Source organism: Mizuhopecten yessoensis, unplaced genomic scaffold, assembly GCF_002113885.1.
Source record: "Mizuhopecten yessoensis strain PY_sf001 unplaced genomic scaffold, ASM211388v2 scaffold5979, whole genome shotgun sequence".
Classification (NCBI taxonomy): Eukaryota; Metazoa; Mollusca; class Bivalvia; order Pectinida; family Pectinidae; genus Mizuhopecten; species Mizuhopecten yessoensis.
In genome coordinates, this window is record NW_018406319.1 from 613,110 (window position 1) to 685,198 (window position 72,089).

The following is a 72,089-nucleotide window of genomic DNA, read 5'->3' on the forward strand; positions in this document are numbered from 1 at the left end:
GATACTTTACAGAAGCGAGTCATCACTGAATTAATAAGCCAACAAGATCCTACTTAGTTATTGCTTTTCTATAGTCACCCTTTTAAAAGACTTGTGTATATTACACCTCGTGATGTGAAGGACTGGGGATACAGTCATGTTGTACTTACTATGATAGGTACATACTTGCTGAGTATGTGACCTACACGATGTAGATACTATTTTACCTATAGTTCACATAGGGCTACACACGACTTGACTTCACACCGATAATAGCAGCACAGGAATATAAATGTATAGAAATACAATGTTTGCCCCACTTTAGTATTACTGCATTCCATCAATTCAACAAACCAGAAAACTGCCTGCCCCCTTTAACATTTGAGCGATATAGATCGGTTTCTAACACCGACTCGTTCGATCCGATTCAAACATAGGTACACTGTACATGGCTAGTTTAATCACGGTGGAAATCTCATATGTTAGCACACATTTAAACCGTATACATGTATCTCCGTGATAACTTTCTTTCTAACTTTATTAAGTGTTTGACCTCCGAACCTGTCATGACTGAAACGCCCATATCGTACGGCGCAATGCGCTGTTCTAACTTCGATAAGCGAGACAACTCTCACAGGTTATATTAAATGTTCAGAATATCTGCTGAGTCATGATAAACATTAAAATTAATTAAAAAATGATTTATCACGCACTTGATGAAGACTTGTGACATGTAAGACTGAAAGATACATTTCATGTAAAAAAATATGTATCGTACTTTACGTCCACTTAGAGCAAGACCCTTTACTGATTGTCATATCTGTAAACTAAGTAACATAAACTAGAAAACCTATTGAGATCATTTTCGTTGAAGAAAAACAGTACTTTTCGCAATATGACGAATATAATATTACAGTCAGCTCAGTAATGCAGACACTCTGGTAGACGAATGGGTGTAATTATAATTGATAAACAGATATAAATTATGTCTATCAATAAAGAACACGGCCACTATCTTGTTTCTCTTCAAAACAATGTTAAATGATTAATTCACTGTCCCTACTGATTGAGAACTCTGTTTTACTAGAAACAGTCATACAACATTATGTACATGTACTTAGTATATAGTCTGTATATTACGGTACATTCTAGGCACCGTTGTGACCATCAGAGTCCAGTTTGGAAATTCCACATTGATCAAATAAACTCGTCGTTTGCCATCAAATCTTCATACTTGTCAACTCTCTCCTCAATTAAATCCATAATTTCAATATTTTTAACCGGTGAATTTGTTAAATCATTTTTTTTATCTTATAATTACTATGAAAACGTAACACAAAAGAATTTAATTTAAGGGTCATCTCTGAGACAGGGGGTGTACGACTAGTAAAGTAGTAACCCTCTCCTAAGGGACATTACGACGAAGCTGCCAATATGTTTGATAAAAGATTAGATATATTTACATCCATCTTTTAAAATAGCTTCTGTTGTCAACGTGTTCTAATGACCTGTTATCGCTCATGTCGAAGTAATGCTGAATATAACCGTACTGTTGGCCGTTACCTATACAATAACCGTACTGTTGGCCGTTACCTATACAATAACCGTAATGTTGGCCGTAACCTATACATTAACCGTAATGTTGGCCGTTACCTATACAATAACCGTACTGTTGGCCGTTACCTATACAATAACCGTACTGTTGGCCCTTACCTATACAATAACCGTACTGTTGGCCGTTACCTATACAATAACCGTACTGTTGGCCGTTACCTATACAATAACCGTACTGTTGGCCGTTACCTATACAATAACCGTACTGTTGGCCGTTACCTATACAATAACCGTACTGTTGACCGTTACCTATACAATAACCGTACTGTTGGCCGTTACCTATACAATAACCGTACTGTTGGCCGTTACCTATACAATAACCGTACAGTTGGCCGTTACCTATACAGTGACCGTACTTTTGGCCGTTACCTGTACAATTACCGTACTGTTGGCCGTTACCTATACAATAACCGTACTGTTGGCCGTTACCTATACAATAACCGTACTGTTGGCCGTTACCTTTACAATAACCGTACTGTTGGCCGTTACCTATACAATAACTGTACTGTTGGCCGTTACCTTTACAATAACGGTACTGTTGGCCGTAACCTATACAATAACCGTACTGTTGGCCATTACCTATACAATAACCGTACTGTTGGCCGTTACCTATAAAATAACCGTACTGCTGGCCGTTACCTATACAATAACAATTTCCGTACTGTTGGCCGTTACCTATACAATAACCGTACTGTTGGCCGATACCTATACAATAACCGTATTGTTGGCCGTTACCTATACAATTACCGTACTGTTGGCCCTTACCTATACAATATCCGTTCTGTTGGCCGTTACCTATAAAATACCCTTACTGTTGGCCGTAACCTATATATAACCTTACTGTTGGCCGTTACCTATACAATTACCGTACTGTTGGCCGTTACCAATACAATAACCGTACTGTTGACCGTTACCTATAAAATGACCGTACTGTTGGCCATTACCTATACAATAACCGTATTGTTGGCAGTTACCTATACAATAACCGTCCTGTTGGCCGTTACCTATACAATAACCGTACTGTTGGCCGTTACCTATACAATAACCTTACTGTTGGCCGTAACCTATATATAACCGTACTGTTGGCCGTTACCTATACAATAACCTACTGTTGGCCGTTACCTATACAATAACCGTACTGTTGACCGTTACCTATACAATAACCGTACTGTTGGCCGTTACCTATACAATAACCGTACTGTTGGCCGTTACCTATACAATAACCGTACTGTTGGCCGTTACCTTTACAATAACCGTCATGTTGGCCGTTACCTATACATTAACCGTAATGTTGGCCGTTACCTTTACAATAACCGTACTGTTGGCCGTTACCTATACAATAACCGTACTGTTGGCCGTTACCTTTACAATAACCGTACTGCTGGCCGTTACCTATACAGTCGTTCGGTATAGTCTACATCGTGATAGGCTTTTTAGCTTTTGTAGTTGTCTGGATTATGAATCATTAACTCGATACCAGGACGTCATGGTTTCATCTATAGTCTTAGTTATCACTTTCTCTGAAAGATAGTTCTAACTATTATAGTTGAACACGACATGTCATTTGCGATTCGAAATGATATTAGAGTTATGCCCCTTACAACGTCCGTAGTTCGGCTTAAATGGAAATGAAAAGCTTATTAAAACTCAAAAATACCTATTCAAATCGCACGCAGATTCTTCTTTATTATGTTTTTGTCTTTAAACGTTTTTGAATTAATTTTGGTATAATCATCAACGTTTCAAGTATCATTTTCCAGGGTCTGCTAAAATCAGGAAGTGATTTTTGATACATGTAAAAGTTAAACAAACAAACAAACAACAGCATATGAAGATCACATATAGATTTATATAACTGCTTTAAAATAATTATACAATAAATCATATACTGTTTTTGGTTCGAGATCAAAATTATGGCCATAAAATCCGAAAGGGTACTGTTGAAAAGCTAGCTTTACACGAGGTAAAATTTTGACAACAGCACACGACGCAAAATTGCAAAAAATCAAGTTTGACAACTTAACTTAGTCTGCAACCAAGTAGGTAATCTTTCATTTCAGACAGAACTTAGGAAAAAAAATACTAGTTGCGGGGGTTTTTGGGTCAAAAATAGCAATTTTTGGCATTTTTTGGTAATTTTTGATGTGGTAACCATGGTTTTCACACAAGTGACATACATAGAAAAAAGAGGTTTATACACTTCTCAGTACTTTATATTATTGTAAATGTAATGCAGTTTACAAACATATATACATGTATACATGTGTTGTGTTGGGTAAATCCGCTGTGTTTACATTTCCTCGACATGTGCCTTGTTGATCAGAGTCGGGCCATTTCCACTGTATACTGCTACCCTAGCCTGGGCTGTACACTTGATTTCTGGTCCCAATTTCATGATCAATTCTCAACTTTACAAACTATATTAAGGAACAATTTCTTTAACTGAATATTTTCCTTCGCCCAAATCATTATGTTTTGTTAAGGATTGGATTTCCTTTACGTTCATGTTCATTCGTAAAACCAGAAACCAGACAGTGTAATTATTCATGAGATCAACAGGCTATGACGAAACATTCACAATTCTTTGAAAACGAAAATGAATCAGTTCCAAATAGTCATTTAAGTATTAAAATTTACATTTACTTTGCATAAACCTACGAATCTAAAGTGTTACTTTATTTCAATAAAAGCATGAATCACGACATGTGAAAAGTTTCAATAGGAAACTGTTTGAATGTTTCCATCATTCTGGACGTGACGTCAAATTCAAACTATTAAGGAAATTCCCGAATGGCGGAACTGGTAACTATAGAAACCACGATCCTGTTCTCGCAAAATGTCTGTTCCGCCATTTCGTGAACCAGTTTGAGACCACAAAGAACGATAAAATAATTTAATTGTTTTGGTTGTTTTTAACGTAAACAGTTATGATTGAAAAAAAACTGTGACAGTTATGATGGCATGCGACACAGTTTCGTTCAAACATATTCCATCATGCGCGATAACTTCTGGAATGTACACAAAGCGGAAACAACATACATGTACAAAATGCATCTGTTAAGAGTATAAATATGTGGATAAATTTTGAGTGATAAGAACGTATGTTTATAACTTAGCTATGTACAGTGTTTATCACAATTAAGCTATGTATGTGAGAGCTTAGCTTTGTATATCCGTTATAATGCAACTGTTAGTCTGTTTATCCTGTATGTTTTATCTTCTATTTAAACCTACTAAATACTTATGATACGTGTTCATGCTGTCAGCTGTAGCAAAGGGAAATTATTCATATAATGTTTCTAGCAGTTAAAACTGGGTTTTGCCATACCTTAACATAACTTATAATTATTGGAAGTTATAACATGTCCACACATTCTACACATCCAAGTTTAGTTGTGTCCCTTTTCTCTCAGTTGTCCGAACAATCGTTTGGCAATGGATGAAGCCAGAGTTATGGTTCTTTGACCCCATGTGATAATTTTCGTTGACAGGTGGCGCAGCACTGAGAAGAATAGTACGTTTGTCTACACAGGTCTGGTACCAACAAATGGCAATTCTCTATACGATCACCATGACAATTGTCGTCTGTTAGGAGTAAAACAACATTTATAATCAGCTAGGTAACAGAGAATTCAAAGATTAGTGTACCGTTATTAATGAATAGGCGTACAACAGGATGAAGCTATGTCTGAGGTATTAGAAGGTATATTTAGGTTCCGGAACCGAGTCACAAACATTCAGGTTTTATGCACACCCATCTAGTAAATAATGGTTTTGTATCCTTATCATTTTCCTTTATTAATATGAAACAATCTAGAAACATGTAGGTTAGAGCCTGCAGGAATCTGAGAGAAAATCTTTAGGTAGATGGAATAGGAAATTCCAGATGTTATCCGAAAAGTGTGCAATATTTAGGTGGATAACTGCAGGAATCGGAAAGAAAATATACTTACTTGTACACAGTTCTCTCCACAGTGTATCAAGTAATAATTAGCACATGACAACAATTTAAGGAGTTTACATTTGTTGCCGAGTATTTGACCTTGACCTTTGTCAATGCTCTATAAATGCATTTACAAGTGCATTCAACATTTGCTGGGCTTGTTCTACTTTCTCGTACAGAGGATGGCATTTTGTTTTCAAATATTTGACCTTGACGTTTGTAAAATAATAAAATTACAATGAATTAACATAAAACATTTAGATATGTGGACCTGTTGTATTATCTCGTCCTTTCTATTTTGACCTTCACCTACCGTCTTGTTTGGGACAAGGTCGAAGAAAGCACCTTTCTGTGGTCTGCGGTTTCTCGTTCACATTACATCTGTCTGACGTCTGGTTGGCAAGGTAACACCTGACCTCCCTCGTTTTCGCCGCGTCTTCTCCACATGTTTCTGAACACTGTATGGAGGAAGGCAAACTTAGAGAAAAGAAGCGACGTGATTTTTTTTTATGTATGCGTGTATCAAAATCTCGTGTTTGAAGAGAGGATGATATTTGACCTTGTGTTTCACTGATTGATCACGTACTTTAAATAAAAATGACTACTAATAATTTAGGCAAATATACATTGGCAAAAAGAGTACACTTGGCGATAGTAAATCTATATTTTGTTTTGAATTTCAAGCAAAACCATCGTTTATGAGAAACTATCAAACACACACATATATAGATTATATATAATGCAACATAGAAGTCCTCGTTTTGAAGAAAAATTATCACGAAGAACAGTTATTCAGATGACCTTGACCTACCTCTGACCAGGTTGTAGTGAACCACATTACCCGGCATTCCTCCACGAAACAGGGCGTGGTAGACTGGGGTCGCGGAGAACGTTTACAGTTGACGTCAGACTGGAGGCGAAACTTTCCCCCCACGACAGAACCACATATTAGTTTCCGAGTTACCTCGCCCTTCCCGCAGTTCATATCACACTGTCAAAACGTGGACAAGAGATCGAGAAATAAACCTCATTTCAACTACCATTTAACAAGAGACATGTGTGTCCACTGTTCAAATACATTCACTGTACTACAGAATTATTAGAATTACGTCAAGAGGTCTATAGGTCTTTGCGAAGCCTTATGACATTCATTCTACTGACATAACATCCTATATCCCTGATATCCACCAATAATTCGATTGGAGGGTTTATAAAACTGATTTTGTTCAATTTCACAATTTCGGCTTCTTCTCCATCCAAAAGGATAGCATAACGTTTATTTCTGCAGTTACAACTCGTAATGAACAAGGAAAATTTGTACCAAATTTCAGGAATATTCGCACCAGATTTCAATGTAGTAAGTTCATTGTTAAATCTCAAAAGGATGTCCAAAATATATTTATTTCGGTATAATTGTAGTTAGCATCTTATTTTCCAGACCGGAAATCAGCCTGAAACTAAATTTCCGCTTTACAAAAACCATATTGTGGCATTTACATCTATGGTGGTTTTCGATTGTAGCAGTTGAGGAAATAAAATAGGAAATCCTTGAAGATTTTGCCAATTTCTACTTTTTTGGGCACATTCCCAATGTCCTTTGGGTCAGAATCTTAGTTTCACAACTTTGGTTTCATATGGTCGCAAGGAAGATTCTGAACAAATTTAAATGATCTATCGGTTCTTGAGAAAAAGCCGAAAATTTTAATGACGGACGATGGTGGATGTCAATAGGTCACATGTAGAGTAGTACAGTTTGAATTGAATTACCCCAGGCCTTCTGAATCTATAAAGGAATTAGTTTGAACAAATGTGACCCTTGTCAGCTTCAAATTTGGTCGAGATAACTTACTGCAGCAAACACATCCACCCTACGCCAGTTCGCGATCAAGGCAGTTATGGAAACAGAAAGTCGACGTTGACAAATCAGATGTAACGTCAGCGCCTACGTTGGAAGATATGGACTATAGTGACAGGGCAGCAACAGAGAGGTGGAAACTGGCGCAAGAGGATGATTGGCAAAAGAAATGTTTAAGGTTTATGTTACAGCAGCGGAGAAGGGATGCCACTGGTGGTATTCACTTGGGAACAGAGCAGAGAACAAACACGGTCATATATCAGGTGTTTGTATACAGTTGGAACGTCAAAGAGAAATATCTCGAATGCAATCACACATAGTTCATGCCTTTACTGTATACACTAGCATTGAAGAAAACTATCACGTTCTCCGTTTCACTATACCTACCTTGCCCCACGGCTGGGCCACCCAAGTTGGCGGACAGTATAGGGATTCACTACAGGCAATGGTGGACAACGGCTTCGTGTCAGGATCACAAAAATTCTCCGCCAGGAGGCGTCCCTGTGGATCCCTACAACCCACGTGTCGCTGACGTGTCCCTCTGCCACAGAGGCCCGAACACTAGGATAGAAATGGAGAAACATAGAAAAAATATTATTCTTTCGTTTTCTATAATGATTAAGCTCATATTATGACATTAAATGTAGACAAGCTGGAGAAATCGGTCACGTAGTGGAGATCAGACGTTTCCCCTCTTGGAGACCAAAGAAGAGTGTGCGAAACTGAACCAGCTACATGAACAAATGTAATGATATTCGGGGAATGATTCCTGCAGACCAATTTACCATATTCAGTCAGCGATAAAAAGAAACAAACGCAATCTGCCGATCAGTTATTTTTACTGACGCCAAACTAACAGATGATGTATATGGAAGTCCTACCAAAACAAGCTGCCGTACATGAGAGATGAGTTAAAGACAAAATTATGGTGTAAATTACTTAAAGGAGACAAACTGACGGTGTAAATTACTTACTGGAGACCACCTAATGGTGAAAATTACTTACTAGAGACCAACTGACGGTGTGAATAACTGGAAACCACCTGACGGTGTAAATTACTTACTTGAGAACAACTGACGGTGTAAATTACTGGAGACCAGCTGACGGTGCAAATTACTTACTTTATACTAACTGATGGTGTAAATTTCTTACTGGAGAACTACTGACGGTGTAAATTACTGGAGACCAACTGACGGTGTAAATTACTAACTTGAGACCAACTGATGTTGTAAATTACTTACTGGAAACCAACTAATGGTGTACATTACTTAATGGAGACCACCAACTGACGGTGTAATTTATTTACTTGAGACCAACTAATGGTGTAAAGTACTTACTGGAAACCAACTGATGGGGCAAATTACTAACTGAATACAAACTTACGGTGTACATTACTTACTGGAGACCAACTGATGGTGTAAATTACTGGAGACCAACTGATGGGATAAATTACTTACTGGAGACCAACTGACGGTGTAATTTACTGACTTGAGACCAACTGATGGTGTAAATTACTAACTGGATACAAATGCATGGTGTACATTACTAACTGGAGACCAACTGATGGTGTAAATTACTGGAGACCAACTGATGGGGTAAATTACTTACTGGAGTCCAACTGAAGGTGTAAATTACTGGAGACTAACTGATGGGGGAAATTACTGGAGACCAACTGATGGGGTAAATTACTTACTGGAGACCAACTGAAGGTGTAAATAACTGGAGACTAACTGATGGGGTAAATTACTGGAGACCAACTGATGGGGGAAATTACTTACTTGAGACCAACTGACGGTGTAATTTACTGACTTGAGACCAACTGATGGTGCAAATTACTTACTAGAGACCAACTGATGGTGTAAATTACTAACTGGAAACAAATGCATGGTGTACATTACTTACTGGAGACCAACTGACGATGTAAATTACTGCAGACCAGCTGACGGTGTAAATTACTTACTGAACACCAACTAATGGTGTAAATTACTTACTGGAGACCAACTGACGGTGTAAATAATTTACTGGAGACCAACTGACGGTGTAAATTAGTGGAGACCAACTGATGGTGTTAATTACTGGAGACCAACTGACGGTGTAAATTACTTACTGGAGACCAACTGATGGTGTAAATTACTTACTTGAGAACAACTGACGGTGTAAATTACTTACTTGAGAACAACTGACGGTGTAAATTACTGGAGACAAGCTGACGGTGCAAATTACTTACTTTATACTAACCGATGGTGTACATTTCTTATTCGAGAACAACTGACGGTGTAAATTACTGGACACCAACTGACGGTGTAAATTACTAACTTGAGACCAACTGATGTTGTAAATTACTTACTGGAAACCAACTAATGGTGTACATTACTTAATGGAGACCACCAACTGACGGTGTAATTTATTTACTTGAGACCAACTGATGGTGTAAAGTCCTTACTGGAAACCAACTGATGGGGCAAATTACTAACTGGATACAAACTGACGGTGTGAATTACTTACTGGAGACCAATTGAAGGTGTAAATTACTGGAGACCAACTGATGGGGTAAATTACTTACTTGAGACCAACTGACGGTGTAATTTACTGACTTGAGACCAACTGATGGTGTAAATTACTAACTGGATACAATTGCATGGTGTACATTACTTACTGGAGACCAACTGATGGTGTAAATTACTTCCTGGAAACCAGCTGACGGTGTAAATTACTTACTGAACACCAACTAATGGTGCTGACGGTGTAAATTACTTACTGGAGACCAACTGAAGATGTAAATTATTGCAGACCGGCTGACGGTGTAAATTACTTACTGAACACCAATTAATGCTGTAAATTACTTCCCGGAGACCAGCTGACGATGTAAATTACTGCAGTCCAGCTGACGGTGTAAATTACTTACTGAACACCAATTAATGGTGTAAATTACTTCCTGGAGACCAGCTGACGATGTAAATTACTGCAGACCAGCTGACGGTGTAAATTACTTACTGAACACCAATTAATGGTGTAAATTACTTACTGGAGACCAACTGACGGTGTACATTACTTAATGGAGACTACCAACTAACGGTGTAAAATACTTACTTGAGACTAACTGATGGTGTAAAATGTATTACTTAATACCAAATGACGGTGTAAATGACTAACTGGAGACCAACTGACGGTATAAATTACTAACTGGAGACCAACTGACGGTATAAATTACATACTGGAGACTAACTGATGGTGTAAATTACTAACTGGAGACCAACTGACGGTATACATTACTTACTGGAGACCAACTGACGGTGTACCACTGGTTCGTACACTGTGCCAGGTGACATGACCGCTTACTTAGTGGCCTTGACCGAGTTGAACAGTAAACATCACTTCCGCTACTACATCTGACGTGTCTTGTCTGGAAGCCATTTCCACACATCGACGTACACTGAAACATATGCCGTCATTCATTGCTGAGCACTAAATCAAATGATATCACACATTGTAGTGCACTAGAACAAATGAAATCATGCATTTTAGTGCATTGGTACAAATGACATCAGATTGTGCATATAACATCACACAGCTTGGCTCGCTGAAACAGGATAACGTCATAACAAATCAGTATTGAAAATAGCGCGCACATTTTATAAAACTGTTTTTTCTTTAAGATACATGTTTAGAGTCACTTCCATCCAACATTTTCCGTTTAAATGTTGAAATTGCTGAAGTATACATGAATAATTTTGACTAACCCAACGCTTAAATTACGGGAGGTGAATTTGAAAATACTCACTAGAGTATGTTTAATCTATTTTATTACGTACGAAGGGCGAATATTAGGAACAAAATGGCAAAATCAAACACAAACAAAACAGCGTGTCAGAAATTGAATAAACACCAATTGGAAATGCATCATAACTCCCAATAGAAATTATTACAAGTGTTAATCGACCTAAATATGTGTCCACAGACAACGCACGTGACCTTGGTACGAATACCGTAACTTGTTACCGAACTTGTTGAAACCGGATGAATTTAGAACAGAATCATGTGTGACCCCTACATGCCGATAACTCACTGACCTCTTGCCACTGAGAAACTTCCCATTGAGGGCCGCATGGAATGACGCCACACCTGCGAGACGACATCGGCTCCGCCCTTAGGTCACACAGGTAAGCGTGTACCGTACTGTCGAACCCGGGGGCTAGCATCTGCCAGCACCGTACAGACCGAACAGACTCCCCACCACCACATGTCCTGGAACAGGGCGCCCAGGGGCCAGTCACCCACCTGCAGGAGAAACCCCATTAAACTCGATTTCAGAAATATCATAATGAAAAAAATTAGAACACTACAAGATTTATATACAAAAAATTACTTCTTATCTAAAAAACCCACTAATATAATAATGGTAAAATAATGGGTTTGAAATCGAATGACAACGTATGCACATACATTATATATAGTACATGCACAGTTATTTGACCTTGGTTGGCATCGTTTCCGGCCACACTCGTGATACGTTGGGCTGGGACGCATGCTGACGTCGCATAAACTCTCATTGACCTGGACACCATCGTTCCGTTCACATCTAAACAAACTGATCTGTGTTCCTTTAAAAAAAAAAGATCAATTTTAAAACCTGAATCAATGAAACAATGGCGATTAAGGCAGCTGATAATAATCGTTACTTCAAAGGGGGTTGTAGTATTGTTTACGGAACAAATCTGTGGGGTTTTAATTTTAAGCATCACTATTAACTGTGAACAGTTCTTTTTCGTCGGATTTATATTTCGCGTGTTTGTCGGGCTGCTAAAACAGAGAAACATAACCTCCACGATGTATTAATGTTCTACAAAAACTGCCGAAATGACATTTTATATAAAGTTACAAATTATAGAAATATCATACTGTTATACTGCAATAAGAAAAAAAGAAAATATACCGAATGAACACGTAGAACTACATGGTGTGATGGTATTCTTCCGCCATTCATACACATCACTGCTATCTGTTCGCCGAAATAGTTCCTCGTTACCTTCCTCTAGAATGTATAAAGAAACTGTTATACCGAATATAAAAGTCCTACAAAACTTAATAGAATACATATATAAATCATTCCTAACTTTATACATAAAACAATACTTAACTTTATACAAAGGTATCAACGTTCATTGAATCAATGCATGAGGATGGGCCGATTATATGAACAATCAGTACCAGGAAATAATAACCGATAAGCAAAGACCGTCTTCTGTAAATGAATATGTAGCTATGATGCTGTTCTCACCTGTGTTGTCAACTTGTGTCGCGCCACTCCGGACACTAATACCGATACCCAGGCTCCGAGCTAAGTTATCCGACATACGGGCTCTGTTAGAATCTGAAAAAGATGCAAAGTAATTTACATTATATGGAAAATAAAGAGTTTCGTTTTAAGTATCACGGTTTGTTTCATTGGAGCCAGATATAGTGTATGGCTTCATAAAACGTATTTCCAAATTGTAGATTGATGCCCGCTAATTTTCCCTGAATGAGCCACAGAAATAGTGGGATTATTTTTGGTCGGTCGACTGCAAACGGCTATCTATAATTTCCAACTTCGTCTCATTTTTTTATCATTGTTATAGCACTTATCATTAGAATGTTCTCTCACTTGTGCTATTTGTTCAGAACTTGTTTATTTGAGTCCGGTGTAGAGGATCTTAAATGATCCTGTACTGGTAATAAACTTAACTTATAACGTTATGCATCGCCTTGAATAGTTGAATACTGCCGAAACATAGCGTGAACTTGTTTGTACATTGTAATGATATAAAAAGAAGTGCCGACTGACAGATCTGGCCGAGATTTAACAATGGAACATTTGATACGCTGTAGGACTTCTTCTGTGACTAAGTAATTTGGTTAATAATTGGAAACTAAAAGCATGTGTATTATAAAAACAACACATGCGCAGACATATCGTTTCACACTCGAAGTATTCCGAATAATGGATGAAACGTGGTACTAGACAGAATCTCGGAGATGGCGAATTCATGTACCAAATTACCTGTGTCATAGCTTTGGGTATCGCCAGCGTCATCAGTACGAAGGCTGCTAGGGATGGCGTCACGTTCGATGCTTACTGGGAGGAACTTTGGAACATTCTTTTTTCGCAATTTTAGCTTTCGTTTGCGTGAAAGGCGTTTTCTCTTTTTGGAACGAGGAGAGGGATTGTTGAGAACATCAAGGGTAGAAATGATTTCGACTGGAAGTGTGGTAGTAGTTTCTTTTGATACAGAAAGTACATTTAATTCGCGGACGTTTTCTTTTTCCGGCGCAGCTTTGACTTTTAGTCTTGACGTGTCTGTTGCACTGAAAAAGTCGACGCTAAGATAAAAAAAAATACGGAATAAGTTGAAACTCCATTCATATTTATACAGCGACAGTGCTTTAGGGTCATTTAAATCATAGTAACAATACTTATGGGGACAATTGCAACATAGTGGAAGTAGTTAGAATGTCAATAACAACATCGTAACAGTTCTTAGAATGTCATTTACAACATAGACACAGTTCTTTGAATGTCAATTACAACATAGACACAGTTCTTTGAATGTCAATTATAACATCGTAACCGTAGATAGAATGTCATTAACAACATCGTAACAGTAGATAGAATGTCATTTACAACATAGACACAGTTCTTTGAATGTCAATTACAACATAGACACAGTTCTTTGAATGTCGATTACAACATAGACACAGTTCTTTGAATGTCGATTACAACATAGACACAGTTATTTGAATGTCGATTACAACGTCGTAACAATACTAAGAATGTCAATTACAACATAGACACAGTTCTTTGAATGTCAATTACAACATCGTAACCGTAGATAGAATGTCATTAACAACATTGTAACAGTAGATAGAATGTCATTTACAACATAGACACAGTTCTTTGAATGTCAATTACAACATAGACACAGTTCTTTGAATGTCGATTACAACATAGACACAGTTCTTTGAATGTCGATTACAACATAGACACAGTTATTTGAATGTCGATTACAACGTCGTAACAATACTAAGAATGTCAATTACAACATAGACACAGTTCTTTGAATGTCAATTACAACATCGTAACAATACTTAGAATGTCAATTACAACTTAGACACAGTTCTTTGAATGTCGATTACAACGTCGTAACAGTAGTTAGAATGTCAATTACAACGTCGTAACAATACTAAGAGTGTCAATTACAACTTCGTAACAGTAGTTAGAATGTCAATTACAACATAGACACAGTTCTTTGAATGTCAATTACAACATAGACACAGTTATTTGAATGTCGATTACAACGTCGTAACAATACTAAGAATGTCAATTACAACATAGACACAGTTCTTTGAATGTCAATTACAACGTCGTNTAGATATAAAGTTAATTGCAAAATAGTGACAGTGCTTAGAATAGAATGTCAGTTATAACATTGTTACAATACTTAGAGTGCCAGTCGTCAGTCATAACATAGCAACAGTACTCATAGGGGAATTCAACTTTAATACTTAGGATACAAATTATTTTATTGTTAGTTACACAACTTATGATGCAAAAGAACTCTCACGTAGTATCAATTCTAATCTATATCACAACCTTCACCTTGTGGATGTATTCGATCTCGTGACGTCATTAGGTATAGGTCGTGGTGGAACAGGAAATCCTTTGACAGAGGCCACGTGTTGGTAAAGAAGCTTTTGCCAGTCGTAGCTTTCCTCTTGAGACGTAGATTCGATGACGTCATGCTCAGATGTACCAGCCTGCCTGGTGAGTTCGTACTCGATAGTGATGGTACTGTGTTGTTCCAGTGTAAATCCCTAACGACGAACAGGTCATGGTAGACATAGGTGTATATAGCTTACCAATATGTTAAACATGTACGACAGAGAAAACGCGTAATATAAATTGTTACAAACACCGGTGTTCAATCCTTCATGTCTTTGTGTATAAGGGTATACTTACGAGGATATTCAGGTTCTCAGAGTTGGGTCCCTCCCATCGGAGGGAGGAAGGACCGCCATTTTGGCTTTGCTGGTAATATATTACGGTACCCGCAATAGCAAACGTCCCGGCGAGACGCTCGCGTCTGTTGACGTCATTCAGGAAGAAGATACCATCAGAGGATTTTACAGCTGTAACATATAAAGATACAATCGGATCATCATCCAGTAAGATGGCCGATTTCAAAAAGGAAACTATCTTCCATATTATTAGCGTCATTTCATAGTGTCGTATCTTGTTACGTTCTAATGGGCATCCTGTTGGCTCAGCTGAAAATTAACATGAGGATTCGGTTGTGCTTCAAATGGTGTGTTTATTGGTTTTATTTTGTTGAACGTCCTAGTAACATGCAAGGTCATTTAAGGATGTATCACCAAGTGTGTATTGTATGCGTGCTGGAGGGACGGCATGTTGGTATATATGCATCTTTTCGATAGCACGGATCAGATGCCAACTTTGGAGTGCTACTTCTCAGGAGCCTGACAATTTGATACAGCTATATTGAGTTATTTTACACGTTTAAGGGGTTTAGAACAATTTTTGTTAAACATGCCATCATCATAGATATCTAATTCAAATAGATATCTCACTGCAATAGATAATTAACTTAAACAGATATCTAGCTAAAATAGATATATCACTGCAATAGATAACTAACTTAAAAAGATATCTAGCTAAAATAGATATCACTAGAATAGATGAACTATTTTGATATCTCACAAACATTGATATATCACTCATCAAAAGGTATTTATATATAAATATATTATATATAAAATAATTAAAAGTAAAAATTTCCGATACAAAATGTTGACATAGCAACAGCCGGAAGTACTAGTGACGTCAAACTGAACCCTTGTGTTCGGTATCAACTATTGCATGCCAGATCATGATTTGCTTCAACAATTGTGTCGGCTTCCCTAGTTCTATTTAAAGTACTATCCATTGTCAGTTTTTGGTTGTACTGTTTTGTATAGTCTCTATTTCGGTTGAGTGAAATGATTGTAGCCCTTCACTGTGATTTTATTATTTTTTTCTCTCTTTATTTTCTTATATTTTCATCATTCCTGGTATTAAAAAAATGATATTTTTTTAAAATAAAACTGTATACTAAAGTTATACAGACAAACATACCAGAGGATAAGGGCGGAAGAGAGAACGAAACACTAGAATAAAGAACATTGTCGTTGAAATTCTGTAACAAACAAAGTTTCAGGTACCTTGAACATTATTGTTGATATTTTTCTTTTATGAAAAATCTTCATTAGAATAAAACGTTGATCTCGGAGAACAGATACAGTACTGTATTTATATTTCCCTCTTCCCTCTTCCCTCTTCCCTCTTCCTTTTCCAGGGACAATAGTTGTATACAGTTTCAGTTAAAATTACACCAGACTTGCGTTTTGTTCGTCGCGACCAGAAAACCATACATTTATTTCTATTTTAGAGGCCTTCATGATTTAATGATCATATTTCTAGAACCCGAATATATATACATATGATTCTAATAGACTTGATCCCCTGTATTTAATACTCCTGTACACATCGGGGATTGAGAAAAGAACGTACCTGCTGTTACCAACTGCATTTTGTAAGAGGCAATCAAATGAGGGAACCCCCTGTAGAATAGGAGATTGGCTTCTGTGCTCTCTACTTGGGGACACAAAAGTGACCACAATATATCTCCTGTACCCACATCAACATTTTGAGTCTCCATAAAGATTCTCTACTTCCTAACAACATTTTGGGTCTCTATATAGATTCTCTACTTCCTAACAACAAATGGGGTTTCTATATAGATTCTCTACTTCCTAACAACATTGTGGGTCTCTATAGAGATTCTCTACTTCCTAACAACATTTTGGGTCTCTATATAGATTCTCTACTTCCTAACAACATTTTTGGTCTCTTTATAGATTCTCTACTTCCTAACAACATTTGTTTGTTTCTTAGCGCCTCTCTTGACAAAACCTCACTTTTGGCATTCGTGTTGAACGTTTGCCCAAGTAGGGAAGGCAATGGGTTCTGTCCCAAGGCTAGGACATACATTCTTGTACCTAAGTCTTAAAACATGGAAGTTGTTATTCCTCGCTGAAAGCGCAGCATTTAGGGTTATTTCAACAACCGGATTCCCATTTGTCAGTATTAAATTACGTCCTTAGATGATATAACCTGTTAAAGGGGACGCTAAATCAAATAAACCAAAATGAATGTAATACATGTTGCGACCAGTGGAATACTGTGCTAGGTGTCTTCAGTATGGTATCTCATTGAGGGATCACCCTAAAGTCGGAATCAGATCCGCACTACTGCAAGGCGGCGAATACACCTCCAACATACACGCATACGTTACAAACATGAACACATGTTCTTAAAGATTAGCTGTTAATAGGATGCTAAGCTAAATAAACAAAACTGTATGTAATACCTGTACAGCATAGTACGAGGAGATGACCTTTTCTATCAGATACAATATTAGTTTGGTTTGGTTTTATAGGGTTCCTATCAACAGTTAAGGTGTGACTCCATGCGTGCTGTGTATGCGTGCTTGTGTGTATGTTATTTACCTCCTTGCGATAGCGCGGCTCTGGTGCCGACTTTATAGTGCTACCTCACTGAAATACCAGGCCAAAGGCACCACATCTACTATATTTATCCTCGTTATTACAGGACCTTTTACTAGAACCTATATATACATGCAATGTATACAGACAAAGTGCATCTTATTTAAATACCAGCGCTGTTGGACCCGTAGTCTAGTACGGGGGCAAGACCATTTCTAACAAATACGATGTAACAGTTCTTACCGTATTTTATATTATGTTATATAAATATTATAGTTATATAAACATGTTGTGTGATATAAGCGTTCTTTGTGATCAAGTCACGCATCGTGTTGACATATAATTATATTAGTTACAGGCGAGTCAGCATTCACTTAGGGTACATACATAGGTGTATATGTATATATCTTTAAATAAAGTGGTCACTCAAGTTACAAATGAAAAAGTCGTGACGTCTCGGGGTGTTTGTACATTTGTATGTCATAAAAAATGATCTGGTTGCTATTTGCATACCCGATTCAAACGCAATTGCTCCATATGATGTTTCCCTCGTGTTTTTCAACGCGACAGGCCATCTTGTTCCGGCTTAATGTAAACGTTCAATAAAAAAACATGGATTGAATGAAAAATAAGATTGAAAAGACTTCAGTATTCGATTTCATTTTATCATGATCAGGTTGGGAAAAAATGGTTTTCATTTTATTTTAAATCTCACACTTACATAATCTGCTCGTACTCATATATATTCATGTCAATATACGAAGCCATTGAGCTTACTCCTTAGTGTGTACCTGTCTAGATGAGGACTGGGGACGTAATACTACATCATTACCTTTAACAATATTTACAAAACCACTATAACACGTAAGAGCTATATCCGTCTGCGTCACCTGTATAAGAAGTATTTTTCCTTCGTACTATTTTCTTGTGTAAACTGCGTGATTCGTCAACCGTGGAATTTACAGTTGCCCTTCACATATGCCTCTGTATGTCCCACATATTTACTGCCTTGTTTGTTAGACATGACTGCTTAGGCTGGTAAGTGTACTAGTTGAATTGTTTAACGTTACCTAACGAAACAGGGAGTTGTCGTGTGTCTAATTATCATCAGCTGAGAATGTATAACGCCTTGTACTCTCACTGATTGAATATGATCGTATCTTTCTTGCATAAATTAAAAAGCTGAAAATAGGCCGTTCGCTGCAGTATACAGGTAACTATATGTGTGTGTCCCTACATACACAGCTATTAATTTGACCCCTGTTATTATGTTGTTTTCAGTTATATATAAGTTAACACAAAGACATTACTTGTTCAGGTAGCTATAGCCTTAAGGTGATAGAAATTTGGGTCAAACTTTTAAAATAATATCGACTGCAGAGAAAGGTATTTTATGTGTATTGTATTCAATGTATATATGTGTGTTTGTAGATAAGGACCATCACCCCGGGACTGATATTGTAACATCGGATGAGAAGCGAGTCAGTCATCGGAGGAAAGGTGAGTCAATCGTTCACTTTACATAGTAATTACAGTTGATATACTTGCTTACATAAAGTGACCATCTTCAACAAGACAACGATCGTATAAACATGAAGCATATGATGACGAGACAAGTCCTGAAGTGGACGTTACTTGTATGAGTGTCACGTTTAGTGTCCCAAGCATACACTGCTGTACAGGATAATAGTGTTGTTTATGACCTATGAACCACTATTTACGTGTTCACGGAATAATAAAACAATATATCGGTTCAGGAAATATTTGTTAACGTATATGAGTAATTATGGTGAACAAAAGTCCCACTCATTCAGAGTTATTTAGTTTACTTCCGGTTTGTACACATGCTGTACTCGTTACGTATGTATCCATAACGTAAGTTTATTTTATTTTTGGTATATTATTGACTGGAGTTAACATATTCTACATCCGGTAAACATCTATAACGTCAGCAAACTCTGCTTTCGGTAAAAATCAATTACTTAAGCTTACTCAACTTTCACGTAATCACGTTACCATACTCCAGTTCCGGTATAAAAGAGTAATGTTTGTATTCTCTACTTCCGGAATAAATCAATATTTTCAATCATGAAACCATACTTTAGTTCTGGTATATATATACCAATAATGCTCGCATACTTTACTTCCGGTATATATCAATATTGTCGACATACTGTACTTTCGGTTTACATGTATATCAATAATATCAGTATGTTTTACTTCCGATATATATCAACAACGCTAGCACACTGTTCTTCAACTTTAAATCTATAACGTATATTTAATCAACCTATCGTCCGCTGGATAACCGAACTACTCGATAGTGAAGGGGACGTAAAGACAATCGATCACTATTGAACCTTCGGTATAACATATCTCTAACGATGGTAGTTAAGTGTACTTCCGGTATAAACTATATTCGTGCTATATAGGTATACATGGAAAGCTGTACCGAACCATCCTTATTTGGTATTCAGTCAACTGAAGGTATTTTATTGGGGTCATATGTGTATTTTGTTGTGTATATTTTGTACATACTGACAAGAGATTGCCCGCCATAAAATTAATGCCTCATCACAGGCGGGGGATGTCGTAGGCTGGTGCTAATTTACTCGCTGTGGATGTACGTAGTTACACTATCTTACATACTGCACTTTCAGGTAGACACACACTTCTTTGAATAAACATACAATGTAGGTAATGACTATCACGTGAATTAACTCATTTGAATACAGGGAAAACGTGAGGTTGATATTGTATATTGTTTTACATACAGGCTAACATTAGCTGTAAAAAAACGCTAAAGAAGACTTAAATTGCAATCATAATTTTGAATGTTTTATGAGAAGTTAAAGTGTTGAATGTATAGTTAGCCTGGTTAGCCTTACAGTACACTCTAAAAACGAAAAAAAAATCTTTGGCAAACCAGTGGAGGGAAACATAGCTATACGAAACTCGACCCAACAGGATATGTGGTTGTAACTAGATACAAATAAAAAATATAAAGCAGTTTTGTCACAAAGAAATTATCCACTAACTTATTATAAATCATATCGTGAGTTACTTGCGTTTTAACAATGCAGCATTGTTTAGAATTCATTTGTTTGAATCTCGTGTCCCAAAAGTCATTATTTCAACTACACCTGGTCTCCTTAAACAAAACATATTCGTTCGCACGTATTGTCGTTTCTGACAAGCCCATAACATCTTATCTGTTTAGTTTTACTTAAAATGTAGTTCATTCATTTTTCGTATGTTTATTTACTGTTCTCAATGTTGATATATTTCCAGGTGGTATTCGCGTGGAAAGTGTACCATGGGAGACGAAACGGACGTTTTGTTAGGGTCACGCATCCCAATTTCAATCGTCGCCATCTTGACGAACGTCACATCTCTCATCATTGTCTTCACATCGACGAGCTTACATACGAACGGCTTCATTCGGAACATCCTCAGCCTGTGTGTTTCAGATCTCCTCACAGCCGTCTTCGTAATTCCAATAAGTTTGATATATCATGGGAGTGTTAGTATTAATCGTGGGAGCGAGGTTTGCAACGCATGGTCGAGATTGGCTTACTGCAATAGAGCACTCTCCTGTTTCATCCTCGTCACCATGTGTATCTTCTGTCTCGTCAGTAAGCTCCACAACAATCGACGGATTAAGTTACGCGTTTACAAAATGATCGAGGTTGCTCTGGTAATCATTCCATGGCTCTTTGTTTTAGTGGCGTATGTACCACTGTTTCTTATTGAGCAAAACAATACAAAGTCTGGAGACGATTTTGCAGAGCAACTATGCTTTTTCACAAACACTAATTATCAATTCCCGCTGACTGTTATCTTTTTAGTTTTTCCACCATGTTTACTCATACTCACAATCATTGTGATGCATGTCATGTATAAAGTGATGCAACGTAAATCAGAACACCCACAGGAACCTGATACAGAAACGGAAGTAGATGGACGTTTGCGCATGTTTACTATTGGCACGTGGCTTGTGAGTTTGATGACAATTTGTTGTTGGATTCCGTTTATCATTGTGATGATTCTCCTACTATTCTGTCGCTCCTCGACATCGTCTATCGCCTCGTGTTACCCCTCGTTACACGCTATCGACACCACGTATACAATATCACTCGTCCCTTCAACACTCACGCCATTGTGTTGGCTTTGTATAAGAGCATTCCGTGTCAGGGCGTCCTTAATGACATCATGTGTTACACAAGCCTGCAGGTGTGGACAATCCATTAACTGTACCAACTGTACTCACTGTCAGAAATCAACCACCGGTGATGATATAAATGCTCTAACAGAGTACTGACAGTTGTCAATATTGGTATATATATTTATATAATATTTTGGATAAATCTTCAACGATGTTGCCATACTTATAAATTAACAAATTATACGTAAAGATCAAGTACCGTGCATGATATTGATATAAATAAAATTCTTGACCAAGTGATGAGTATCTTACACGGTATGGTAGCAGAGTACAGTAGAAATGGCTTGATCCTAAAAATAAAGGACATGTCTCAGATAAACGTGGATAGTGGATTTATCCTGCACATCACACCTACATATATATATATATTTATAAACTACATTTTGAATACATTTTTTTTCCAAGAATGATTTTGTTTTCAAAAAGTGATTTCCCCTGATTTGGGACTTGTGAAAACCATGGTTACCTCATCAAAAAACGCCAAAATTTGACCCTACTCGGTAACAGAAATACTCACGTTTTAATATACATGTAGGTCGTTCAACTGGATTTTTCATAATATTTACACATGTGCTGAGTACAAAAATAGACTACATGAAAAGATATAGCTTTTGTTGTGTAGACACAGATTTGTAAATGGCCAAAAATGTTGTCTCAAACCAAATTCGATTTCTTTTTTAAATGTGAAGCCCATATAGTCCACTTCATCATGTATATGCCTATTTCAGTGCTGATTTTTTTTTAAACTTTGATACATGAAATATTACATGGGTTATTCATTGTACAAAAATATCACCCATGGCCACCGTCCGCTACTGTACACTGCTACCTTATACATAACTTTTTTTCCCCAAAATTTAATTATCTTCATTTAAATGTCTGGAAAATGTCAAAATGAACAAAACGTTGTATCCGTTTCCTTTCTCACTTTAATATTGACCTAGTTATATGAATTCTTCTGACAGGTGATTTTTTACCAATTCTGCTCTCAAACTAACAACAAAGGGAGGTAATCTGAAAAATGAAAACTTGAATATGTTTGTAGTTTTCATGAATAAACTTTCTTTTTGTGTGAAATATGATGCTTTGAGATCATGTGCATGTGAAAAACAAAACAGTACAGTGATACTATGATGTTTCTGTCTTGTTTGATGACGGCTTAGTAACTGTGATGTCATCATAACTATGACGTCATCAATGGGCATCTATGACATCATCAAGGCTCACTGATATCAAAATGAACACTAGGAAACCCATCACAACAACAAACTAGCAACAGACACACTTCCCGTAACCGATGAACAGCACCAAAATGTCAGATATTCTGAAAAATCAGACAAGTGCCACCTTAGCAACCGTTATTTCCTTTCCTCGCCTAGAATTGACAGTGACTCTCAGAAATTGTTCATTTAACATATTTCGCTAGAAAAAAAAAGATTTTCTGCAGCTGTAATTATGTAAATAAAATTTATTGACATTACTGACTTTGCTAATTTAATCTGTTTGCTGAATCAAGTGGTGAAAAAACATCTAAAATAGTGTAAATAGAATGAAAACAGATATTTTACCCATTACCAATAAATACAACTTTATGTATTAGTAACCATGGATACCGGGTCCTGAACTGAGTGAAACAGACTGAAATCTAGTCTGAATGTATTAGGGTATAGCCTGTGAAATTATTTGTTGTTTGGTATAAACTTTACCAATAACACAATTGACACATATGTGATGAATTGTGAAGTGCCAGTGAAAAGGGCGAGTTACCCCCCTTTATAAATACACAGGTAATAGGCTATTACCCTATATTTTGACCTATATTTGTAACCTTTTTAACGTTTTTAAGTAGTTTTAAGCAATAATGAATGAAAGTGAAGCTGAATCAAGCATAAAAAGGCATTTCTTTTCAGAAAAAAAATCAATTTCTATGTGTATGAGATAGCAGAATACAGTAGAAATGGCTCGATCCTAAAAACAAAGGGCATGTTACTGATATACATGGATTAGCGGATTTATCCTGCACAACACACATATATATATATATATATAAATAAATAAAACAAAACACGAAGACTAGTATAATCGGCCAGCGCTTTCGCCCATCTTGGGGCTCTTCAGGCGATTTAAATTTATTTGTGACGTCATAAATGGAGTACACATTCTTAAGACGTCCAAATTAATGACGTCATAAACAAAGTACACATAATGCGGACATCTAGAAATTGCGACGTCTTAAAAAAGATTACATGAGTTAAAAACATCTGATAGTAAAAACGAATTTCAACGGACAACACTTAGTTCAACCGAACATATTAAACATACGGAATTTACAAATTACAGCATATATTACATTTCTTGATTTACAATTCATATTCCATCTCATTTCAAATGTTTTGCCATTCTTAAAAACCAACGATTTTACACTCAACATATGTTCCACATCTCGGTTTCATACACTTTGTCACGCTGTAATTTATATTTATTTTCTCATCAAATTTTGACTTGCACAATATACGTTTCAGATTCTTTGGTTGTCTTTTGCAATTAATTATTTTCTTCTTCTCCAAGACACGTTTCATTTTTTTGCTATTCTTTAAAATTTCTTCGTGAACTTTGGAAATTGGAAACATGTTAAAATTGTTAGGGTTGAATGTTGTAACAAACGGTATAATATCCTTTTGACTTGTATTGACACTATTTGGGTCGGTAACTGAAATCGGACCCTTCTCCTTAGCTCTTTGAATACCGTTAAATATAATTTCGTCTGGATAGCATTGTTTTCTAAGATTATCTACTAAATTATTCAATTGCTCCTCTAACTTATATTTATCACTGACTATGGTAACTAATCTAGATGCCAAACAAAATGGTATGTTAACTTTTGTATGTTTGGCGTGACTGGAATGAAAGCAAAGATAGTTCTGGGAATCAGTTGGTTTGTAGATATGTGACCGTTTGTTAATTCTACCAAAACATCTAGAATTCTACCGAAACATCTAGAAAAGGAAGTTTATCATCACTAATTTCCATAGTATACTGTATATCCGAGTGTAAGGAATCTAACTCTGAATGAAAATCAGAGACATTCTTGTCCGGGGGACAGATGATAAAACCATCATATAAAAATCTCAAAAAACTGTTTTTCAAAAAATCGGAAAATTCTTTATCAGAACTTTTCTATTTTGTCATAAAGAATCTCTTCAAAATATCTTTACGCTAAAGTAGCATAAGTAGGGGCAACTTTAGTACACATTGCCGTACCCTTACATCGCTGAAAATGGTTATCATTGAAATAAAACGTGTTTCTTTCTAGAACAATTTTGAGAGCGCTTATTATAAATTCTTTTCTAAATCTTCCGTTTACATATTCCGGATATCTCTGTAACCAATATTTAACAGCCTGTATACCTAAATCATGTGATATGTTAGTATAAAGGCCAACTACATCAAAAGAGACCAATTTGGAACTAATTGTCACTGTCTTAGGTAGACGAGGTAAAAAGTCAAAATCGTCCTTAATGAAACTTTTAACAGTTGGACATAGTGGTTTTAAGATTATATCCAGAAAATGACTCAGACGTTGCGTAACACTTTCGGGACCGCCAACAATAGGCCTAAATCTTAAATCATCCGGACAAAATATAGAAACGTATTCTGAATTCTGCTCCGTAAAAGCATTAGAAATTATTTTACTCTTATGTATCTTAGGTACATTATTGTAGTCCATAAAAATTACTCGTACGAAACGAAAAATTTGTGAGGTAATCAATCTCTTCCTCCATTAGACCTTCACTCCAACGATCTACGACATTCTTGATAAGTTTCATTGTATCAGAATCAATATTTTCAGATGTGATTTGATAGAACTCCTCATCACACAGCATTTCTAAGATTGTATCACGATAGTACTCACTATCCATAACAACAACCATACCTCCTTTATCCGCCTCTTTAATTACAATAGACTTATCACCAATCAAACTTTCGTTTGTTTTACGTTGTTTGAAGGAAAAAAATATTTTTAACCTTGTTACGTGGCAAAGGATGCATTTTCAGAGCTTCAATAGTGAATTCTAAGTACGAATCACTACTTTTTGGAGGATTCCATTTATATTTGTTTCTCACTAAACCTTCATTATCAGGAGAATCCTCTTTAACACAATTTTTTTCTTTTAAACGCAGTTTGCTGCAAAAATGTAACATACCTCTTTTAAGGTCTTCGTCATCATATTTTGGTGTGTTGGACAAAATTTCAAACGTTTTTTCAATAACTCAATTTCATCCTCAGTTAAAATTTTACTTGATAAATTGATGACTTTAGGTTGAATTTTAACATGTGTACCACTGTTTTGTTACGTATACACGAGTTTTTTGGTGAACCTGGTCCTTTGTACCGCCTTTGTTTATGTGTCCTCGCTGTCCCAAAAAACACTTTTTTTCCAATAAGTGTTTCAGTGTTTCATATATATATATATTTATAGGCTACATTTTGAATACATATGTTTTCCAAGAATGATTTTATTTTCAAAAAGTGATTTCCCCAGATTTGGGACCAAATTCGATTTATTTTTTAATGTGAAGACCATATAGTCCACTTCATCATGTATATGCCAATATTTAGTGCTGATTTGTTTTTTGAACTTTGATACATGTTATATTACAGGGGTTATTCATTGTACAAAAATATCACCCATGGCCACCGTACGCTACTGTACACTGCTACCTATGTAATATAAATGAAAGAAAAGTATATAAAAGTAGGTTTTTTGTGTGTGACTTGCATGGTATTTCTCTAATTGGCGTACATTACTGTTTATATTTATATACTGGAAGAGATATATTTTAGTTAGGGGTTATGGATTCATTTGTTTACTTATAAGCCTTTATAAGGGGATATGGAGAAGTCGAGGTGTAAATTATAATTAATGAGATATCGCATTACTCAGTGGTTCAAAATTAAGACCCAAAGAAAAAGGAATCCCATCAACTGCAGATAACGTAATCCAGTGCCTAGGGAAGTGACATTATTAGTACTCAGAAACAGGAAGTGAAGAGGTTGAGGAAGACGAATAAGTTAGAATAACAATGAAGTACATAGAAGGCAACAATGGAAGGTCTAAAGAGGCTCCGACATAGTGGGAGGTCTATATTACATCCGGCAACAGTAGAAGATCTATATATAATCTGATAACAGTGGAAGGTCTAAAGAAGCTCTGACACAGTGGGAGGTCTATATTACATCCGGCAACAGTAGAAGATCTATATATAATCTGATAACAGTGGAAGATCTAGAGAGGCTCTGATATAATGGGAGATTTAGATACAATGTAATATTCGACAAAAGTGGAAGGTTTAGATAGAGTCAGACAACAGTGGAGGGCGAAGAGATTCACCTGGAGTACCTTTTTTTCCCTCCAGCAGTGACCTCTACAGCCACCGTTGTACAATTTACATCATACAGGGGCCTTTCAATTAGTAATGTCAAAAGCGTCAGGAAGCACATGTATGATTTACATAGTTGGATTTTTCTATTACAATCCTTCGTAGTATCCCCCTAAGCAGAAATGCACTTTCGAAATCGCGCTAACCATGACTTGAACGCTGCGTGGTAGTCTATCCTTGGTATACTGTTAAAACACTGGCAGATTGTGTGGTAGTCTACCCTTGGTATACTGTGAAGACACTGGCAGACTGTGTGGAAGTCTCCCCTTGGTATACTGCGTGGTAGTCTACCCTTGGTATACTGTGAAGACACTGGCAGATTGTGTGGTAGTCTCCCCTTGGTATACTATTAAGACACTGGCAGATTGTGTGGTAGTCTCCCCTTGGTATACTGCGTGGTATCACCCCTTGGTATACTGTGAAGACACTGGCAGATTGCACTAACCAGAGCATTTTACGAGACATACCGTTTCCCAGAGAGCCTTTTCTTTAGTAAAGGAAACAGGTCAAAATGGACTTAGATCTGGCGAATAGGGTTGGTGGTCAATCTGTATTTCCTTCTCTTGCTTCAAAAACGCCTGTTCAATATTTCTGTCGTGGGATGAAGCATTGTCGTGAATTAACTGGATACCAACACTTTACTTGGAAGCTTTTGATGTAGAATCCTTTTACAACTTGGTCTTTTGTCTCTGGAAAACTTGTCAGTGGTAGTGTCTCCTTCATTGCACGGTATCTGAGTCTAATGCCCACTAGATTGGGCAAAATGGCATACAAAACGTTCTTGGCGCTTTTTAAACGTCTTGCAATCACTGACATTTCATGATTTCTCGATAACTATTGCTTGTTATCAATGCGCCTCTGGGGTTCAAAGTAATAGACCCTGGTCTCATCTATTGTAAGCAACTCAGCTAGCTTTCTTGAGCCGCACTATCTGGGTGCTTTTTTTCAATACATATTTAGTGCATTTAAAACGTTTGACCTTTTGTTTAGATGTCAGCAAATGGGTGATCAATCGGACAGAACGCTTATATATTTTCAAGCACTTGATCAGAATGTGATGTATACTGCCTTCTGAAATGCCAACCGTAAGAGCTATCACTGAAACATTATAACGACTATCATCCTTAACTATTGCTTTCACAGCAGCAATGTTACTGCAACAACTGGTCTGTCTGGCCGTGTGTTCAATGTGATATCAACTTTATCGTTCTTGAATTTGTTCATCCACCTGAAAACTGTTCTCAATGGGACGGCAGAGGTGCCTTCGTGCTGCACAGTTCTCCATGTATCTATTAAGCAGTATCTGTAATATATAGGTATATGTATTCATATAGGAGCGTATTTCAGATTTAGTTTCAACCTGCCTTTTAGTATTGAAAAGTAGCTCCGAGCGCATACCATTCAACAATGAATAACGTGTTCAATTCTTGTCGGATTCTGTCAGAACTTTGCACGTTCATTGGTTTTTTAATGTATTTGAAGCCTGCCAACTATTTCGTTGTTCGACCCTCGCACCGGTGGTCAAGGAGTTCAAAGTGACCGGGGCTAGGCATATTTTATCCTTGTGAATTTTTAAGCAAAAAAAAGTCTATAACAAAGTAATCAAGACTATGAAAGGCAGAAATTGTTCTGCAAGTCGGTCTGTATAGAAGGTAAATTGCGCTGGAAAGAGGCAGTCTATCCAGGAAGACAAGCCTAAGGGACGTCACATTGCTGAGATGGGGAAAAGGCAGCCTATCTAGGAAGACAAGCCTAAGGGACGTCACATTGCTGAGATGGGGAAGAGGCAGTCTATCTAGGAAGAGGAGCCCAAGGGACGTCACATCGCTGAGATGGGGAAGGAGGAGCAGTGTACAGGCATTACTCTATAGGGAAGAAAGAGCAAGGTAAAAAAAACCAGTCGGGCCGTAGAGATCGGATCTCTAGAATAATGGGCAATAGTAAAGCTATCAGAAAGGATATTATATTGAATAACCGTTCACAAATCTACGAACCACTGAGGATACAATAGTAGATATTTTCGTTTTTTATGAATCTTTGGTGGTAAGGTTCGCATATCTGAGGTATCTCTTATAAATGATTGTTCATTGTCTGGGGAGTTTCTTATATGTAAAATAAAGAAATTGAAGAGCCTCTGAAACATGTTTGTATTTGGATACATTTTTGGCACACTGTAACTATTACTAGATTTTAAAGGTGAAATCATCCGTGCGTGTGTCTTGTTCATCTTTCAAGATACAAGTTGTAGACTCTGCTGGTGGAGTTTTTGGTCCCCGCTGTTTGGTCAACGTGTTGGCCCCTAGCAACACCGGTGAGTCTTATAACGACCGACCAAGCAGCTGTGTGAGGCAGTGTAGTCCATTTTTGACTAACTGTGTCTATTACTGTGTCTGTCTATTACTGTGTCTATTACTGTGTCTGTCTATTACTGTGTCTATTACTGTGTCTATTACCAAATGTTAAAGGTACACTCACATGTGTGTGTATTACGTCCATCTTTGTAGATATAAATCGGGGGTCTGTGAATAACAACGTTCTTTAATTTATCTCGGACCAATTCCAACATGGAATGCCTAATAATACATCACCAAAGTAACAACGGCATCGAGAATGCAGAACAGTCATGAAGGAGGTTCGGGGTTTAAGAACACCTCACTTGGGAGATTCCATGACCTATAGAGGTAACGAGAGGAACTGGAAGTGGGTTGTGTGTGCTTTTTATCCCCGTATGAATCAAGCAACAATAATCGAGCAAATGATGATAAAGTTGAACGTGAGATTGTGACCTATTATGGATTTATGTAATATGTTTTGTCATTAAAATAACAAAAAGTTCAATCAGTAATACACAATATATGATACAATATTTGTAAATACTTGTAATGGACACTTAAATCCAGGTACAAAGTTCAGAATGTTGATACATGTATATCCTGTGAAATGATGTACTCTTTAAGATCCGCCTTCACCAGTTGTCTCGGCTATACCGTAAGTTAACGCTCCCAATACAGACGGGTGCATTGTATGACAAAAGACAGGGAGCTCTGTCTAGGTAAATCATTACAATTCATTATCTGCTACCCAAGTCAACAGTTACTCGTTTCAATCATTTCATTGGTTGCCTTTCTCAATTATGTCTTTCTTTTGTAACAGATTGTACTGTTTCATTATGAGTTATAACCGTAATGGTCCATTCGAATCTTTACTTTCTGTGACTGGTTTCTATAAGAAAGTATTTGTAATCACATTGGGCGTAGAATTGGATAGTTTTGTCCGTCGCTAGTGCAAAGAATCCTTTTTGAGTCAAAGACAAAGACAAGACCTAGTTAGAATCTAAAATAGAAATATACACCAATAGACATACGTGTTGTGGTTGACTATGGACGAGCTCCTCTTTGACCTAACCAACTAGACAGACGTCATACCACACAACTCCTGTAGTATTACACCTAACAAGACAGACTGACGTACGCATACTCTACTTTTCTATATAGCATTACAACTGCTTACATGAACGATGTCAAACAACGATGACAGGTTACTTACCGGATGCTACTGACAGGTTACTTACCGGATGCTACTAACAGGTTACTTACCGGATGCTACTAACAGGTTACTTACCTGACGGGTTACTTACCGGATGCTACTAACAGGTTACTTACCGGATGCTACTTACAGGTTACTTACCGGATGTTACTGACAGGGTACTTACCTGACGGGTTACTTTCCGGATGTTACTGACAGGTTACTTACCTGACGGGTTACTTACCGGATGCTACTGACAGGTTACCTACCTGACAGGTAACTTACCGGATGTAACTGACAGGTTACTTACTGGATGTCACGGACAGGTTACTTACCGGATGTTACTGAAAGGTTACTTACCCGACAGGTTACTTACTGGATGTAACTGACAGGTAACTTACCTGACAGGTAACTTACCGGATGTAACTGACAGGTTACTTACCTGACAGGTAACTTACCGGATGATACTGACAGGTCACTTACCGGATGTTACTGACAGGTCACTTACCGTATGTAACTGACAGGTTACTTACCGGATGCTTCTGATATCTTACTGAATGTAACCTATTGGGATCTCTCTAAATGTTACTGGCTAGGCTATTACTGGAAGTTACTGACTGATATATGAGAATGAATAGTAATGTGAGGGGCAAAGCTATGATAATACTGAATGCTATATGATAAGAAAAACCAAACAACTAATAATTCCAGAATATTGCCGGCTACAAAACGGACGTTTTATAATAATACACAGCACAAAAAGAAGCGTGGCAAAGATCAACCTTGAGACACAAAGGAGGAGGAGAGCTTATGAAAGATATCACAGTATCAGATACTGTCACTATAACCATTAACATTAATTGGGCAACCGACTATGACGTCACGTCAATTTAGCGCCTGTCCAGTACATTGATGTAGTTGGAGGTCCTGTACACGTTGACCTTTCCCTGTAATTTATCTCCAACCCAGAGAACTCCCGAAGGACCACATGCCACCAAAAAGGGACTATACAATGCCTCTCGGTCCTCTTCTAAAACCACGAATCCACGGAATAACCCATCGTGGTCGAGTACAAATATTGTGGACGTTGCTTCCTCCACAACTATGATATTTCCCTCTGCATCACAACATAGTCCAGCTGGTTTTAAACTGGACTGGGGCCAGTTGTCTCCCAGAATCGACCGGAGTGTCACTTGATCATTGCTTCTTCCCTTGAAGTCTCCGATACGTAAGCCAGTATCAGTAAGTAACGAGACTAACCTGCGATCAACGTCTGTGAAACATATGCGATTTTTAAATGTGTTTATAGATACGCATGCAGGTTGAAAATTCATATATTCGTCTCCGATCCTTTTTATGATAGTTCCGTGGCTGGAGAATAGCAATAACTGTCCGTACTCGTTCCTGATGCTTGAGGAACCCGAAGTATTAACGCCTGCTACAACCAAGCGGTCATCATCCAGACATGCCATCTCGCTACCCCTGAAATCAATCAAGGTAGTGAACGTGGAATACGTATTTGTTACTGTACGGTAGGACAGTATCTCACTAATTTCAGTTGCTAACAGAAGCAAAGACCCTTCTTGCCTATGAGTGATATCGTGTATGTTTACTCGAGGCATCACAATATACTGGTCTACGATTTGTCCACTCGGCAACATTTTATTGATAACATTGCTGCAGTCTGCTACTACCAGGCAATGCCCGCTAGGAGTTGAACAAAGACATGAAATACTTCGTGCCTCGTCTATAACGGTACTAGACAACAAGTCAAAGTGATAATGCGTCTTTGTGTGGTCGCGCGGAAACCTCAAATCTCGCGGTGTTGTCCACTGTTGTTCGTCTATTCTTCGATTTTCATCCGAACCTTCCCCGTCTTCCTCTAGATCGTCGACGAACGTGGTACCACCGGAGTCGGGAGCAGTCTCCTTGTCCTGACTTACCTCAGTGGTACTGCTCTGTTTGTAGTTCGTTACTCCGTGATCACCGACGAAATAGTTAGTATGAAAGCCTGGTATTCCTTTGGGTGTTAGATCGATCTTTGTCCGGCACAAAGGACATACCAATTGTCTTTTATCTTGGTGCTTAGACGATTTTCTGTGTTTTTCTAGACACACTCTACAGAACGTGTGCCGACACGGCAGTAACTTAGGTTCATTGTACACATCTAAACAGACGGGGCAGCAGTCGTCACTCCCGATCGCTAGTTTAGATACTGACATTTCTGTTTTCGTGCTGAGAATTTCGCTTATTCAAATCTTAATTTCAAATTGTCAATAACATCATGAGTTGGATATAACAGTCGTTCTCCTCACAACCGCTTTCCTTATTTTAATCTGAAACAAAACGGACTTCATAAGTTATAACAATCTTAAACAATAAAACAAAAAAACTCTTTTGAAAGTTCGAAGTATCACAACGTTATCAAACTACACACTACACAATGAAATCGTATTCTTTGTAATGTATTAACCATGTATTTTATATTGACATTCTGTACATGTGTATTTAGTGGAACAGAACTTTTCACAGTTGGCCATTCGTTATACAGTATGACATCATCTGTTAATACATGTACGATATTTTTGCGTCCTCTTGACCAATATCTCAGGTACCCATTCATTTATCATCCACCCATATCCATTCTACCAGGTGCTGCTTCTCTGCCCCATCGGGTGGCACACTCTGAGCTCATGCAACTTTGGGGGAGGGGGGAAAGAGGGACAATATAAAGTTGACAGTGAAATGACGCCGCGTCATGTCATAAGCTGACTTACTCTTCTCAGGTTCACTTGAGTTACAGTTATTAACGAAATGTTTTCCTTCGCAGTTTTAAAAAATCCAATTCGATCATGGACATGTGTACCTTTCCTCTGGTCATGTAATGGTTATGCCCGAAATAAGTTTGTCAGGTGTAGCGTATAACCGAAGGGTTCGAACCCATATTTTGTCTGTGCGCTTGGTGTTATTGTTTTTTCTTCACTTTTTTGATGATGTATGTTTATGCACTCGCACAATTTACTATTTATCGTATCGGAAGTTTATAAAAGCATATTTTAAAAACTGTTTTAGTTTTCGTTGGTTATTTATAAAGAAACCATGTAAAATATGATGTGAAAAATGTCTTCATTTCATTTCATTTCATCAAATTTTATTGACAAGATGTCGTAGTCAATTGGATTGAATAACAGGCAAAGCCTATATAAATTATCTCCGTCAAATGGCCAAAGTGGAATAAACAATGAGACATAATATTTTAGATATGTTGCAAATGAAACAAGAGGCCCAAGGGCCTTAGCGGTCACCTGAGTTATATCATAGATACTGGTAGCTTTATTTTATTGTTTAGATGTGATGTAAAAATCAGCATGTAAACTAAGTGAAATACAATACTTGTCATGTCATCAATGGATAAGAATTTGAAAATATTGGTAAATGTTTCCTTTGGGGCCCCGCTCTAGCCCCTGGGGATGGGGCAGGAATCCTAATTTTACAAAGTAAAACTCTCATTTACCCAAGATGATTCTGACTAAGTTTGAGCAATTTTCTGCTGAAAATATATAAAATATATACCGAAAAGTGTTATTTCCCTATATAAACTATATTAAACGTTAACCCCTCCCCAAGGGAGAACGGATAGCTCGGGGTCCTGATATTTTCAATTTAAATAAAGCCCCTGATGATCTTTCTTTCCACGTAAAGAAAATCACTGTAGTACCTCTGAGTCTGGAGAAGAAGATTTTTGAAATATTGATTAATTTTCCCTTTGGGGCCCCGCCCTGGCCCCAGGGGTCGGGGTAGGAATCTCAATTTTACAATTTGAAACCATCTACCTCCAAGGATAATTCTCACCAAGTAAAAATAATTTCCTACAGAAAGTTGTCAAAATATACCCAAAAGTGTTATTTCCCTATATAAACTATAGTAAACTTTACCCCCTCCCCAAGGGAGAACGGATAGCTCGGGGGTCCTGAAATTTACAATTTAAGTAAAGCCCCTGATGATCTTTCTTTCCACGTAGAGAAAATCACTGTAGTACCTCTGAGTCTGGAGAAGAAGATTTTTGAAATATTGATTAATTTTCCCTTTGGGGCCCCGCCCTGGCCCCAGGGGTCGGGGTAGGAATCTCAATTTTACAATTTGAAACCATCTACCTCCAAGGATAATTCTCACCAAGTAAAAATAATTTCCTACAGAAAGTTGTCAAAATATACCCAAAAGTGTTATTTCCCTATATAAACTATAGTAAACTTTACCCCCTCCCCAAGGGAGAACGGATAGCTCGGGGGTCCTGAAATTTACAATTTAAGTAAAGCCCCTGATGATCTTTCTTTCCACGTAGAGAAAATCACTGTAGTACCTCTGAGTCTGGAGAAGAAGATTTTTGAAATATTGATTAATTTTCCCTTTGGGGCCCCGCCCTGGCCCCAGGGGTCGGGGTAGGAATCTCAATTTTACAATTTGAAACCATCTACCTCCAAGGATAATTCTCACCAAGTAAAAATAATTTCCTACAGAAAGTTGTCAAAATATACCCAAAAGTGTTATTTCCCTATATAAACTATAGTAAACTTTACCCCCTCCCCAAGGGAGAACGAATAGCTCGGGGGTCCTGAAATTTACAATTTAAGTAAAGCGCCTGATGATCTTTCTTTCCACGTAGAGAAAATCACTGTAGTACCTGTGAGTCTGGAGAAGAAGATTTTTGAAATATTGGATAATTTTCCCTTTGGGGCCCCGCCCTGGCCCCAGGGGTGGGGGTAGGAATCCCAATTTTACAATTTTGAAGCCTCATCTACCAAGGATGATTCTGACCAAGTTTGAAAACAATCCATCCACTGGTTCTTGAGAAGAAGTTGAAAATGTAAAAGTTTACGCACGACGCACGACGCACGACGGACGACGGACGACGGACGACGACGGACGAAAAGCGATTGGAATAGGTCACTTGAGCAAAGCTCAGGTGACCTAAAAATTAACACAAAATAATTCATATTAACACAAGGCTAAGGGGAAGTAACTCATGAAGGAAACATCTCACAACACACACATACAAGTCCATGTACAAATACATTTATTTCAGCATATATATACACTATCCTTGACAGATATTGGCAGGCTGAGACCAAAAGTCCATGTGCATATATTGCACAGGACACTGCTACCAACAACTGTTACAATTAAAAATGATAAATTCATTTAATACATATAGAGTGTAATTATTTACAATGTCATGATAAGTACACGTAATAGACAGTAGTCATGCTCAACTAGAATCTCCTGGATGAAATATAGAAGATATAGTATATTTTTGTTTAACATCATGGCTATAAGTCATATAAAAATTAAAACGACGGGATTTTCCGATAAAAATATGCACATCATCAAGTATTCTTCTATTTGTAAGCCCATCACAANACCCATCACAATCAGGTTAATTGTGCGGCACATTTGAGGGAAGAAACTGTCGACAAAGTTATTAGTTCTACATAACGGTGGGTTGAAAAGCCTAGTTTGTCTGAGAGGGTAGGGGTTATCATTTTGATTATTAATAAAGGGATTTAAAACATTTTGTAAGTATTGAGGTGTCTGCCAATGCATAGTTTTGTACATCATTACATGTTTGTGTTTATTTCGTCTTTCAGAAAGTGTTTCCCAACCTAGTTCATTGTATAGTTTGTCATGTGAAAAATGTCTTGATGCATGTACTTGTACGTTTATATAATACGTATTTCATTACGTGTCAGAAGTTTAAAACACACACATATTAATGTCAGGTAAGTACATTACAGCTAAGAGGGGCATATACTTAAAATATTGACTCTAACTTTTGTAACCTCGGCGCTGATTGGCTTCTAATTTTAACGGACCAATCAGCACCGAGGTCACAAAAGTTGGCAAATCATACTTCAAAATCTAGACTGCTCCCGGCGTCCTACTTTGAACGTTTATGACAAAATCGCATGATTTCTAGAACGGGATTAAGCAACCTTGATTATATTATAGATGTATTGACAGACGAGGCTAGTACCTGCGGGTAGGCACAATTTCATAACATATACGCGAGAGAGTACCTATATGTACATGCATAACATCAATATCAGCCTACGAATGTGTTTTACACAGATATGATAATGAATCTCATGACTGTATACCCATGACCCAACGAATGAGAATAAGTAGTAGATGTGAATGTAAAATCTTGAAATTATTCAGTAGATACTCTTATTTTCAATCAAACACTACAAAACGTTTCACGTTTTAAGCATACTTGGTAGCACCTACCTTAGGAAAATGACGTCTTGTTTCGTTTTCGTTATACTTTGATGACGCATATTCACATATGTACACACAGCTGCGTACACGTACAGTGTAGAAGCCTAGAGCATAGTTAGTTTGACGAGGTTTCAATAACGGCTTGTAATTAATCCAGTTTTTTGCATTGATCAGTAACTTTACAACAGAATAAAAATCTAAAGCAGAAACTGCATCGATACTTAAACAAAGGCTGGTTTGCGTTAAAACAATATAAGTCAATATTAAGATTTGAGACCTCGGTAGCTTTCATGAAAACTGATGTGTTCACTCCCTGTGTATATATACACTCCCTGTGTACTTCCTTTGCGTAAGTCTACGTGTAAGATTACATGTACATTTATTTCAGGTTCATTATCTGGGTGTATTGTAATCATGCACGTAGAGTGGGAAAGACGTCGCTACTGAACAATCGATGAAGAGAATACTATTCGTATGTATACTATCGATATGGGAATACGAGGTCAACGCGACAGATCAATGTTGTTTGACAATACACATATTTGGCTATCTGCCATATTTCGTCAAGTCTAAAGATACATACAATTTACATGACATAAATATATACACATAAGCAGTGAAATTAGAAACGATTACATTTAGGTATATAAAGAATTAATTTACAAAACATAGGCATATACTATATTTTATAGTATACTTCTGACAACCCAATATGTGTAAATACGTTAAAATGAAACACACTAAATAACTTAAGAGCTGATTATGCCTTTTATTACATACTTCTAGTAATGTATGTGGTTTTTGACTACCACACTACATGTACCAATTTTGGAATTTTAACATCTTAGCAACAGACACAAGGCAGCCGAGGTTCGATTCGCTGATTTGACGTCGATAGTTATTGGACCTGCCCGACCATGTCGGTTTATCCGCCTCCCCCGTTAAGACCCTCTACGCACTTCCATCCGAATGTATTTATAACCTCACCAAAAATAAATAAGATGTCAAACTATTTTGCATGTAAACGACATCTTCCAAACACAATTTTACGAATGTATACGAAGTGCTACATAAGTCCATCCATTAATCCTGTCGAATAATAATAATTTAAAAACTGAGTGTTGCCTTTCCTACTTTTAAAGTGTGTTCATAGATAAGACACACATATCCCAATCAAACCGTGCAGACATATGTTCAGTAAGTTTGCCAATCGCCCAATAGGCAGGCGCTAGATTAAATGCACTTGGATGTACTCTACTTCTTGTCAGAATCTTAGTACCTCAATATAAACGGTTACATGTACATATACTGGCATTGTTGTTTTCTTGTTAACATACATGTAATACATACCTAAACACTATCTCCAACATCTCATACATTGTTGTCGTACGATTGAAATATTGTCAAAGTGCTGACGCTTTTGTGCTCAATGAAATGATCACAAACTTTCTGAAGTATTAGAACGGTCTGAATTCTCAAAACCGAACTCATTTAACGTTGATTAAAATAAGCAATCACCACTTGATTTCAAAGTGCAAAATTTAAGAATATGTATAGGATTCTTACATGAGTTTCCATTTCACATGAGATTTATTAAACGAGTCTAAGAATTTTTCAATTTAGCAAGACTCTGGCGAGCTAAAATGAAAAATTCGTAACGAGTTTCATAAAGAGCTATGGCGTGTTGCTATGCTTATTTCCCACAAAGAACTTGTGTCAGGACATACGTAGACGGATACTTATACACTGACCAAACATTGGAAATTAAAGAAGATATTATACTATTTGGAAAAACTTCTGAATTTCAAATCCATTCCGTCTAATATCATCAAGATTCATGCAAAATTCTTCATCTACTTTAGCTCCATAAAGAATAGAAACCATAGTATCACAGAATTCAAAAATAAAAATATACATGAAATTGTCAAAGTAAAAGCCCAAGGGAGGGGTGAAATTGAAATATTTATATATAAACATGGGAATTATTGTCAAAAAGCTTCATACTATAAAGCTTGTTAAAAGTGTTACAAGCCTATACTCTCATATTTTAAATCCTCTTTGAGTCAAGAAATGAAAAATAAACCTAGCTGACGCCTGACAATACTCCAGAACTATTGTCAAAATCCTAAAAAATGTATATAACAATATTGAAGTACATAGGTATGTGTGAATGTGTGCATATGTTTGTATTAGTATGTAACATATATAAATGTATTTTTTGTATATGAAAAAGAAATTAATACAAGTGCTATACATGTAGCTTTTACAGTGGCCGATGTATTTACTGAACGATTTCTTTTCATCTAATATAAAAGATGTAAAAGCATACATTTAAACCAAGTCAATGAAGCTGTGTTATTGATCTAAGTGTAATCAATGTAACAGTTTAATAGCTTCCCAGATAGGGAGGAAACAATTCATCTTTACTTGACACGAGGATGATACCATTTGATGTAAAGGGGGTCACTGAAACGTCAAAAGTATATAAAAAAAAACAGCATCCGCAATAGGTAGAGCAACACTATAGCTGCCTTAGTAAAGTGTATCCGCAATAGGTAGAGCAACACTATAGCTGCCTTAGTAAAGGGTATCCACAATAGGTAGAGCAACACTATAGCTGCCTTAGTAAAGGGTATCCACAATAGGTAGAGCAACACTATAGCTGCCTTAGTAAAGGGTATCCACAATAGGTAGAGCAACACTATAGCTGCCTTAGTAAAGAAACCTTTATCAAGATAGCAGTTAGAGTTCTCCAAATATGGACAAGAACAATTCTTTCTACCCGATTGAATCTAGTTCCTTCATTGTCCATTCCCTGAAATGCGAAATGTAGGTCACGTTTAACATTAGCAACATCATTCAGTAGAGCAACCGAGCTGTGAGCAATCAATGCCTCGTCACAAGTTTCGCTGACCGATGAACACACTGAGTGGGATATAATTAATAGATACAACTGCAATGATTTTAGACGGAAAGCAAAATCACAAAATTCGTACACGTGAACTAGCATTATCTCCCTTTAGCTGTATTTACTTTGTCCACGATTGGACATGTCCTATGTTTATAATAGTACACTTTGTCTAACTTTCCCTCTGACTATCCTAATGGAGTCCTTGTGAATTGTTCCATAAATGTATTACCTGAATTGTAATGCAACCTGCATCGCTTAGCCTTAGGGAGTCTTTATTTAGTTGTCTTCATAAACATCTTGTGAAACTTATTATAAACATTTCAAAGAACATATGCCTCCTCACCTTCTTGTTAAATAGGAAACTATTTAAGAATGACACGGAACCTAAGATTAAGATCGGAACTACAGTTGATATTGTTAGCTTCCATTGATGGGTATAACGGCAGAATCTAACTCGTGCACAATAGATTTTTCTCCCATCTTTGACAACATCTCTCCCATTTTACCTGTTCAAGATTTCTCTGTCACTAAAATGACACGCAGAAATAAACAATACTTTGACGTCATAGGAAAATAAGATATGATTTCATCATTACATGTACAAAATGTAACTCTTGACGGGAGATGTAATATGCAAATCGTGATAACAAACAGATAACAAATGCAAAGTCAAAACAATTGTTTTAATCATTTAATTAAATATTGGAATGAGGAGGACAGAAATATCATCTCTACCTTAACGGTGTAGCAAAGAAATCTTCAAACCTCGGGGTGATTATTTAGTAGACAACCAAATAAATCATCCCTCGGGTTGAAGATCTCTGTGGAAATTATATTAATCAGTGATCATTGACTCTAACTGGGATACCACGAGGTGCTAGGGCTAGAATTGTTTTACAGATAGAATAATCAACATACATTTACTGTAGGGTCATATTTACGATAATAAAATTAGGTCCGAACAACATAATATATATAATATATGAAAATATGACAATAAAATCTTCCAAACATAAACATAATTCGCCTTCGGAATATTTTACCAGTTGGAAAGTTAATCAATGAAAGCCTTAAATCTAAGTAATGGCAATAAAACTAATACTCAAACACGTTTTATGACCAGCCCTCGTAAACGTACATTTACTAAACAAACCTGAATATCTACCTATCATACTATTCCCGTGGCTTTAATATCCGAAGATAGTTATCAGTGTTTGTTGTTTAGCTAATTAGTTAATATCTTTATTTGGTTTTGGTTTTTGCTTCTGACTTATACATAGTGATAGATCTCAGATAAAACTTTACAACACGTAGACCTATACATAGTGATAGAACTGAGATAAATCTTTACAACACGTGGACTTACACATAGTGATAGATCTGAGATAAAACTTTACAACAAGTGGACTTATACATAATGATAGATATCAGATAAAACTTTAGAACACGTGGACTTACACATAGTGATAGATCTCAGATAAAACTTTACAACACGTGGACTTATACATAGTGACAGATCTCAGATAAAATTTTACAACACGTGGACCTATATATAGTGACAGATCTCAAATAAAACTTTACAACACGTGGACTTATACATAGTGATAGATCTCAGATAAAACTTCACAACACGTGGACCTATAGATAGTGATAGATCTCAGATAAAACTTTACAACGCGTGGACTTATAGATAGTGATAGTTCTCAGATTAAACTTTACAACACGTGGACTTATACATAGTGACAGATCTCAGATAAAATTTTACAACACGTGGACCTATATATAGTGACAGATCTCAAATAAAACTTTACAACACGTGAACTTATACATAGTGATAGATCTCAGATAAAACTTTACAACCCGTGGACTTATAGATAGTGATAGTTCTCAGATTAAACTTTACAACACGTGGACTTACCCATAGTGATAGATCTCAGATAAAACTTTACAACACATGATTTTATAGATAGTGATAGATCTCAGAATAAACTTTACAACACGTGGACTTGTACATAGTGATAGATCTCAGATAAAACTTTACAACACGTGGACTTACCCATAGTGATAGATCTCAGAAAAAACATTACAACACGTGGACTTATAGATAGTGATAGTTCTCAGATTAAACTTTACAACACGTGGACTTAAACATAATGATAGATCTCAGATAAAACCTTACAATACGTAAACTTCTACATAATGATAGATCTCAGATACAACTTTACAACACGTGGACGTATACATAGTGATAGATCTCAGTTAAAACTTCACAACACGTGGACTAATACATAGTGATAGATCTCAGATAAAACTTTACAACACGTGGACTTATACATTGTGATAGATCTCAGATAAAACTTTACACGCGTGGACCTATACATAGTGATAGATCTCAGATAAAACTTCACAACACGTGGACTAATACATAGTGATAGATCTCCGATAAAACTTTACAACACGTGGACCTATAGATAGTGATAGATCTCAGATAAAACTTTACAACGCGTGGACCTATACATAGTGATAGATCTCAGATAAAACTTCACAACACGTGGACTAATACATAGTGATAGATCTCAGATAAAACTTTACAACACGTGGAGCTATAGTTAGTGATAGATCTCAGATAAAACTTTACAACACATGGACTTATACATAGTGATAGATCTCAGATAATACTTTACCTCATGTGGACTTATACATAGTGGTAGATCTCAGATAAAACTTTACAACACGTGGACTAATAAATAGTGATAGATCTCAGATAAAACTTTACAACACGTGGACTAATACATAGTGATAGATCTCTGATAAAACTTTACAACACGTGGACCTATAGATAGTGATAGATCTCAGATAAAACTGTACAACACGTGTACCTATAGATAGTGATAGATCTCAGATAAAACTGTACAACACGTGGACCTATAGATAGTGATAGATCTCAGATAAAACTTTACAACGCGTGGACCTATACATAGTGATAGATCTCAGATAAAACTTTACAACACGTGGAGCTATAGTTAGTGATAGATCTCAGATAAAACTTTACAACACATGGACTTATACATAGTGATAGATCTCAGATAATACTTTACCTCATGTGGACTTATACATAGTGGTAGATCTCAGATAAAACTTTACAACACGTGGACTAATAAATAGTGATAGATCTCAGATAAAACTTTACAACACGTGGACTTATACATAGTGATAGATCTCAGATAAAATTTTACAACACGTGGACTTATACATAGTGATAGATCTAAGATAAAACTTTACAACACGTGGACTTACCCATAGTGATAGATCTCAGATAGAACTTTACATCACGTGGACCTATACATAGTGATAGATCTCAGATAAAACTTCACAACACGTGGACTAATACATAGTGATAGATCTCCGATAAAACTTTACAACACGTGGACCTATAGATAGTGATAGATCTCAGATAAAACTTTACAACACGTGGACCTATAGATAGTGATAGATCTAAGATAAAACTTTACAACACGTGGACCTTTAGATAGTGATAGATCTCAGATAAAACTTTACAACACGTGGACCTATACATAGTGATAGATCTCAGATAAAACTTTACAACACGTGTACCTATAGATAGTGATAGATCTCAGATAAAACTTTACAACACGTGTACCTATAGATAGTGATAGATCTCAGATAAAACTTTACAACACCTGGACCTTTAGATAGTGATAGATCTCAGATAAAACTTCACAACACGTGGACTTATACATAGTGATAGATCTCAGATAAAACTTCACAACACATTGACTTATACATAGTGATAGATCTCAGATAAAACTTTACAACACATGGACTAATACATAGTGATAGATCTCAGATAAAACTTTACATCACGTGGACCTATACATAGTGATAGATCTCAGATAAAACTTCACAACACGTGGACTTATACATAGTGATAGATACGATCAAAAGAGGCAGCGGTATATCTCAGATAAAACTTAACAATACGTTGCATAAATTAAAGAAGATACTCTTCTTCTCGTATGATCAAAAGTTAAATGGAAAGGAAATTGTCTTATTTTGCGGACAAAGCTTTATCCTTCACAACGAAAGATTTGAATAAATATTGTCTACTTTATTTAACATTTCTTTGCACTAGTGAGGTCCTCCTGTTTTTGTTTTTACATTTGAATTTCCTTACTCATTTTACTCACCAGGTTTTATCACATAAACAAATTACATGTTCATCAAATATCCAAATTGCCGTAACGTACAAAAGAGGGGACGAGTAAGTATTATAGTCTAGCTTGTTTTCTTATTCTCATTGTATCATATTTGTAAAAAAAATGTGTTATACTGTCAACCTGGTAGATTTTAGAAATTTTTGTTTGGGAGTTTTCTATATTATTAGCGATATTTTTAGATTCGATTGCACAGGTTTTGTTATGAAAACAAATAGCAATACTTTTGTCTCCGGGTAAACAAATAGTGTATGTATTTCTACCCAGAGTTGTTGTTCCGTTCACTCACTGTTAGGAAGTGTAGGAACGACATCTCTTGTTATATGAGTGGTATAACAGACAAATGTAACGGGCAATCTCTACCCAGAGTTGTCGTCCCGTACACTCTCTGTAAGGGAGTGTATGAACGACAAGTCTATGTAGAGATTAGTATAATGGGGTCAATTAGCGTGTGTTATTAGAAACAATGTCAATGGCGTCGTCTCCGGCTTAACAATAGTGAGTGCAGGAACGACAACTCTTGGCAGATATTGGTATTACAGGATCTATTAGCTTGTGTTAGTGAGGGTATTAACTCCATTACATTGAACCGTAATCAAATAGGAGTTTATCACCTCCCAGATAGCCACGTGCGTGAGTACTTATGATAATGATGTGATGACGCTAGTGTAATATTACCGAGAGATAGGGAAAACTGTAAACAAAATACGACACCGGCGTTCAACTTGTTATCTACTGAAACACTTATTTTTCACATATAGCTATATGTACCCAGTTAATATTTTTTCGTTCAAAATACCATACGTTTCTGGAGAGCGAACCTTAGGTATTGACTCCAAATCAGCCGTGCCGACCGACTTCGAAAGCTTGGATATTTTTATTGTGCGAAAACAACGTTTGTCACATATGAAAATTTTATACATACAATGTTTTATTCAATAATTAGTACTCATGAGTTAATATTGCTAATGAGATTAACTGATAATATTTCTATCTTAGTACAAGACATCCATCTTAAAGAGTTTTGCAATACTTTTTATTTCCTAGAATCAATGTTATATAAGATGTAGAAATTACACTCAAAAGTTGGTCAAATAAATTAATTTTTATTATTTTCATGATCGTTAAGAGGGTGAAGTACCATTTCCCGATAGGTTTCTTTTTGAAGACGTTTTTTATTTGTTTTTTTTTATATATATATATATAAATGTAACTCGTGCCATTGTGAAAAACAATTATAGATTATGTTGCAATTAGTTTGATGTTAGTTCTAGATTGACTGGACAAAACCATAGCGTAAGTACTGTTACATTCGTGTTAGTTTTGTTGCTGTTTTAAGCCTATTGACCGTGTTTCAAAGATACTACATAAACTGCTAAGTAAAATCGAATAATCTACTAGTTCAACATCCTCGATATCCAGGGGCTACGCTCACTTACGCTCTATGCACCCCTGGGATATGTTATAGCACAATCGATTTTTTCAATTCAATTCAACTTTATTCTCTTTCACAATACAATGTATAGAGAAACATATTTACAATATAATATATAGTAATTGTAGTGTTCGTAGTCGGTAGTACACAGTACTGTTTCATAATATATACACATTATATCGAGGAGGTCAAATATTGTTATTAATTATTCTAATAAAAGTACAAAGTTTCTTCAGTGTTTTTATATTAGTAGTATTCATCAATTCATAAAACTTAATTACATTTGGTCTCGTCCAAAAATATTTGTCTATATATAAAATTCGAAACCCAGATAGTGACGGACACTCAAGCAAGCACCCCTGGGATATGTTATAGCAAAATCGAAGGCAATCCCTTGTATATCAAGGATGCTAATTGCAATGTATCAAACGTTGTTATCTTAATTAAACAGCCGACCGGATCAAAGTGACCACGTCAGAGTTAGTGTGCCCATGTACATAGATATATAATTGTCACCACGCCAGCGAGTGGCACTCGCATTGTAACTAAGGGTGCCATCAGGACTTATCAACTTAGGGCGCCATACGGACTGATCATCATCATGACTACCACCGCTCTGGTAAGTATACTTTCTGTATGTTGACAATATTAATTACTGTGATGTATTCATCCACGCATGAACGGCTTGAACTGTCTTGTCGTTATATGTATTGTTTTGGTGTTGTTGGATATCTGATGTTGTAGATAAAATATAATCTAAACTGTGAAATACGTTTTCTGCTTTGTAATAACGGACTACATTTTTACGCGGAAGCATTCAAATGTAGCTTAGTAGTGATATGCCATTTTTATTTGAGGCCACAGACGGGATAGTCTTTAGCAAAGCTGATTAGTTTTTTCGAACTAAAAGATGCGAGAAAAAAATCAATTACCTGTCACTGAGCCAGACGGGTTCCCATCCCAACATCGGCTTACTTCTCGGTTTGGATTATGCTACAGATTCTTAGCCCTTGACTGAGATCACCCGATCTCGCTTAGTTACAGGTTATATATTTTATTAATCTTGCTCATAGGCATCCATCTCTACGCGATGCATGTTTCCCGTTTGAGACCTTGGTGTGAGATTTTTGTATATTGCGCTTTCTCTTTTTTACTTGTGTAAAAGCAAATGGTTTAAGTTTAAAATGTTCACTGCCTTGTCGGTCGGGGTTCCGAAACGTGGCTGATGTCCATATGAAACATCGGGTCAATAATTGTACATATGATCAATAGAAGATACCACGTTAACACTGCCGGCAACTTGTATCGACTCAAATGATTTAAAACAATTATAATTCATTTGTGATGTAACAAGGCATTTTATTGGCCAATCAAAATAATTTGCGACAGTAAAACTACGATATACCGTCCGCAAATTATCATTTGCATATGAAGCCCGGATGGTTTTTTCTTTTTCTTTTCTATTTTATAGTTTATTATCCCGAATACAATAGGGAATACCAGGATGGGGCCTGACCTAATCCCTGTACATAGTACATGTAGCCTATTCATTCTCTGACTCTCTGTATTTTGTACCCTCATCTTCCTCACTCTGTCTATTTTTTCTCTTGCTCATTTTCTTTCTTTCTACTCAATTTCTCTTACATTGATTTCAATTTCAATTTGCAAAAATTGCTTGTAACTTATTTTCTAATTGTTGATATCTTTTAACGCTTTCAATTGCATTGATTGTAAACCTTAGTTCTTGTTTTACACACTTCAAAATATGCTGTGTGAAGTCAGCAATTTCATATTCATCATCAAATTTTATCTTATTTTGTTCTTTCCATATGTGCCACTTTGTAGTTAAGACAAACAAATTGATTATTGCATTATATTCTTGGTTTAGATTACAGCTTCCTAACATTACAACTTTCTTTGGTATATTTGATTTGAATGTGAGGCTTTGTTTATAAATGAGTTAACTGTCTTCCAAATTTCTGTTATTTTATTACATCTGAAGAATAAATGAATTTGATTTTCCTGAACTATATGACAAAGTGTACATAATTCGTTTGACAGTCTCATTTTAAATGATTTTGCCTCCGTAGAAATAATATTATGTAAGCATTTCCATTGGAAGTCGTTACATTTCCTATTTGCTATAGATGATTTTAAAGAAGTCCAAATTATAACCCAATCTATGTCATCATTTTGATAAACAGCATCCCAGCTATTTTGTGATTTGGAATAGTATTTCTTATTCAAAATTAGTTCTTTCAATATTTTATTCTTTAATCTATTCGGATCCATTACTTCATCGTTTTTATTTATTTTTATGTGTAGTTCATCAGTTTAAACTATGGGTTCAATTTCTGGAGTCTCATGGTTAAGTGATTTTACTTCTTGTAACCAATTGTTACATGAAGAAATTGCCTTCTTGACTATGGAGAATTCTGACATCCAGTTATCTTTGAATCGTAACTTCTCCAAATATTCTTGAGAATTTATAAAATTATTTCTTTCTTCACTCCATATGTCTTTTATTTTCATTATATTTGATTTTGTCCAGTTTTTTTAGGAAGATCGGATTTTTTTTTAATGTGATATTTGTGTTTCCAATTATCCTTTAATTAAGTGTTTCATGTTTTGTTTTGACCGAACGTCGTTTTAGCATAACCTGCCAACCTTGAAGAGAGATCTTATAGAACTGTGGAATATTTTGTAATTCTAGTGATTTTGTAGTGTTACATTTACACAAAAAGAAATTTTGAGAGAAGGTAGAATCATATTTTTGAAGCCAGTATTTCCCCCAACGCATTCCAGCATTGTAGTTCTGAGTGAATGATCTTGTATATATTTTTAATACCCTTTAACGTCTCCATTAAGTCAAGATCAATCATATTTAATCCACCAATTTTAATTTCTCTATAACATGTTTCTTTTGCAACTTTATTTACATTAGAGTTCCATAAATATGTGTAAATTAGTTTAGAGTATTAATGATTTTATTATAGGATTTTTTCCTTGAAGTGTAAGATTTCTTTTTTTCCTACAATATATGGTTGACTCAAGTTTTCTTATTTTTTCTTCACAAATTTCATCCAAGTTTATTCCATAACCATGCATTATCCCAAGAGCCTTTATTCGCTCTACCCAAGTAATTTCCTTAAAGTGAGGAGGTCTCTGTTTCCATGTTCACTGTACCTATGTACATACCTTTTGTTTTTTTCTTATTTATTTTGGCACCAGATGCCTTTTCGTATTGGTTTAAAACATTAAAGATTAAAGGAATAGATTTCTTATTACCAGCAAATAATTGTTAGTCGTCGGCAAACATTTTAATTTTTGCTTCCATTTTTCCATTTTTACTATACGGAATATCAATTCCTTTTTTATTTTTCCTGATAGAACATGCCATGGATTCAGCTTGGAGGATATAAATCAACGGTGCTATCGGGCACCCTTGTTTTACGGAACGTGATAACTTAAATGGTTTTGAAATAAAGCCAGTTGTAAGGATGTGTCTAGATGATTGCTTATACGTCATTTTTATCCATTCTATAATTACTTTCCCAAATCCAAATTTTTTAAGACACATTTCTACCCATTCCCATTCCACCCGATCAAATGCCTTTTTTTGATCTAAAAAAGTAATACTTCCACCTTTATTTTCTTCATTGGAGTACTCGATAATATCTTGGATTAAACGAATACTGTCTTCTATGTTTCTTCCCTTTACAACCCCCTTCTGGTCGCTATGAATAATATTTGGAAGTTCCTTTTTAATGCGTTCTGGAAGAATTTTTGTTATAATTTTGTAATCTGTATGCAGGAGAGTGATTGGGCACCAATTTTTGATGTCCTCCCTTTCTCCCTGTTTGTACAAAAGGGTAATCAAACCCTTATATTGAGATGGGCATAGCTCTTTTGTTTGGAATATATCTATTATAACATAAGTAAATTGGTGCTTTATTAAATTCCAGTAAGTTTGATAAAACTCTGCAATAATACCATCCATACCAGGTGATCGATTGGCTTTTAAATTACCAAAATCAGTTCTAACCTCATTTGCAACAGTTGCCTCTACATTCTGTAGTAGATTATTTGCTTCATCAACATCTATTCCTTCAGTAGTAAAAAGATTACTATAAACTTTACTTGTTCCTTAAGTATATCGTTTATATTATTTTTATAGCTTCCGTCTTCACATTTAATTGAGACCCTTGTCTTATTAGTAAGGTCTACCTGTTCCTTGTCGAATTTGTAAGGTCTACTTGTTCCTTGTCTAATTAGTAAGGTCTACCTGTTCCTTGTCTAATTAGTAAGGGTACCTGTTCCTTGTCGAATTTGTAAGGTCTACCTGTTCCTTGTCTAATTAGTAAGGTCTACCTGTTCCTTGTCTTATTAGTAAGGTCTACCTGTTCCTTGTCGAATTTGTAAGGTCTACCTGCTTCTTGTCTAATTAGTAAGGTCTACTTGTTCCTTGTCTAATTAGTAAGGTCTACCTGTTCCTTGTCTTATTAGTAAGGTCTACCTGTTCCTTGTCTTATTAGTAAGGTCTACCTGTTCCTTGTCTAATTAGTAAGGTCTACCTGTTCCTTGTCTAATTAGTAAGGTCTACCTGTTCCTTGTCATATTAGTAAGGTCTACCTGTCCCTTGTCTAATTAGTAAGGTCTACCTGTTCCTTGTCTAATTAGTAAGGTCTACCTGTTCCTTGTCTAATTAATAAGATCTACCTGTTCCTTGTCTTATTAGTAAGGTCTACCTGTTCCTTGTCTTATAAGTAAGATCTACCTGTTCCTTGTCTTATTTGTAAGGTCTACTTGTTCCTCGTCTTATTAGTAAGATCTACCTGTTCCACATCTAATTAGTAAGATCTACCTGTTCCACATCTAATTAGTAAGATCTACCTGTTCCACATCTAATTAGTAAGGTCTACCTATTTTGTATCTAAACTGTTTGAGAGTACAGTGTGACCAGTAATTAGTTACGGTGCTACTACGTGGGGAACACGTACATTTAGTTATATTGTGGCTATTCAAAATCACGCATGTAGATTGTATCTAGGCCTTGGTCGTTATGCGCCTAACGTAGCTGTTAGAGGGGACATGGGTTGGACTCCAGTAATAGTGAACCAATGGCAAGCTGTTGTTAGACATTGGCGTCGTCTTCATAATCTGTCGGATACAAGATTGAATAAGGCTGTATTTACCTGGAGTGGGCATATAGGTGACCACCGAAATAAAAATTGGAACTTCAGGGTAATGTCAAGACTCCGGGAGCTAGGCTTGGATAACTACAGCACAGGTCAGAGTAAAAAAAAAAGAAAAAAAGGACGTTAAGGTCCGTGGCTTGGAATTGTTTATTGAAAATTGGAAAAGGGAACTTAATCGTCCCGGAGCCAAAAAAAAAAGTTTCTGGAGGTAACAAACTACGTATGTACAGGTTATTTAAGTTTAATTATGAGGTAAAAAAATATTAATATGTTAGTAATGCCTAAATCCCATCGTAGTGCGCTAGCTAAGTTTAGGAGTGGGGTTGCACCGACACGCATCGAAACAGGCCGGTAGGGTTTCGCGTGTAATGGTAGAAATAGAGAGTCATGTTTTAATAGAATGTAACTTGTATGATGATCTCCGATCGGGTCTTTTGCAGGAGGCCAATAATATCACAAGTGATTTTTACAATATGAGTAAAGATGAACTGTTAATCGACGTCGCAACTTGCTCTATAATTAAGTAGTAATGTGTCTTTCAATGTCAATAATTTTTATATTTTCATATTGGCAAAGCTTTATTGATTATGTGTAGGTGGACTCTTAACTTTTAATTTATATTGATGTACATATGTGTAATACTTTTACAGTCTAGAGTGATAGGGGAAGAGTGAGTGTCTCGTAAGTCTAATATAGTAGACTGGATGTAAGGGTGGGTGAGCAGACATATTTTAGAAATTGTAAAAGAGTATGGTCTATATATGTTTCACGTCTAAATAGTATGGTCTATATGTTTCATGTCTAATTAGTATGGTCTATATGTTCCACATCTAATTAATATGGCCTATATGTTTCACGTCTAATTAGTATGGTCTACATGTTTCACGTTTAAATAGAATGGTCAATATGTTTCACGTCTAATTAGTGTGGTCTATATGTTTCACGTCTTATTAGTATGGTCTATATGTTTCACGTCTTATTAGTATGGTCTATATGTTTCAGGTCTAATTAGTATGGTCTATTTGTTTCACGTCTAATTAGTATGCTCTATATGTTTCACGTCTAAATAGTATGGTCTATATGTTTCAGGTCTAATTAGTATGGTCTATTTGTTTCACGTCTAATTAGTATGATCTATATGTTTCACGTCTAATTAGTATGGTCTATATGTTTCACGTCTAATTAGTATGGTCTACATGTTCCACGTTTAAATAGTATGGTCAATATGTTTCACGTCTAATTAGTGTGGTCTATATGTTTCACGTCTAATTAGTATGGTCTATATGTTCCACATCTAATTAGTATGGTCTATATGTTTCACGTCTAAATAGTATGGTCTATATGTTTCATGTCTAATTAGTATGGTCTATATTTTTCACGTCTAAATAGTATGGTCTATATGTTTCACGTCTAATTAGTATGGTCTATATTTTTCACGTCTAATTAGTGTAGTCTATATGTTTGACGTCTAATTAGTATGGTCTATATGTTTCACGTCGAATTAGTATGGTCTATATGTGTCACGTCTAATTAGTATGGTCTATATGTTTCACGTCTAATTAGTATGGTCTATATGTTCCACATCTAATTAGTATGGTCTATATATGTTTCACGTTTAAATAGTATGGTCTATATTTTTCACGTCTAATTAGTGTAGTCTATATGTTTCACGTCTAATTAGTATGGTCTATATGTTTCACGTCTAATTAGTATGGTCTATATGTTTAATGTCTAATTAGTGTGGTCTATATGTTTCACGTCTAATTAGTGTGGTCTATATGTTTCACGTCTAATAAGTGTGGACTATATGTTTCACGTCTAATTAGTATGGACTATATTTTTCACGTCCAATTAGTATGGTCTATATGTTTCACTTCTATTTAGTCTGGTCTATATGTTTCACGTCTAATTAGTCTGGTCTATATGTTTCACGTCTAATTAGTCTGGTCTATATGTTTCACGTCTAATTAGTATGGTCTATATGTTTCACGTCTAATTAGTATGGTCTATATGTTTCCCGTCTAATTAGTGTGGTCTATATGTTTCACGTCTAATAAGTGTGGTCTATATGTTTCACGTCTAATTAGTATGGTCTATATGTTTCACGTCTAATTAGTATGGTTTATATGTTTCACGTCTAAATAGTATGGTCTATATGTTTCATGCCTAATTACTAAGATCTACCTATTTAATGTCTAATTACTAAGATCTACCTTTTTGATGTCTAATTATTAAGATCTACCTATTTAATGTCTAATTACTAAGATCTACCTATTTAATGTCTAATTACTAAGATCTATCTTTTTGATGTCTAATTACTAAGATCTACCTATTTAATGTCTAATTACTAAGATCTACCTATTTAATGTCTAATTACTAAGTCGACACCTTAAAGTCATTTTATCTTAAACGATTTTTTATTTTTTCTAAAGGAACTCAAGGGAACATATTAATTTGGTGCCTTTCTTGACGACTTTACATCTAAACATTTACAGCTTGTTTATTTGCAATATCTATTTTTCCGTTTCAGCCGATGACGACGTCGTTGATTGGTGACAACTCCACCGCCAATAGTACCTGGCCCTTGGATCAGGGCAACATTACCCATCGGCCGTACGAGATGGATCCCAACGAAATTTTGGACCTGCAAAAGCGCTTCATTCCCATCATAGTACTCTCGATTCCTGCCCACCTAAGTATTCTAATCATAATCCTTTGTAACAAGAGCCTGCGGAATCAAGCCTTCTTTATGGGAGTTCTCAGTATGACTATCTTTGACCTGTTCCATTACATGGTTGTTCTCCCGATAAACTTTGACCATTATATCAACTGGGGGAAATGGCGTCACGGCAATATTGTCTGTATTGTCTACATAGTCTTTTTAAACAGTAAGCTCTACGTTTCTGCTTTGATGATCCTAGCGTTGTGTGTTGAACGGCTGATGACGAAGCTGCGATCTGTCGCTGTCGTTGGCGAGAGAACATCGTCTATCGTATCTAAGGTGTGTCTTGTGCTTCCCTGGTGTATTGGTATTGTTGGTGGAGTGCTCATCACTCTGATCAAACAGGATGAAATGTCGCGACACCGATATTTGCATGAGCATTATTGTGTGTTCATGGTGGAACAGACCTTCCATATTCCCTATCTTGTAATCATGTACCTGATACCACTCGGCCTACTGGTCCTGGTACCCATAGCTATGATGATGGTTGTTTACAAGTACAAGAAGTCGGACTGGAATCGTTTATCTGCGGAAACTTTGGAACCGGCAGCTGTCAGTTTGCGCATGTCCACTTTGTGTGTTTGGATTGTGAGCATTGTTTATGTTGTCCTGTGCGTACCTGTGACATATTGTTTGACACTACTCGTGTTGTGTGTACGTCGTATAGCCGGCTGCCCAACTATACAGTTATACAGGGATACGCACACAGTCTCTCTCCTTCTTGGGTTCGTGACGCCCTTTTTATGGATCATCACCGTTGAAATCCGCGCCGCTTTGTTGTCATTTAAATTTCGCGTCATAAACATGGTTACACCATCTGAGGGCCAGAAAACAGTCTTGTCCTTTTCCTCACTGCAGCATAAAATCTCTTCGGACGATACAGGTACTGGGCGCTAACTGTCTACGTACCCGTTTGCATAGAGCTGTTTCAAACCAAACTGCCTTTACTTGTATTAAATATCGTGACGCTATGGGAAACACATGTGTTCAAGCTGTCAGAGATATGTATAGCCAGGCTGAACATTAAGTCAGAAATATAAATATTCATATCATATTAATTTTGTAGTCGATCAAATAAAGCCATATTTAAAATAAAGACTTGAACAGTTTTGAGACATTATTGCAGAGAAACGTTGCTGCTCCCTAGCAGTGCATACGCTGTGTACGTCGTGTTCCTTTCATGATAGACTGAGTACATGTCACAATGGCGTAGAAGTAAATGTAAAAGTAAACACTGGGCGGCAAGCAATCAATATCCCCCATTGTATCATTGTAGAAATATACACGCAATACTGCCCATATTATCATTGTATGAATGAAAATTCAATATCGCCAATTGTATCATCGTAGAAATAAACAATCAACATTGCCATTGGTTCATCGTAGAAATAAACATTCAATATCAATCATTGTATCATTATAGAAACAAGAGGCCCAGAGGGCTGGTATCGCTCACCTGGATATCTAAGGAATCATGGCAAAATATTCTCAAAATTAGATCCAAGGGAATATGCTAGACCCAAAGGCCCATCCTTGATTTGTCATGCCCAGCGATTTCATGTATGGTTATGGGATGGGGATCTCAACTGTTTCCAAGCTATGACTCAGAAACTAGGTCCCTAGGGTTGTGGCCAGACCCCAGGATCAATTATAATATCATGACTGCAAGGATGGGGCAGACCCTGGGGTCAATTCTAATAGCATGACTGCATTCGTCTCTTTATGCCCAGCAATTGTATATATAGTTTTAGGTAGGGATCTTAACCGTTTCATAGTTATGACCCAGGGGTTAAGTCTCCAAGGGTGGGGCAGACCCCAAGGCCATCATGGAAGCGTATTTTCATTCATCTCTTTATACTCAGCAATTCTATATACGGTTATAGGGTGGGGATCTCAGCTGTTTCCAAGCTGTGACTAAGAAACTAGGCCCCAATGGGTTCGGTCAGACCCCAGGGTCTATTCTAATATCATGACTGCATTCGTTTCTTTATGCCCAGCATTTGGATATATAGTTTTGGGTGGGGATCTGAACCGTTTCAAAGTCATGTCCCAGGGTCTATGTCTTCAAGGGTGGGGCCAGACCCCAAGGCAATTCTGGAGGCAAATGTGCATTCTTCTTTTTATATTCAGCAATTGTATGCGGTGGGGATCTCAATCATTTCCAAGTGATACACTTTTTTTGGCCCACCTTCTAGCACGGGGGTCAGCCCCACCATTTGTACAATTTTGAATCCCTGCCTCCCATAAATGCTCTGACCAAATATGATTGATATCCACGGCACAGTTCTACAGAAGCAGTCGTTTATAGCAGTATAGCCAAATTGCCCCCTTTTGGCCCGACTCCACAGCACCCTGGGGAGAAGGGGGGATGTCAGCTCCACCATTTGTACAGTTTTGAATCCACACCACCTAGGGATGCTTCCGGTCAAATATGGTTGATATCCATCTCTTAGTTTTACAGAAGAAGTCGTTTGTAGCAATATAGTCAAATTGCCCCCTTTTGGGCCCTGCCCCTCAGCCCCCTTAGGGTCAGCCCCACCGTTTGTACAATTTTGAATCAGCACCACCTAGGGATGCTTCCAGTCAAATTTAGTTAAATTCCAATCAGTGGTTAAGAAGATGAAAGTCGTTTGAAGAAAGTGTTGACGTACGGACGACGGACGGACGCCACGGTATGGCATACGCTCACCTAGGTCCTAAGAAATACTCAATATTATACAATTATGGACTTTTGTGCTGGTGAATATGATGAAAGGGATATTTACCATGGAACTCATGGAGACAAAAAAAAACAAAAAAAAACCAAATATCAGAACCTTGAGGTTTTTTTTCTTCTTGTTGAAGCATATCAATATCTCTTTTTTAGATTCATATCACATCATATTCACCAGCACAAAAGTCCATATCTGTTTTATTACATGCTGTAACAAGAAAATTCAAAAACAAAACCTCAAGGTTCTGATTTGTTTTCTTTTTTTCCCCCATGAGTTTCATGGACGTGACTTGGAACGCTCGTTTTGACTTAGGAAATTCTTTACCGTTGATGGTGTCAAATTCTTGCAAATATCTATTCAACGTGAGAGTGGAATTTTTGTATAGTTCCGAGACATTTACTGGAACGAGCCTCTGTGTAAAAGTTAGCCAGGGTTGAATCCAACAGATTGGCATAATAGCTTTCGAAGACATCGCCAAGGTTATTTTCCTTAAGATAAGCATGGAGGACATCCACTGCGTGTACGGCGGCCTTTTTGTGTAAACATCATCTTTATCTTCGAGAATTTTCGGACAGTTTCAGATGTAACGGAGGCGACGCAGCCATCTTCTGTTGTCATATGACAGATCGCGTTCCGGTCTAACTGCGCATGTGCTACGAGAGGTTGCGGGGAATTTCCATATAGGCTATTTTTAGAAATCGATATTCACCTGATAACCAGTATACATGAGGTTTTGAGGACTGGTCACGTGTAACGGATCGAGCCAATGTGATTGCGAGGAAATTCCACGCAACCTCTCGTAGCACTTGCGCAGTTAGACCGGAACGCGATCTGTCAGATGACAACAGAAGATGGCTGCTGGAGAACGCTTCGCCTCCGTTACATCTGAAAATTTCATAAAACTTCCTCGAAAGGTAAAGATCCTAATATTACCAAAAAGGCCACCGAACATGCAGTGCGTTTCCTCCATGCTTATCTTAAGGATTATAACCTTGACGATGGCTTCGAAAGCTACGATACTGAACTGTTGGATTCAACTCTTGCTAAATTTTACAAAGAGAACCTTGCGTTTTTCTTTTTAAATTTCATTGTTGAAGCATATAATAAAACAGTTATGGGCTTTTGTGATGGTAAATATTATGCGATATGAACCTGAAAAAAAGTGATATAAACCTCGGCTTCTCCTCGGTAAATATCACATTTTCAGGTTCATCCTTCGCCTCGGTCAATATCACTTTTTAAGGTTTATATCGCATCATATTCACCAGTACAAAAGTCCATAATTGTATATTGTATCATTGTAGATATACACACTCAATATTGCCCATTGTATCATTGTATAAATGAATACTTAATACCGCCCATTGATTCGTTGTATAAATAAATACTTAATACCGCCCTTTTTAACATTGTAGAAATACTCACTCAATATGCATTGTATCATAACAGTCATAAACATTCAATATTGCCCATTGTATCATTATAGAATTACACACCCAATATCGCCCATTGTATCATTATAGAAATAAATACTCAATATTGCCCATTGTATCATTATAGAAATAAATACTCAATATTGCCCATTGTATCATTATAGAAATAAATACTCAATACTGCCCATTGTATCATTATAGAAATAAACACTTAATATCACTCGTTCGAGATCTTGAGATTGATATAAAGCAGCATAGCAAATTTAGAAATCCATTCACTTTTACTAAAGTTATCTTGCTCACAAGAAACAAAATAACGCAGGACGCACGGCGCACGACGACAGACGAAGACGGATGAAAATAGGTCACCATGACCTATGGTCAAGTGACCTACAAACAACATATGTCGCCCATTGTAAGTTAGTTAAAACACCCTGGATCGCCTATTATAACGATGTTAAACACGACAAATAACGCCAATTGTAACATAGTTAAACCACTCTATATCGCCCCTTGTGACATAGTTAACACACTCTATATCGCCCCTTGTGACATAGTTAACACACTCTATATCGCCCCTTGTGACATAGTTAACACACTCTATATCGCCCCTTGTGACATAGTTAACACACTCTATATCGCCCCTTGTGACATAGTTAACACACTCTATATCGCCCATTGTGACATAGTTAAAGCACTCCATATCGCCCATTGTGACATAGTTAAAGCACTGTATATCGCCCATTGTGACATAGTTAAAGCACTCTATATCGCCGATTGTGACATAGTTAAACCACTCTATATCGCCCATTGTGACATAGTTAACACACTCTATATCGCCCCTTGTGACATAGTTAACACACTCTATATCGCCCATTGTGACATAGTTAACACACTCTATATCGCCCATTGTGACCTAGTTAAAGCACTATATATCGCCCATTGCGACATAGTTAAAGCACTCTATATCGCCCATTGTGCCATAGTTAAACCACTCTATATCGCCCATTGTGACATAGTTAAAGCCACCATTCACCGCCCATTGTGACATAGTTAAAGCACTGTATATCGCCCATTGTGACATAGTTAAAGCACTATATATCGCCCATTGTGACATAGTCAAAACACTAGATATCGCCCATTGTGACATAGTTAAAGCACTGTATATCGCCCATTGTGACATAGTTAAAGCACTGTATATCGCCCATTGTGACATAGTTAAAGCACTCTATATCGCCCATTGTGATATAGTTAAAGCACTATATATCGCCCATTGTGACATAGTTAAAGCACTATATATCGCCCATTGTGACATAGTCAAAACACTATATATCGCCCATTGTGACATAGTTAAAGCACTATATATCGCCCATTGTGACATAGTTAAAGCAACCATATATCGCTCGTTTTGAGATAGTTAAAACCACCCTTCACCGCCCATTATACATGATAGAAACCTGCAAAAATCCGTTTATCTTAAGTAAAACTGAATCTTCATTTAATAAGCTTTTAAATCTGAAAAATGTTAAAAGCTTTATCTTTATTCTTAACAGAAAGTATTGCAAGTATATGCAGGGAATGAAAATTAATATCAAATATAATTAATATAATTATGTCACTTGTGAAAAATACATGTAACTCAAAAATAGACAAATTGTTTTTGGGTTTTTCTTTTATAATATAGAGCATATATTTCAAGAGTTTGACCGAGTTCGAACCTCAAGCGAGTCTATTGAAGCTGTTTGTCTCACCAGCAGGACATATATAAATTGTTGTCGCCCATTGAATACATAACAGATAACACAGGACTAAGAGAGTACCAATAGGATATGTTTTAACTATTTTCTATCTTATATATTTGTAAATGAAAAACACAAATGTGTTGTTTTTTTACATTCCCATGACGAGACGATGATAGTATAGAACTACAAATATAAATATACAAGCAATGGGTATAGTGTTGTCCGTTCTATGACAGCTCACCTTTGTGAGGACGCTAAATTATCCATTTGTCCGATCAGACGGATATGTCCGACACATTTCGAAGGAATACTTTGTGCAGACACTTATGAAGCTTCTAATCGTATGGAGATGGATGCGTGTAGATTTGCATACGGTATTTCATTTTCCAAACAAACGTAACCACTGTGATCTCTGATTGACTGAAACATATCGGGCTATAATTTCTGTTCTCTTCTATAAAAGTGCTTCATCGTGGAGGTGCATATACGTCGTTGAAATTTTAACTAAAAGAAATTTGGTATTTTTTTACATCCATGTCCGTTGCTCCACGTGGCACCAAAATAAACCCAAACTGGTGTTAAATTACGTATCTAAACTATGCAACATGTTAAGAAAACCGGGAGGCCGAAGTTCAGACATCTTGAATAACTATTCGTTCGATTTAGGTGGTATTTATAACACCTAGATATAGAAACAATTTCCAGTGTCACCAATGTAAGCCGGGTTACAATGGTAGCTTGTCTCTGACACCATATTGATACTAGTGCATGGCGTTTTTTCACATATTTCACAGAATTATGAAAGAAAATTGCGTTTAGAATATGGCCATTACATATAGGTTCGTTTTAATAAAAACGCGAAAACAAGTGACAGTGAACACGAGAGAGTTGATAAATTAGGTAAATGTATGTACATATATAATGTGCCATATCGGTAGGCAACAGCACAGGACGGAACCAACACTGGTCAACATGTCTTCCACTACTACGGTAAAACGTTTATTCTTGTATACTTAAAACATCATTCATGATTATTCTTAACTTTGGATGTTAGTTATGATACACTTGTACCCATCTTTGTTTGTGTATGACAAGAAAAATACAATGCGTTTCGGACTTCGAATTGCAAACGAATTGTATAACCTGAACATATGAATGTGGTAAGTCATTCAAGAAAAGGTTAAATTCCAACATAAAAGTGAGCTGTAGAAGTCTCTGTCTCTGTGTTTGTAACGCTTGGTGTGACTGCACTGAGTTGTGCATGTCTGTAATGTTTGATAAACCTTTACAGTGATGTACATGTATATCCTGGTTGTGGACCATTTATAGAGTGCTATAAGCGTATAATGGTTGCCCATCTGACACACAGTACTGTATATGTCTATAATTAATAATAATTATACATAGTATTATCTAATGTTTTATAGTTATATATCGTGATTTAAGTGTATATAATATTTTATAACTATTTACCTTTTGTATATTGTAATAACGTAATGTTGTACATATGTTGTTTTATATGTCTATTATGTTTCTTAAATTGTGTTTTTCGTGTCAATAACAATTTATGATCCTCTACGTGTTGTATAATATAATTACACAATGTGGTATATATATAGCCATGTCTATATTATTCCATATATTGTGTTTTACGTATCTGTGATAACAAAAATAAAAATATTTATGTGTTGCATACAGAACACTATAAGTTCATACCATTATCTATATGATATATCAAAGTTTTACTTTATACACAAACGATGTACGTATTGTGTATAAAGTAAAATTTTGATATAACATATTTCCAAACTGATGAATCGTATTGATTAAATTAAATCTTGTATTGTGTTTAACGTGTCTATAATATTCCATAATCAATCCTCGATGTGCTGTATGATATAATCACATAATACTATAAAGTTATATTTTTTTGTTTAAGTTACATAATGCCGTATATATTATACTGAATGTCAATAATACATGTATTTCATACAGTGTGTTTTACGCGTCTATAATATTTCTTCATTTTATGAGTTATATTGATCGTTTTAAAATTTTAGAGTTTATCAGCTTAACGTTTACAAGGGCCACATATTGAAGTTAATCAAAGGCAAAACATCGGAAATTCCTGTAAAAAATTAGTCTTCACCAATGAGAAAAGTCATCAAATTTTAGAAACAAGATTAACTGTTTCGCTAAATATTATAAAAAATTGTCATGATACATCATCTATAACTTTTGTTGTGTGGTTTAAGAGGATTATTTCAAATATGAAAAATATATTTGTTTCCTTGTTTGGTATTACACAAAAGCCCTCCTTCATCCTCGGAATACCTGTCACGTTAGCATCACCTTTTTTAGAAAGAACAACGAAAACTATGAATGGCTTGAACAACAGTGGGCAGTACTGTAGTCAAGCATGTTTGGGTTGACATATCACAAAGTAACAGAAATGATCACATGTCACAAAATAATAATGTTATGAAAGTCAGAGACAGTGAATGATTAATTCCATAAAGGCTTAACTTCTTTGGTATATTCTTGTCCCTAATTGACGCCTCTTCATCTTTGGGGTTATACTCAAGTGTACATAATAATTAACCAAGAGTCCCGTGACAGGGATGTCATTTTATTTTGGCGACACCATTTATAAAGTTACGGAGGAACAAATTTATAACAATGATATATGTTCAGGGCATTTTTTCTGTCGTAAGTATGACTATCTGGAGGAATTAGGTTAATACAATATGACAACGAAGCACACATTATTACCCAGGTGTTGCTTCCGTTACCTTTACCATTGGACTATTTGCCAGTACTTCAGTGCACATAACTCCTCAACATCTAAAATGAAATAAGTTTTATCAAAATGAAATATGTTCCTACATTTTACAAAAACAGATATAAACAAAATCCGATTCTAAATCAGAATCAATGAAACTAGGTCAAAATATAAACAATGGAAATATTCATATAGAAAGATTTGAAGCAAGGAATATTTGTTTTAATTATTGGGGAAATGAATCTGAAAAGCACTTGTATACTTGTGGAACCAGAGTACCAATTAACAAAAATTAACTCGAACAACCCTTGTATCAAACCTACAGTCAGGCATCACAACATACTACTACATAGTTAACCACAAAGGTAAACTGCGATAAATAGCCAAAAGAACTAAAAAGGAATCGTGAGAAATCCTTCATTACCCATCGACAGAAAATTGTCGATACAGTTTGTCATACGGATTGGTCAAATTAAGAAACAGCAAGGACATTAAAAGGCAAATCAAACATGAAACGTCATTTGCCAGCATAAACTTGCTTGCTATATAGCTTCACCTACTAATTCAAATATGAAAAGAAACTTTCCTCTTACAAACAAGTTATAAATGAAAAAGTCGTTCAATTGTTGTGAAAGGAAAGGAAAGTTAACAAGCATACTGACTATTGCTAAAGCAATACATGTCCCCTACCGGCTCCCGCTAGCATTACACTGTAATGATTTATAATATTATGGTCCTTTGTGATTGTGTGAAGTTTGATAAAAATCCATCATGGAATGAAGCCGCTGGAGCGCTGACAATGAAATTTCTAAAATTGTGACGGTGACTTTGATCAAACAACCCTGAAATTCCAATTGTCCGTAATATTATGGTCCTTTGTAATTGTGTGAATTTTGATCAAAATCCCTCAAGGAAAAAAGCTGCTAGAGCGCTAACAAGGATTTTCTAACAAGAAGACCAGAGGGCCTGTATCGCTCACTTGGAAACGTTAGCAAAATTGAAGTTATAATAGCCAGATATTCCTGGACGTGTACATGTAAAGACATGGTAAGTCAGGGGTTATATTTATATGCAATTGGACAAAATTCCGTCATTCCTAAAGTAAATGGGGGATTTCGAAGAATTTGCTATGTTTCCTATATAGGGCCCGCCCCTCTGCCCCCAAATATAGACATACTCCTGTCATTCCTACAGAAGAAGAATATTAAAGCTATTCCTCTATATCCCTTATTTGGCCCCGCCTCTCTGCCCCAAGGGGATAAGACCCACCGTTTATACAGAATTGGTTCCCCTTCACCCAAGGGGGTTCATCCAAAATTTAATCAAAATCCTGTCATTCCTACAGAGGAAGAAGGACTTTGGAGAATTTGGTATGTTTCCCCTATTGGGCCCACTCTCCTCTGCCCTCGGGGGAGGGGGNACCCATACGTTAGAAGAAAGATTGTAAAGGTTTTACCTCTATTTCCCCTATTCGGTCCCGCACCTCTGCTCCCAGGAGGGCCAACCCCACCATTTATACAAAATTGAGTCCTCTTGGTCCAGGGATGCTCCAGAGCAAATTTAGATATAATCCCTCAATACCTACGGTAGAAGAAGGATTTTAAAGGTTTTACCTCTATTTCCCCCTATTGGGCCGCGCCCTTCTGTCCCAAGGGTTGCCAAACCCACATTTATACAAAATTGAGTCACCTTGGCCCATGGATGCTCCAGACCAAATTTAGTCAAATTCTACTTGGCCGTTTAAGACGAGTAGCGTTTGCAATGAAAAGTTGACGGACGCACGGTCGACGGACGCTGTGGTATGGCATAATCTCATCATGGTCCTTCGGATCAGGTGAGCTAAAAAATAGTAACGGTGACTTTGACCTTAACCCAACAACCCTGAACTCAAACTTGTAATTATGTGGAGTTTAATCAAAATCCCTCAAGGAATAAAGTCGATAGAGCGCTGACAAGTATTTTCTAAAAATAATAACGGTGACCTTGACCCGACAACCCTGAAATTCGAACATTACCGAGATATTCTGATCCTTTGTAATTGTGTGAAGTTTGATCAAAATCCCTCTAAGAATAAAGCCGCTAGAGCGCTGACAAAGATTTTCTAAAAATTGTAACGGTGATCTTGACCTTGACCCACCAACTCGTGTTATATATGTGTTATGACCAAAACATGTTTTACCATTCCAGACAATGACAGCACCATTGTTTGTCTACAACACCACCGCCAACAGTACCTGGGTAGAATACGATGTGGAGTATGAAATGGCCCCAAACAGAATCATGGAGATACAAGCGCGCTTCATTCCTATCATCCTCGTAGCTATTCCTGCCAACCTAGGCATTATTGCAATAATCCTGAGTACCAAGACCTTGAGGACTAAAGCCTTCTTCCTGGGCGTTCTCAGCATCAGTGTGTTCGACCTGTGTAATGGCATGTTTGTGCTTCCGATGTCTCTGGAACATCAACTTCACTGGAATGAATGGCCCCATGGCGAGAGTGTGTGTATCATTTTCCAAGTCATAGCTATCAGTAAAACCTATATGTCTGCTCTAATGACCACCGTGCTGTGTTTTGAACGTCTGCTGGCAAAACTACAATCAGTTGCAACTATTGATGGACAAAAGGTAACGACGTTGTCAAGGGTTCTGATAGCGCTTCCTTGGTGTATTGGTATTCTGGTATGTGTGCCTCTCATTATGATGAATCGGGAGGATATGTCGAACCACTTCACACACGATGAATATTGTTTGTTCGTGCTGGAGAATGATTTTCACCTTTCCATACTTGTCATGTACCTGATACCACTCGGCCTACTGGTCCTGGTACCCATAGCTATGATGGTAGTTTACAAGTACAAGAAGTCGGACTGGAATCGTTTATCTGCGGAAACTGTCGAACCGGAAGCTGTCAGTCTGTACATGTCCACTCTGTGCGCGTGGATTGTCAGCCTTGTTTATGTTGCCAAATACGTTCCGTTGACAGTTGTGATAACTCTTTTCATAATGTGTGCACGTGGCAATAGCGAATGTCCATTGCACTCTACTTATGAGAATGCACACACCATCTCTCTCTTATCGAGTGCCGTGACGCCGTTTTTGTGGATCATCACCGTTGAAATTCGTGCGATTTTGACATCGTTAATAGCTCGCATAAATAAAAGATTAATAGGAACTGTGACACCACCTGACGGACAAATGAACACTCTGTCTTTCAGGTCACTCCAGAACAAAGCATCATCGGACGACACTGTTACTTTATCCTAGTCACAAAATGTTACGAAGTTTCCATCAGTTTGTACCTCATTTGTATAGTTAGCAGTCGATGAAACACATAGACATGTCGGTTAATCATGTATAGGCGTACTTGATAAAATGAGAATGTTAATGACCTAGGGCGGCGAAGATGGCTTCATTGCTTACAAACTATACGTTACAACACCAGGCAGAAACCCATGTAGGCGTATTGGTGTCTTATACGTTACAACACCAGGCAGAAACTCATGTAGGTGTATTTGTGACTTATACGTTACAACACCAGGCAGAAACCTATGTAGGTGTTTTTGTGACTTATACGTTACAACACCAGGCAGATACCTATGTAGGCGTATTTGTGACTTATACGTTACAACACCAGGCAGAATCCCCTGTAGGCGTATTGGTGTCTTATACGTTACAACACCAGGCAGAAACCCATGTAGGTGTATTGGTGTCTTATAATTATTCCACCAATGGCATTTAAGTCTGTAAAATTGTACGAACATAACATTTGAAAATCTGTACGAAATTCGGTTGAAAAGGGATTTGAAAATGCGTTCTCTAGAAGAAAAGAAGCACGTTCTCACAGTTTACATAAGATCTAATTCACGATTCAGAATATTTCATAAATCTATTTGCGGACGACATGTATCTTTTACATTATCCATTGTTTAATCCTTTGAAACAGACTTAAACATTTTGGAGGATTTAGTATTAGGTCTCAAACTAAGCTACATTCAGACAGTATGCACAGCCTTCAGGCAAGAAGGGTGTGTGTGTATGTTGGAACTTCGACCAGAATATTTTTTATCGAATCACCTGGGTGATTTGAAACTTCCAGGAAAAGAAATACATTTGACAAAAGAAAACATTTGAGGATAATTGAAATAAGAAGTTTGAAGTCAATTAAGAATTTCTTGAAATTGGTCTTTCAGAAATCTTACCAAACATAGGAAGAGTATCTACTATGTGAACTATGAACTCTAGCATTGTCTACTGCTATCCAGATATTCATTGTTTTCCTTACCCACCTGCATATACTATTATATTTACATTTCCACTGCACAGAGCCTAGATGTTTCTACTGGACCCAGATGTATGTTATTTCTGCATAACATACCTTGGGCCATTGTGACGTCGCTACGCTTATGACGTCATAACTGTAACGTTGGAAATTGCTTCACTGTCAACTGGTGGCTGTTGTCTGTATGGATTTACCCTGACGTTGAAACGTGTTCAGGCCAATATACGTTGACAATATTACAATATTACAATATATATATATTAAGTATAACTAAAAACAAATATCATATATTCCTCAAATCACACAGTATATAAACAAACAATAGTGTTTTGGCGTTGATAAAATATCAAAATGGTAAAAGAAGAATTATCAGATTTTGTTGGATGACATTGATTAAAAGCATGGACATTAAAAAAAAAGGCCGTTCAATAGTTTTATTTACATTCTCGATATTATTTATGATGACCTTAATATAGATATTCCCTTATATTTTCGTTATTAAAGTGTTGGTGTCGTCAGCGAAAACAAATTTCCTGGAACAGCCTACCGTCATCAGAAGGTATTATTTTAACAGATTCTAATATAAATCGAGGTTGGAGGAGAAGCTTCGAAATGACACTAATACAATTGTGTTTATACCTCTATGAACACAGTTTCTTCTGGTAATGCTTATAAAAAGGAACTTGCTGTGGAAATGTAGATATATTGATATGATTTTTTTAGATTACTATGGCGTTAAATCGCTACCAAGACTTTGGTAAGAAGATTTGAGGAATGCCTACTATTCTGTGTGGATAAACAAATAATCTTAATATCCTTATACTTGAATCAAACCTCGGGTTAGACAACCAAGATTATCATCTATATACTACTTTACACCACCTACCGGTAGCATGATAAATTCATTATCATGGGTTGTCAGTACGAAAATACTCAAAAAGAGGTTGATAGCGACTTGAGAACAATTTTAGAACAACTTGAGAACGGATTTTCCCGGTATTTGGGAACGTATTTTCTCAACAAAAAATAAAAAATCTCCTTCCGCCAGGTGAGGTCCTAAACCAGAAGCAGCATTCACACAAAAGTGATCCGCGTAAGAAAATAGTCCGTCATAAACAAATCAATATAAATCAATACCAAAATATATTGTGAGGATAACAACACCACTGTTTAAGCGTAAATGTGCATATAGAAAAGCCAATGACAATAGGATGGTTTTCAAAATATTTTTCTACACGGTTTTAAGGTTTTTTGTATTCTTCTGCGTAAATCTTCTATTTGTTTACGTTGAATTTGCAATCGATGATCATTGACCTTAGAAGTCATTTGGGAAAAAAATGGTGCTTATATAAGGTAGTAGTATATAGATGATAAACAGTTTATTTAGTTATTTTTTTAGTTATTTAATTCGTATCAAACTTATACATAGGTTGTTACCGACTACGGTAAAATATAATCCTGTAGATAGTGGTACCTATTTATACTTGCTTGTGAATTGTGATTCTCTGAAACGTGGAAGTGTACATGTATTTATCATCAAGTTTTATGATCTTCTCATTCATCTCAATAAGTTTATTTTGCGCGTGTTTCACACTATCGACTGTGTCAGATACGGATAGTGGAATTAGTGGAACAACTAAATGTGGTAATGATATTTCATATATCGGGGATAGATTAAGTGTGATGCTGTATATATATATGCTTTTGTTATGTGCTTCAAAACGATCACAATAACCGCTTCGTAAATCTAATAGGCTATCAGAAAGTGAGAAACTTTAGCTTTTTACCAAGAACACTATTACAATATTAAAATTAGGTGCTTTACATCAAGCTATTACAAAATTAGACACCTTTGTTTTTCACTAATTACATTATTCACTAAATAAAAAACCTGTGCTTCAAACTTAGTTCACTATTACAAAATTATGAAAACTTTTTTTTACAAGAAAGTACAATATTACATAATCAGAAACAGGTGCTTCAAACGTAGTACACCAGTACAATATTAGAATTCTGTGTTTTTAATCTAGCACACTATTACACTATCAGAGTGATTCGGTTTACACCAAGAACACCATTAGGAAAATAGAAACAGGTGCTTCAAATTAAACCTACTACATAATTACATGAATAAATTTTATCAAATAATGTCAAACTCTGAGTAGATTAATAAGGTCAATTAATCAGGTCGGCGTCCATACGTATACGATGAGTTACGAAGTCAATATACATATATATTGTAGCACCTATCGGGCGTCGGACAGCTCCATATCACAACTAGCAACGGGAACAGGACTGACCGAAATGTCTACCACCGATCTGGCAAGTTTTTAATTTCGTTTGGTTAACAAATTGTGAATTATCTCGAAATAAGTAGATAGTTTTGAGGGTAATCCTCCAAATGAATTTATTTATTGTTTAAGCAATGTCAAAATACAATAATCTGAATCATGTTCAAATCGATTAAATATATTTTTTATTTGAAAAGTGAATTCAATAAAACTGCTCGGTTAAACTGAAAAACATTGACCGATCAGAGGGCTCATTTTAAATGTTGTATTATAATTCAAATGGTTGTGGTACAAGTATCTCTGTTAACTCATACGTGAATGTGTTGTGTTATGCCTGTTTATATTATGTTTTTACGTGTTTATGTTGTGGTATACGTGTCTATGTTGTGTTATACGTGTCTATTTTGTGTTATACGTGTCTATGTTACGTTATACGTGTCTATGTTATGTTATACGTGTCTATGTTACGTTATACGTGTCTATGTTACGTTATACGTGTCTATGTTACGTTATACGTGTCTATGTTACGTTATACGTGTCTATGTTACGTTATACGTGTCTATGTTACGTTATACGTGTCTATGTTACGTTATACGTGTCTATGTTACGTTATACGTGTCTATGTTACGTTATACGTGTCTATGTTACGTTATACGTGTCTATGTTACGTTATACGTGTCTATGTTACGTTATACGTGTCTATGTTACGTTATACGTGTCTATGTTACGTTATACGTGTCTATGTTACGTTATACGTGTCTATGTTACGTTATACGTGTCTATGTTACGTTATACGTGTCTATGTTACGTTATACGTGTCTATGTTACGTTATACGTGTCTATGTTACGTTATACGTGTCTATGTTACGTTATACGTGTCTATGTTACGTTATACGTGTCTATGTTACGTTATACGTGTCTATGTTACGTTATACGTGTCTATGTTACGTTATACGTGTCTATGTTACGTTATACGTGTCTATGTTACGTTATACGTGTCTATGTTACGTTATACGTGTCTATGTTACGTTATACGTGTCTATGTTACGTTATACGTGTCTATGTTACGTTATACGTGTCTATGTTACGTTATACGTGTCTATGTTACGTTATACGTGTCTATGTTACGTTATACGTGTCTATGTTACGTTATACGTGTCTATGTTACGTTATACGTGTCTATGTTACGTTATACGTGTCTATGTTACGTTATACGTGTCTATGTTACGTTATACGTGTCTATGTTACGTTATACGTGTCTATGTTACGTTATACGTGTCTATGTTACGTTATACGTGTCTATGTTACGTTATACGTGTCTATGTTACGTTATACGTGTCTATGTTACGTTATACGTGTCTATGTTACGTTATACGTGTCTATGTTACGTTATACGTGTCTATGTTACGTTATACGTGTCTATGTTACGTTATACGTGTCTATGTTACGTTATACGTGTCTATGTTACGTTATACGTGTCTATGTTACGTTATACGTGTCTATGTTACGTTATACGTGTCTATGTTACGTTATACGTGTCTATGTTACGTTATACGTGTCTATGTTACGTTATACGTGTCTATGTTACGTTATACGTGTCTATGTTACGTTATACGTGTCTATGTTACGTTATACGTGTCTATGTTACGTTATACGTGTCTATGTTACGTTATACGTGTCTATGTTACGTTATACGTGTCTATGTTACGTTATACGTGTCTATGTTACGTTATACGTGTCTATGTTACGTTATACGTGTCTATGTTACGTTATACGTGTCTATGTTACGTTATACGTGTCTATGTTACGTTATACGTGTCTATGTTACGTTATACGTGTCTATGTTACGTTATACGTGTCTATGTTACGTTATACGTGTCTATGTTACGTTATACGTGTCTATGTTACGTTATACGTGTCTATGTTACGTTATACGTGTCTATGTTACGTTATACGTGTCTATGTTACGTTATACGTGTCTATGTTACGTTATACGTGTCTATGTTACGTTATACGTGTCTATGTTACGTTATACGTGTCTATGTTACGTTATACGTGTCTATGTTACGTTATACGTGTCTATGTTACGTTATACGTGTCTATGTTACGTTATACGTGTCTATGTTACGTTATACGTGTCTATGTTACGTTATACGTGTCTATGTTACGTTATACGTGTCTATGTTACGTTATACGTGTCTATGTTACGTTATACGTGTCTATGTTACGTTATACGTGTCTATGTTACGTTATACGTGTCTATGTTACGTTATACGTGTCTATGTTACGTTATACGTGTCTATGTTACGTTATACGTGTCTATGTTACGTTATACGTGTCTATGTTACGTTATACGTGTCTATGTTACGTTATACGTGTCTGTGTTACGTTATACGTGTGTATGTTACGTTATATGTGTGTATGTTACGTTATACGTGTCTATGTTACGTTATACGTGTGTATGTTACGTTATACGTGTCTATGTTACGTTATATGTGTGTATGTTACGTTATATGTGTGTATGTTATGTTATGCGTGTCTATGTTACGTTATACGTGTGTATGTTACGTTATACGTGTCTATGTTACGTTATATGTGTCTATGATGTTTAGCCGCTTGCTACGAAATTCATCAAAACAGTATTACTTTCCTTTATAGTTTTTACCTTTGTGCATTATGTCTTTCAATTGGGCTATTCTTTTACATTGTACATTTACAAATCTGTACTATTCTATAAAACCGTAAGTTGTAGCGTTAAGTACATGTATATCATTTCTGTGCAACTAAAATATTTCAACTTCAGAAGGCAAAGGACAGCATTTGATACATGTGTATATTGCTCTTTTACCGTTTCAGCCGATGACGACGTCGATGTTTGGTTACAATACC

General features: G+C 36.4%; 5 protein-coding genes across 11 annotated transcripts in view; 3 read left to right on the forward strand and 2 right to left on the reverse strand.

Annotated features, from left to right (window-relative positions):
- Positions 1-3,871: 3,871 nt before the first annotated feature.
- LOC110451390 (ADAMTS-like protein 2) lies at positions 3,872-17,014 on the reverse strand. Its single transcript, XM_021499375.1, has 13 exons — positions 16,996-17,014; positions 15,388-15,557; positions 15,028-15,242; positions 13,432-13,736; positions 12,670-12,762; positions 12,325-12,423; positions 11,866-11,992; positions 11,462-11,669; positions 10,669-10,824; positions 7,779-7,952; positions 6,348-6,527; positions 5,850-5,994; positions 3,872-5,178 (listed from the first exon to the last, which is right to left on the reverse strand). Exons 1-13 carry the CDS (start codon positions 17,012-17,014, stop codon positions 5,045-5,047), a joined length of 2,025 nt encoding a protein of 674 aa, XP_021355050.1. The 3' UTR covers positions 3,872-5,044.
- A 1,779-nt stretch (positions 17,015-18,793) lies between these two features.
- Positions 18,794-22,637, forward strand: LOC110451387 (5-hydroxytryptamine receptor 1D-like). 7 transcript variants are annotated; one of them, XM_021499367.1, is made up of 3 exons: positions 18,794-19,028; positions 19,422-19,487; positions 21,280-22,637. In XM_021499367.1, exons 2-3 carry the CDS (start codon positions 19,461-19,463, stop codon positions 22,309-22,311), a joined length of 1,059 nt encoding a protein of 352 aa, XP_021355042.1. In that variant the 5' UTR covers positions 18,794-19,028; positions 19,422-19,460; the 3' UTR covers positions 22,312-22,637. The 7 variants fall into 7 exon arrangements, with proteins under 7 accessions (XP_021355042.1, XP_021355046.1, XP_021355047.1 ...); XM_021499371.1 differs by having other exon boundaries at positions 18,796-19,028; positions 19,422-19,490; positions 21,282-22,637; XM_021499372.1 differs by lacking the exon at positions 18,794-19,028 and adding an exon at positions 19,037-19,203 and having other exon boundaries at positions 19,422-19,490; positions 21,282-22,637.
- A 9,435-nt stretch (positions 22,638-32,072) lies between these two features.
- Positions 32,073-33,404, reverse strand: LOC110451391. The gene has a single exon (XM_021499376.1). The coding sequence runs from the start codon at positions 33,402-33,404 to the stop codon at positions 32,073-32,075; it is 1,332 nt and encodes a 443-aa protein (XP_021355051.1).
- A 13,086-nt stretch (positions 33,405-46,490) lies between these two features.
- On the forward strand, positions 46,491-55,055 carry LOC110451394. Its single transcript, XM_021499380.1, has 2 exons — positions 46,491-46,658; positions 53,768-55,055. Exons 1-2 carry the CDS (start codon positions 46,641-46,643, stop codon positions 54,854-54,856), a joined length of 1,107 nt encoding a protein of 368 aa, XP_021355055.1. The 5' UTR covers positions 46,491-46,640; the 3' UTR covers positions 54,857-55,055.
- Positions 55,056-60,828: 5,773 nt separating this feature from the next.
- Positions 60,829-72,089, forward strand: part of LOC110451392 — a 13,879-nt gene continuing 2,618 nt past the window's right edge. Inside the window, exons 1-4 of the mRNA XM_021499378.1 lie at positions 60,829-60,838; positions 64,818-65,545; positions 69,153-69,231; positions 72,057-72,089. The exon at positions 72,057-72,089 is cut by the window's right edge and continues 255 nt beyond it. Of these exons, the coding sequence (XP_021355053.1) occupies positions 64,821-65,545; positions 69,153-69,231; positions 72,057-72,089 (837 nt within the window). The 5' untranslated portion in view covers positions 60,829-60,838; positions 64,818-64,820. The remainder of the gene's footprint in view (positions 60,839-64,817; positions 65,546-69,152; positions 69,232-72,056) is intronic.

Excerpts from the sequence above, each read along its gene's own strand:
- LOC110451390 (XM_021499375.1), bottom strand. Across the intron at positions 12,763-13,431 it reads TACCCAAAGCTATGACACAG|ATTCTAACAGAGCCCGTATG; the intron begins GTAATTTGGTAC and ends CATCTTTTTCAG. Across the intron at positions 11,670-11,865 it reads CGGAAACGATGCCAACCAAG|GTGGGTGACTGGCCCCTGGG; the intron begins GTCAAATAACTG and ends TTTCTCCTGCAG.
- LOC110451387 (XM_021499366.1), top strand. The coding sequence starts at position 19,777 with ATGGTGAACAAAAGTCCCACTCATTCAGAGTTATTTAGTTTACTTCCG. Across the intron at positions 19,866-21,281 it reads GTTACGTATGTATCCATAAC|GTGGTATTCGCGTGGAAAGT; the intron begins GTAAGTTTATTT and ends ATATATTTCCAG.
- LOC110451391 (XM_021499376.1), bottom strand. The coding sequence starts at position 33,404 with ATGTCAGTATCTAAACTAGCGATCGGGAGTGACGACTGCTGCCCCGTC.